Source organism: Helianthus annuus, chromosome 4 (assembly GCF_002127325.2).
Source record: "Helianthus annuus cultivar XRQ/B chromosome 4, HanXRQr2.0-SUNRISE, whole genome shotgun sequence".
Taxonomy (NCBI): domain Eukaryota; kingdom Viridiplantae; phylum Streptophyta; class Magnoliopsida; order Asterales; family Asteraceae; genus Helianthus; species Helianthus annuus.
Genome location: NC_035436.2, coordinates 200,687,424 through 200,757,792, shown reverse-complemented (window position 1 = coordinate 200,757,792; position 70,369 = coordinate 200,687,424). Strand labels below are relative to the sequence as shown.

The 70,369-nt window shown below is 37.8% G+C and overlaps 6 protein-coding genes and 1 long non-coding RNA gene across 15 annotated transcripts; 3 read left to right on the top strand and 4 right to left on the bottom strand.

Annotated features, from left to right (window-relative positions):
* Positions 1–4,303: 4,303 nt before the first annotated feature.
* Positions 4,304–7,886, top strand: LOC110937909. 3 transcript variants are annotated; one of them, XR_002591112.2, is made up of 7 exons: positions 4,304–4,674; positions 4,830–5,027; positions 5,757–5,851; positions 5,932–6,008; positions 7,064–7,134; positions 7,319–7,413; positions 7,575–7,886. It is a non-coding gene; the product is annotated as an uncharacterized LOC110937909 (long non-coding RNA). The 3 variants fall into 3 exon arrangements; XR_002591110.2 differs by having other exon boundaries at positions 7,064–7,139; XR_002591111.2 differs by lacking the exon at positions 5,757–5,851 and having other exon boundaries at positions 4,305–4,674; positions 7,064–7,139.
* Positions 7,887–16,595: 8,709 nt separating this feature from the next.
* On the bottom strand, positions 16,596–17,599 carry LOC110937908. Its single transcript, XM_022180372.2, has one exon. It carries the CDS (start codon positions 17,514–17,516, stop codon positions 16,791–16,793), a length of 726 nt encoding a protein of 241 aa, XP_022036064.1. The 5' UTR covers positions 17,517–17,599; the 3' UTR covers positions 16,596–16,790.
* Positions 17,600–22,289: 4,690 nt separating this feature from the next.
* LOC110937907 (probable proteasome inhibitor) lies at positions 22,290–26,711 on the top strand. The gene is made up of 9 exons (XM_022180371.2): positions 22,290–22,675; positions 22,811–22,979; positions 23,074–23,217; positions 24,980–25,072; positions 25,309–25,389; positions 25,496–25,527; positions 26,012–26,078; positions 26,319–26,396; positions 26,472–26,711. Exons 1-9 carry the CDS (start codon positions 22,501–22,503, stop codon positions 26,539–26,541), a joined length of 909 nt encoding a protein of 302 aa, XP_022036063.1. The 5' UTR covers positions 22,290–22,500; the 3' UTR covers positions 26,542–26,711.
* Positions 26,712–28,308: 1,597 nt separating this feature from the next.
* Positions 28,309–30,958, bottom strand: LOC110937906. 4 transcript variants are annotated; one of them, XM_035988788.1, is made up of 7 exons: positions 30,737–30,958; positions 30,433–30,633; positions 30,255–30,315; positions 29,478–29,684; positions 29,148–29,222; positions 28,810–29,060; positions 28,309–28,727 (listed from the first exon to the last, which is right to left on the bottom strand). In XM_035988788.1, exons 1-7 carry the CDS (start codon positions 30,904–30,906, stop codon positions 28,391–28,393), a joined length of 1,302 nt encoding a protein of 433 aa, XP_035844681.1. In that variant the 5' UTR covers positions 30,907–30,958; the 3' UTR covers positions 28,309–28,390. The 4 variants fall into 4 exon arrangements, with proteins under 4 accessions (XP_035844681.1, XP_022036059.1, XP_022036061.1 ...); XM_022180367.2 differs by having other exon boundaries at positions 30,433–30,630; XM_022180369.2 differs by lacking the exon at positions 30,433–30,633 and having other exon boundaries at positions 30,737–30,956.
* Positions 30,959–33,616: 2,658 nt separating this feature from the next.
* On the bottom strand, positions 33,617–42,699 carry LOC110937904 (lysine-specific demethylase JMJ25). Of its 3 annotated transcripts, none has more exons than XM_022180364.2 (14): positions 42,602–42,699; positions 40,562–41,132; positions 39,941–40,083; positions 39,767–39,866; positions 39,556–39,688; positions 38,178–38,232; positions 37,459–38,092; positions 36,634–36,963; positions 35,589–35,924; positions 35,428–35,500; positions 35,252–35,337; positions 35,027–35,146; positions 34,845–34,915; positions 33,617–33,847 (listed from the first exon to the last, which is right to left on the bottom strand). In XM_022180364.2, exons 2-14 carry the CDS (start codon positions 41,069–41,071, stop codon positions 33,751–33,753), a joined length of 2,688 nt encoding a protein of 895 aa, XP_022036056.1. In that variant the 5' UTR covers positions 41,072–41,132; positions 42,602–42,699; the 3' UTR covers positions 33,617–33,750. The 3 variants fall into 3 exon arrangements, with proteins under 3 accessions (XP_022036056.1, XP_035844678.1, XP_022036057.1); XM_035988785.1 differs by having other exon boundaries at positions 41,900–42,691; XM_022180365.2 differs by having other exon boundaries at positions 42,540–42,691.
* Positions 42,700–49,399: 6,700 nt separating this feature from the next.
* Positions 49,400–50,095, top strand: LOC118491622. The gene has a single exon (XM_035989529.1). It carries the CDS (start codon positions 49,400–49,402, stop codon positions 50,093–50,095), a length of 696 nt encoding a protein of 231 aa, XP_035845422.1.
* Positions 50,096–58,809: 8,714 nt separating this feature from the next.
* On the bottom strand, positions 58,810–66,842 carry LOC110937903 (protein STRUBBELIG-RECEPTOR FAMILY 3-like). Of its 2 annotated transcripts, XM_035988787.1 has the most exons (16): positions 66,616–66,842; positions 66,267–66,394; positions 65,075–65,204; positions 64,900–64,971; positions 64,737–64,802; positions 63,890–63,961; positions 63,742–63,813; positions 63,585–63,656; positions 63,094–63,159; positions 62,904–62,969; positions 61,797–62,487; positions 61,004–61,275; positions 60,780–60,918; positions 60,557–60,678; positions 59,655–59,811; positions 58,810–59,133 (listed from the first exon to the last, which is right to left on the bottom strand). In XM_035988787.1, the coding sequence occupies exons 2-16, from the start codon at positions 66,364–66,366 to the stop codon at positions 59,059–59,061; spliced, it is 2,172 nt and encodes a 723-aa protein (XP_035844680.1). In that variant the 5' UTR covers positions 66,367–66,394; positions 66,616–66,842; the 3' UTR covers positions 58,810–59,058. The 2 variants fall into 2 exon arrangements, with proteins under 2 accessions (XP_035844680.1, XP_035844679.1); XM_035988786.1 differs by having other exon boundaries at positions 66,267–66,842.
* Positions 66,843–70,369: the final 3,527 nt, after the last annotated feature.

Sequence of the window (70,369 nt, the reverse complement as noted above, 5' to 3'; positions counted from 1 at the left end):
CCTTTTCACGAAACACCCCAGTTGCATTCAAGGTTCTTAGTTCGTCAGGGCAACCACTTTGCAAGAAGGTAAGCTCGATGGCATCAAACCAGTTCATCATGGCGGTAGCGCCATTCTTGCCAGTAAATTCTAAGGGTTTACAAGCCATGAAGTGCTTAAATTGGAAGGTCGATTTGGGTTTGTCTGCCTTTGAGTCAACGGAGCCATACGGTGAATCGGTTTGAATCTTGCTAACGATGTCGGGTAGGACTTTAGCAAATTGTTTGGCCATGAATTTCATGCAATCTTTTTGGGACATGGCGGAGGAAGTCGAACCCTTCTTAGACTTGAGTCTCTTGGAGGAGCTAGACGACATCTAAAAGATTGAAAGAGAAGGAAAGGATGAGACTTTGATCATTAATCGAAAACAAGGTTTGTGTATGTAAAAGCAAGTAAATGTTCATGTACCAAGTAAAGTTCACATAGAGCATAAGTTTCCAACATACATTCAACAAGAGTAACACATAAGTTGCGTAAAGGGGTATAAATTTAGTTTGTTCACGAGGATTATTATTGTTTGTGATTGCGGTAACGTGCGAAATGATTTAAAACGACATTTCGAAACGAATGAACGTTCAAGTATAAAATCACATATAAATTGAGATACATAAAAGAGAGGCTCAATAAAACATAGGAATGTTTCGGGTAGAGAAACGTCGACAATTTCAAAGTGGGTCGAAAGTCCTTTCGATTTAGAGATATTGTGCTTTGGCCTATAAGTAAGATACTCTCGTCGAGAAGAGATTAACGGTATCTTACCCTTCCAGTTACTACACATCTCTAAATGATTGGAACATTCGGGACTTTGGCGAGAATAAAAATCAAGGAATGGGACTTAATCGACAAGATGCGGGTTTCACCCCTAACTTGACGATTTCGTACCCTAAATGTGGTTGGTACTTGTCGGCCAAAATAAAATTTTGACACTTTGACAAGGGTCCACTAGAGTTGAAATGGAAATTACCATTAAGTTGTGGATGTCACTCCTAGCTTAATGGTGAAATTTCGTGCAAAAATAGATTAAAGGTAGAGTGAGAGTCGTTTACCAAATTGTGGGTTTCACGCCTATTTTGGTAAAGTTGTCTCGTTGATGTTACAAGAGTATAAAATAGCATAAGTGTATTCGTGTTAGCCTTAGGAAAGGCGCATAAGTTTAATAACAAGAAGTGTAGCTAGGAAGCATGCATGGTAGAGTACAAAAGTTTTAAACAACAAATAAGAGACAAAGTTCCTAAAACTATAGACTAGGGCAAAAGCATGGCAATTTTCCTAATTCCCTATAGTTATGGCTCTGATACCAATCTGTCACACCCCAACCAATAGCGGAAACATCGGGATGAGACGAAGTGTGAAGATTGCTAGAGACATCATAACGCTATTTGTGACAATATTTAGAAAATCCAAATTTCATTTCATTTCATAACTTCAAATAGTCAACATTACAAGAAATTCAAATACAACAAGTTTAACGAAACAACATGATAACATAACAAAATTTGATACAACATATTAAACCCTAACGTCTATATGTGAATCTAGGCGTCAACGCTATTTCTTTTCTTAGCATCGTCCTCATCAACCTGTAACATGTTTAAAATAATTCAATGCAAAAGCAAAGGCGAGTATACCAGTTTGGTACATGCATAGCATAAGATAAAAGTGTGAACAGTTCCTCATAGCAAGCATGCGATTCAAGATAAACATTAAATATGGCATGTGTATAACATATCAAACCAAGAAAACGCAACTTGCTCATGACATAACCAAAGTTTCAGTAGAGGCGGGTCGTTAATCCTATAGCGCTACATATGTCAAGGTTTGGCTCGTACGAAGTTAATGATAAGTTCAACACATAAGAATCACCCAAATTTAAAGTATCAAGTCATCACATATACAAGCATGTTATAGGAATGTTCATGTGTTTAGACAAAAGTTCATGTGTAAGTTTCAATAGGTAAACATGTTACGCCCCGAAAGTGGTAAAAGTAAAAAAAGGGGAAAAGTACGAGTATACTCACGGTTTACAAGTGGTGACTTGAAGTTCCGAGAGCAAGTTTGTGGATGAATTAGTTCGGAGCACCTTGTCCTTCTACACAAGGAAACGTAGGTGTGTGAGTTTGGCGTATAACGAAAGATTATAGATTCGGGGTTTTTAAAATATAGAAAGTAACATAGGTGAAAATAATCATCTTGTACACATAACTCTTGTTCTTGACACTATTGAAACTCAAAAGAGTTGGTATGATTTCATGGATTCTAAGATCCATTAGAGTCGTAACAAGGGCATGGTCATAGATGATGTAACGTCCACTTAACAAATAACTATTAAGTCATCATCAAGTCTTAGTTACTTAGATGTATACATATAGAATAACTTAGATATTATATAGTTTACAAGTCTTAAGATTCAAGCATGAGGTAGGAGATTAATGTCTCCATTTAGGTACCTCTTTGTGTCATATAATACATACATGAGGTAGGAAGAACAAGCTTCCATTTAGGCACCTCTATTGTTCACCACTACACTTGTTGTTATACACAACAAGGAGGGTCATGAACATACAAGTATCAAGGTATTAACAACAACTAATCTATAGCAAAACATCAAGTAATGAGTGGATTCTTATGAAGGATAGCCCAAGCTAATCCAACCATCACACATTCAACAAGTTTCACACTTGAACATTACTTGTGGGTAAAACCCTAATTAAAAACAGAAAGTTTATGAGGTTTTAACCTCTGATTTAGATGTCTCAACCATGTTTTTAAGCTTAACCAACCATAAGAGGGGTTGTAAGCATTAGGACATTGGTTTGAGATGTGTTTCACACAAGTTAGATGAAGTTTGCATAAGTTTGAAACAAAACAGAAAGTTTTTGGTCAATTTCGGAGCAATTCCAGGTCTGATTTCTCCAAGGAGAAGTCTAGGAATCGAACCCCATGATTATACAAGCAAGTAGGAAAAAGAATCGAGTGAATCGGATAAGAATTGAGTGAGTTATGCTCATTTTCGTGAAGGGGTGTCAATCTACTCGAACCTTTGCTTTCAGCTACGGTTTGGAGGATGTTTTGAGAGTTTTTAGTGTTGCAAAAGTGGTAGGGAGGCTGGTTATAAGTGGTATTTATAGGGGGAAGGATTAGGGTTTCAATGGGTTGGGCTTTGGAAGTGTTTAGAAGGGGTTACACCTTGAAACTAGCCCACAAAACCCAACTATATGGGGCTGAATTTTGCTGAATTGGGCTGCCATATTTCTTTATTTTTTTTATTTTTTTTTAAAACATTATAATGAGTAATTTTGTTACTTAAGTTGTCTAATAATATGCAACAATGTTTCCCCTAACTTGTAACAAGGTGAAATATGAAATAAAACATGATTTAACTAGGTAAAAAGTGTAATGTACTAGTATGTAACATGTTTGTAAGTGACAAGTATATGTCACATATTTACAAGTTCAACATATGTTTGTAAGTATCACAAAGAAGTATCAAATGATCTCATGATTAATCGTATTATGGTGTATGTATAGTATGTAACAAGGAAATGCAAGTTTTCATTCATGATCAAAATCTCGAGTTTACAACGAGTACTAGAAGGAACGAGTACAATGATACAAAGCTTCCCAAAATTAGAAACACGAGTAAGACAAGCTATAAATAGAAAGTACAAAAACACAGGGCGTTACAACAAGTCTAAACAACATTAGACCATAGGTAATGGTTAATGCCCACTAAGGGGCATTTTTCACCACATCATCATCATAATGCCCTTTTAAAAAGGGTGTAATGGTTAATGTCCATTTCATTTATTACTTTCCATTATTTTTCTTCTCTTTGGGCATTATTATAGAAATGCCCCTCACTCTTCATGCCCCTATAATGCCCATAAGTAATGGTGTAAGGGCATTATCAAAATCTTTCATGCCCTTATAAAGCCCCATTACATACGGTCTTATAAACAAAAGCACTATTTTTAATTTATAAAAGGAAAACGAACGTGAACAGTGTACTACCAAACAACAATATAAAATAAAAGTGATAGAGTGACAAAACATGAAATTGTGTCATTTTAATGCAAAGGTAAACGGTAGACAATACATAAGCCCTATTTAGTGACCTTAAAATGAGTTATTATGTAACCGCATCTTATGAGTGTTTTTATAAAAATAAAGAGCCAAAAGATGCGATTCTAAAACCGCATCTGTTGATATAATGGTTACCCATCTAACCCAAACCCTAGGTATTTAAACATTTATCTTCTTCACCTCTTTATTCTATCACATTGTAAACCCTAGCGTCCACCTAAAAGAAACACACATAACCTGCATATATCGAGATCGAGAGACAGAGAGAGCCGAAGGAGAGAGAAATGGCTGGTTGAAGAGGACGTTAAAGAGATGAAGGGCCGACCACCTTGCCGGCGGCTCCCCTGGCCAATAACGGGGATGAACCATCTCCGGTGATCCCTTCAACCAACCAACGGTACTGGTTGTTGTGGTGAACTTTAATGGCGGCGAGAAGGTGGGTGGTGGTTCATTTAGGGTGGCTGCGGCGGGTGGAGCCCCGCGATATTCCGGCAAGGCTGCAGATAACCCGGTTCCACGACTTCAGCAATACCGATTGTGGTGGTTTTGAAGGTTCTCAGGCTAGATCTATTGTTAATATCTTTGTTTCATTAATATATTAATATAATGTTACTCTTAAGTTTCAAAACATTTTTGGATATTCTAAGTTATCTACTTTGCTTTCTAGTAAAATCTAAAATCTGCTTACTTAATACTCATTTGTGCAGACAGAAACAAAATTGATAGCTTGGCGTCCAATGGAGCCCATGAACTCAACAGTTGTAACCTAAGTGCCAATGGAAGCTACTGGCTAAATAAATATCCCTGATACTCATTTTTTTGTAACGCGTATTACCAAAATTTGACGAGCTTCGTATAAACACTAAACGATGAATTTTACACGCGATTTGTAGTTACAGCTAAAGGTATGTATATATCTGATCTTGTTTTTGTATAATTTATTTTGTTTTTTCTGATCTAGCTTGAGGATTTTCATAGATCTCCTTAATTTGGTCGTTTAAGTTTGGGTTTTTGCGTCGTTTGGGCTTATTAGGGTTTCAATTTGGTGAGATTTGAGGTAATTAGGGTTGTACATCTGTTAATTAATCTTGCATGTGTTTAATTTGTTAGTACTTAGGTGAATTTGAGATCAAAGGTTTGCTTTAAATTGTTCGTTTTTTAGTTTTGTAGCTAATTATTTTGTTAGTGTGTTTGAGGAGGAGTACTGGAAATGTATTGATCAAGTTATAGGTTTAAGAATTAAGATGATTGAAGTAGGCAATATCCGTATAAAGTTAACCTTTTTAATTGCCATTAAATATGCTCAAAAGTGATTTAGGGATCAGTATGTCTTATGAACTATATTTTTATAGTACATTTGGTTTATGTTGGGGTCTATCTTGTTTTTGTTATAAGAACAATCATGAGTTAAGTTTTGTTAATTTTTTTATGATTCTAGCTTAATTGTTCTTGCTAGACTACATGTTAATGGTGGTTCATGATATTTGCATCTGTGGTAGATTTGGAACTACATGTCTTATGGTTCATGATATGTGCATAGTATTTTAAAATTTAAATTAAAAGATTGTATTTTATACACATGTACACTTGTGTATATATTTTAAGTTTCATTTTATTAATGTGCTATTGATAAGGGATTGGGCTAGTGGTGTGAAAAATATGTGATGGACTGAAGTTGAGCTTTTAAAGGGAGTGGGCTAGTACAACTTCAATGGACTTTTTTATTAGAGTGCGTATTTTAATTGTGGCTATATTTTAATTATTTTGCATATGTGTTTATTTTGACGTTTGTTATATTTCTTAATGGAGGAACCAAAATCACTTATTGAAGAAGAAAAACGACCTTTTCGAACATGATGAGTTTCTTAAAGAGTTCTAATAAGAAGGTAATTATCATCTATTCTTTTGGTTTTATGTTATAACATGAATGCTTTTGCTTATATATTTAAACATTTCTTTTTCGTTCTAGACTTGTGGTTAACCCAGAAGTTGTAAGGATAATTATCATCTATTCTTTTGGTTTTATGTTATAACATGAATGCTTTTACTTCCATTATATTTTATGAGTCTGATTAAATTTCCCTCGTGGCAGTTTTGGTCTAACTTTTACCTTATTTGAAGTAACCAACTTTTTTAGGAAAGAAAAAATCATTAGTTTCAACAATATGATACAAGGTAACAAACTTTCTGAAGCTTGGATTTAAGGTAATATGATTCGGTAACTGATAATTTTGATGGAAAGGCAATTTGTCCATAACAAAAAGTGATTTTACGCAATAAATGATACCTTTTTTTCACATTTATTGCGTAAAATCACTTTTTGTTATGAACAAATTACCCCTCCATCAAAATCGTTAGTGACCAGATCATATTACCTTAAATCCAAGCTTTAGAAAGTTTGTTACGTTGTATCAGATTGTTGCAACTGATGATTTTTTCTTTCCTAAAAAAGTTGGTTACTTAAAATAAGGCAAAAGTTAGAGCGACCCCGTTTGAAAAAAAAAACGTGTTTCAACCTGACTCGGCCCGAGGGTTTGGATACCAGTTTGTATTATAATCCGAACCAGTTAAAAAACGATCTAAACCGGTTTTTTGTCTCAGACCGGTTTATAACCCGGACCGAACCGGTTTAATAGGTTTCGGGTTTGATCCTCAGAAACCAGTTTTAAACCTGAACTGGTTTGAACCACTTGAAAAACCGTTTCGGTTGGTAAAAAAAACCTATTTGTACACCTCTAACTATAAGTGCATGCTAGAATGACAAAAAATTTAATTCAAATTAATAAAATATTTTTTGATAGTCTTACCGCCCACAAGTGACGAGCTTTAACGACTGTGGTCGAGTTGAGTATTATGTATACCATTTCGCAAAAAATAACATATGTTAACATTAAACTACAAATAACTAATGTAAAATAATAGATTTAACCTTGACTTGCAGGTTAGACGTTATATCATTTAGTACCTTTTCGACTACAACTGGTGACTACACAAAGAAATATGAATTAGAAAGTAAGGTAAGTATTAATTGCAGATTAAAATGGATTACAAAGTACCTTGTCTGATCTGAATTGGTCGCTTTTGATTATTTCAGCACTGTTTTGAAGCTTCTACAGTTTACATAAATTTAGTATTTACCAAAAAACAAAGGCCAATTGAAATAACTATGTTAACCTGCTTCATTTGCATGCCACAGTTTCCAGCATGTTGTTCATCATTCATAACTGAAGGCTTTGGTGGTGACTGGTTCATGCTTGCTGTTTTCAGAAAAGAAAAATGCGAAATGATTCGGTAAGTCTCCTCGTTATATTACTAATGGGCAGTTTCCTGTTTTTTACAAAAATATTATCTGAGAACAGGACAAATATTAACAATACTATCACAGGAATAAAAAAAATGTAATCTACAATTGACTATAAAAATTGTACTTACCTCAGCCGATTCATATGTAGGTTTACACATTATCGGGCAAACGATGGAAGGAGGAAGAGGAGAGCAAAGATGGAAGGACCCCATGGATGCAATCTGAAAGGAAAAAAAAAAGAAATAAGAAAGGTGGACTTGAGAAACAGCCGCAATTTATGGGTTTAATTAGCTGTAGTTTTTTATGGTCCGGATTAAATATATATAAACATAGATATAACTGCCGATTTGCTAAAAATTAGGAATGTGGAGAACATGGGCCATTTATTTAGGGTAATTAAAAACTGAATAAAAACCAGTGTATCGACAACATTACCCTTATTTGTAGGAGCAGTTGTATAGATTATGGGCAGGAAAATGAGGGACTAACTACCCACTAAAATCGATAAGCAGTTGTTGAGATCATGGGCAGGAAAAGGTGGAACTAACCACCCACTAAAAATTGATAAAAACTGCTCTGAACCGCCGCTGGTAGCGGTTATTTATGCTAGTTTAAACGGACAGGATTTAATCTCAGCAAGTTTAAACGGCCAGGATCGATTTCAAAAACAGTTAGACTTAATGGGTTTAATATATATATATAATCACCATCAACCACCACAATCACCACCAGCCATCACATTCATCATCATCGCCATCAGCCACCACAATCACCACCATCACCATCAGCCACCACAATCACCACCATCACCATCCCCACAATTACCACCATAGTCACCATCAACCATCACAATCACCACGACCATCCATCAACCATCACCAGCTGAGCAACGGTTTGGCTGAAATGAGAGCCAATCCTACTTGCAAAAGTCGCTTTAGATCTAAGTTATACAAAGAACTAAAAATCGTAGTAAAAGTGTTTCTCTCCCAAAATTCCATTAAAATTTCTCATATCAAATAAACAGTATCACATGATTGCTTGTGTAGATAAACACGAGCTAGATTTTAATCATATAATCAACTCGTAACATCAATATCAAAAATGAACGAGAATAAATTCATTGAAAGAAATCGGTCAATTAATCTCAATGACAACGATCGACTAAAAATGCCAGCTAAACTAAAATCTTATTCCTTTTATAGCTATGTATTTTCACGATGAATATTATGTTATTTGTAGTGCTTTTCACTTTTCACCTTTTTTTTAATTCTTTGAGGCTTTACTTACTTGTAGAGGTTATATAATATTTTTTTGATTTACTATGTTTATCCCATAAATAAAATATTTACTGATAAGATATAAAGTTTGATACTTTTGGATTGGATTACAAAACAATAAGCAAAGAAATCAAGTAGTCATACAAACTAAGCTTTTTTATTTCTACATTTTTTTCATGGGAGGCGATTAGGAATTTAACGTACAAATAACCTAGATTACATTTCATAGAGGGCGGCTGAGTCATGGTTATAACATAGATCCGCCCCTGATCGTATCTAATGAAGGTAGAATTCACTTCTAAAAGTTCTATATAGTTTTTGTTAGAGCTCGTTTATAATAAGGGTCAGGATATATTATGAATATTATTTTGATAGGAAGATTAGGAAGCAATCATATCCATTGGATTATATTTAAATAAATGGCTAAGATTAAATGAGTAAAATTGAACAAAAAATGGCGTATGGGTTAATTTAGGGTTATTCTAGTTCATTTAACATAATAGCTTCTCTCTCCTCCAATTTCCCTCGTTTTTAAAACGTTAATGAGTCTTTCATGCGACATTTGTTTTATTTATAAAAATTAAACCATAAAAACGAGTGTTTTTTATCTTTAAAATGAGTATACCCGGATGCGTATGATTGCTTCAGGTTCTAAAATGGAGTTTTAACATTGTCATGTCTTTTTTCCAACATGATCATGCTTCTGTCTTAGTATAATCATGTTCTTTGCACTCCAGGTTCTAAAACGCACTCCAGGTTCTAAAACACAACGAGTTTTAATATGGTCATATCTTTGTTCCAACATGATCATGTTCTTCGCACTGCAGGTTCTAAAACGCAATGAAACCCAAAATCATGATTTTGCAGTGTAAAGTTTTAACATGGTCATGCCTCATTCTTATCATGATTATGTTCCTGTTCTAAAAAGCAATGAGTTTTAACATGGCCATATTTATGTTTTAACATGGTCATGCATTTGTTCATGCTTCTATTTTAGCATCTAAAAAGCAATGAGTTTTAACATGGTCATGTTTATGTTTTAACATGGTCATGCCTTTGTTCATGCTTCCATTTTAGCATGATCATGTTCTTTGCACTTCAGGTTCTAAAACGTAATGAAACCTGATGACGGGGGTAGCCCAAGACCAAATAAAGTAACCAAACATATAAGTGCTTAAAAGGTTAAACGGTTCAATGGTTAAAAAGCTGTGAAGTGGGAAAAGCGAGAAGGGAACAGTAATCAATCACATCCGAGCTCAGTCCACCAACCCACGCTCGCAAAAAACAGAGCAGGTCTGCAATACATGCTATTACCCAGGGGTCCAAAGCCTTCAACCCCAAAAGGGGAAACCCTCCACTGCAAACAGGTTCCACTAGTCTTGTACATGCCATTTAAAGGAGATGTCTTCCCCTATAAGAAGACAACTCTTTCACTTCAAAAAGACATCCCAAACCGGAGAAAGATTCCTTCATCTCTGGTCATTCATAAGAGTACTTGCTTCCAAGTTACTCCTCGTCATATTCACCACATACATTCTGTTTGCTTTCATTTCTGGATTCGAGCTTGTCTCGGAGAAAGAACCTCAAAGCAAACAACAACTACATACTAGTGAACCTCCTTCCACGTTTTGCAAAACGTGGGGGGACCCCGCGACCTGCGTTAGGCAAAACTGAACCCTTCAGCCTTTTTGCCTAACCAACTCAGCTACCATCCTCGGTCTAGTGTTTGTTGCATCAACAAGTTGGCGCCCACGGTGGGGCAAAGGAAAGGAAGTAAACATGGTGTACTCTGATGAAAAGGTTCCTCACAAGAAGCAGCGGTTGGAAGCCTGGGAGCTTCAGTGTGTCTACTTTCCCCCAACGAGGAAGGACCCACTTCCCAGTCCCCTTGTGGTCGAAGCCACCGTGGGTACACTACAAACATGTAAAGCATACATAGACACGGGAGCAGCCACTGAAATCATGTTCGAGAAATTCTTCAACCGTTTAAGCGACGAGGAACGTTCAAGGCTTCAACCTTCCGGAACCACCATAAAAGGTATCGCCGATATAACCCTGAAGCCTTTGGGGCAGATAACCCTTGATGTTCGTTTCAGCGAGGGAACGAAAGAAAGAACCCGATCACTAACCTTTGTGGTTATCAACATCCCTTCAAACTATGACGTAATCATAGGGAGACCCGGGCAATGTGCATTCTACATGGCAGTGTCCGTCGGCCATGGCACAGTCAAATTCCCTACTGAAAGAGGGATAGCAACCCTTCAACCCTCTCAGGAAGCTTACATGATCGAGGGTGAAAGTTCAAACGGTGAAAAGGATAAACAAGGGTTAGTCATAAACCCTAAATACCCTGAGCAACGAATAAGGGTCAACCCCAACCTTTCCCAGGAGACTCTTCCGTACCTTGAAAAGCTACTGAAACATCACAGTGATGTGTTCGCTTGGTGTCCTGAAGATATGACTGGGATCCCCCGAAACATTGCTGAACACGAGTTAAGAATACCACCGGATGTCAAACCGGTGGTCCAAAAGAAAAGAAGCCTGGCACCCGAGAGAAGCCTGGCAGCATGCCAAGAGGTTGAAAAGCTTGTATCAGCAGGAATTCTCCGGGAAGTCAAGTACCAATCATGGATTGCAAACCCTGTTATGGTCAAAAAACCCGACAACTCTTGGAGAATGTGTATAGATTTTAAAGATCTTAACAAGGCGTGTCCCAAAGATTGTTACCCGCTGCCGGAAATTGATCTCAAAGTCGATTCCCTCACGGGATATTCGTTTAAATGCTTTCTTGATGCATATAAAGGTTATCACCAAATCCTCATGAAGAAGGAGGATGAAGAAAAGACAGCCTTCCACACGGACAAATGTATCTTTTGTTATCAAAAGATGCCTTTTGGCCTCAAAAATGCAGGTGCCACCTATCAACGACTCGTCGATAAGGCCTTTGAAGACCAAATCGGTAGAAACATGGAGGCATATGTCGATGACTTGGTAATTAAGAGCAAGACCGAACATCAAATGCTTGATGATATCCAAGAAACTTTCAAGAACCTTAGAAAGATTAACATGAAGCTCAACCCGGAAAAATGCTCGTTTGGATTCGATGAAGGAAAATTCTTGGGTCACATCGTCGGAAAGCAAAGTATCAAGGCCAACCCTAACAAAGTGAAAGCTGTCCTTGAAGCTAAGCCACCAAGGACCAAGAAGGAGGTTGAAAGCTTAAACGGGAAGCTTGCAGCCTTGAAGCGTTTTACCTCAAAACTGGCCGAAAGGTCTCTACCCTTCTACAAAACGCTCAAGAACTGCTCAGATAAAAAAGATTTCAGATGGACCGATGAAGCTGAAGAAGCTTTCAATCAAATGAAGTAGCACTTAGCTTCCCTACCAGAAAGGTCTCTACCCAAAATGAAGATTTTGCATTGCAGGATCTAAAACGCGTTTTAACATGGTCATGCCTTTGTTACAAAACACTTTTTTCGTTGCTAATTTATGACGTCCCTCATGGAAAGTGTTTAAATATCGCAAGATTATGTAAGAATGATTTGAAAATGTAAAGTTTATAATATGATGTGAATATGATTCTTTCTTAAATAGGGAGGAAAAGCAACTATGAAAAGAAATGTGAGCAAACACTTAAAACATTGAGATCGAGTATCATAAAAATTTGGTATTTAGGAAAGCTAATGTAAAGATGTAATAAACAAGATGTTTTTAATTTATTTTTATTATAAACTAGTTCATGCCTTGCCCGCGTTGCGGGGCGATAGCCGAATAATTCTCAATCAATTAAGAAAACATTATTATAGTTTTGTTAGGAAAAAAAACTAAAACGATGACAAGACCGTAGTTCCGAGCTCAGAGCAAAACTGTAGTTTGTCAGGATTAATGGGCGAGTGTTAGGTAGCTCCTTGACATGGAAAAAATTAAATCGAGTCAACCAATTAAAAAAACACTTTTATAGTTTTGCTAAACAAATTAAAACGATAGCAATACTGTAATTTGACCTGAGGGCAAAGTTGTATTTGTTGACTTGGGTAAAACCGTAATTTGCCAAAAGTTAAAGTGATGGCAATACTATAAATTTGACCAGAGATAAAATCGTAATATAACTTTGCACTAAGGACAAAATCGTAATTTTAAGATGGGGAAAAACAATATTTTTAATTTGAACCGGGGCAAAATCAAAATTTTGAACTGAGGGCAAAATCAAAATTTTGAACTGAGGGCAAAATCGTAATTTTGAATTGGGGGCAAAAGCATACTTTTATTTTGAACCGGGCAAAAACATAATTTTAAACTGAAGGCGAAATCATAATTTTTGAAACGGGGCGAAAATGCGAAATCGTCATTTTTAGTTTGGGGCAAAAGCAAAAATTTATTTTGAACTGGGGCCAAAATTGTAATTGTAATATGGGTTCAAAATCATAATTTTGAACCGAGGGAAAATCGTAATTTTGAGCGAAGGACAAAAGCATAATTTTATTTTGAAGTGAGGGCAAAAATGTAATTTTATTTTAAATAAAGGACGAAACCGTAATTTTAAAATGAATATAAAATAATAAAATGTTTGGTCTAATAGAGAAGTCCTGCGTGGCAGTGTTCCCTCACTTGTGTTTGTATAGGTAAGAAACTAGCCTTTTTAAGCTTAGTGTTAAGTAAGATGTTTTTTAATTTAATTTTATAAAATAGCCTTTTTAATGCTCCGTGTTAAAAATCCAGGAATGTACTTCAAATAGAAGATTTTACACCAATTTTCTGTCATTCGTTTAAGAATTTTGTGTTGTTTTATAAAAGACACATCATCAACATGGAAAACAAAATAAAAAACAAGACATTAGATGCAGTTTAGACTGTCCGCAATGCAACGGCCTGCATTTACTACATGCATCATAGTCATCACTGCCACATCAGCTTTTAACCCATTATTCCCACATGCATGTTCTCTCCTTTTTTAACTCCAACCCATCCTTTCCACATGCATCCTCTCTCTTCCATATCACCATTTCTTTTTCTATCTTAAAAACATTTAAAGGGCCCACCTTCACCTTCTCTCTCCTGCATGTAGGTGCACTTCCCTACATGCAACCCCCTTAAATGCCACCTACCCCAATGCTTCCTTTACAAATGCATCCTCCACATCATCAAGTGCAACCCCCCAACAAGAAGCGTTGGGGGCAGTCTTATAGGGTTCAATCTAACCATCCGCTTCGCCTAAAACCATATAAAATATGAGAAAGATCCATAAATTTGTATCAGGGTAAACTAAACGTATATGAATCCTAGGAAGTTATTTAGTGATTATTTTTATATTTTTCAAAATGAACAATTATGAAACTTGGTTATTATTTTTTTCGTTGTTACCTCCTATTTCCAAATTAACTTTAAAAATATAGTTACTAAATAATAAATATGGTTCATATATATTTCATTTAGGTCATGCATTAATATTTTTATGAATAGTTTCACAACATATTGAAAATGAAAACCTAAAATTGAGCCACTAAATGAAGGGAAATGAATGAGACGCCTGTAGGCACTAAATGTAGGAAAAGGGAAACATAAAATTGAGAAATGAATGCAGTTTTGAAAGTAATTGCTTGTTGATTTATGATTCTAATTTGACTTTGAAAAAGGGTAGTAGGTCAACCTTGTACTCAATCTGCAGCTATTATCATGTTCACTCTTCACATAAGTGCACATTATCATCGCCCACTTTTTTTTTGAACGGCAAATTTGAATTACTAACGGACCACTAGAGTATCATCGTGCCACCAGCGGAACCACCTGATCATATCCATCTCCACTAGGACATAATGCCAATACACCAATTCAGGAGAAAACCCAAATAAATCTGAGAAAAACCCCCTTGTGGGAATAGTTCCACTTGATCAACATAACAAGGTCGGAAAATAAAATTATAACCAAAATCGCAGGACATTAAGTTTTGTTGTTGTTTATTTGTTTAAACGAGCACATGCGGTCTGACCACCTTCATAACGAAATCACACGAAACTTGAATCTTAGGGATCGTTTTTGGGGACGTCTAGGTCAAACAACGGGTCCAGCAGGACATATAAAGGATTCATGCAAATTTAAAACGGATCAAACGGGCCAGGAAAGAGCCGTGTTGTCAATAGCCTAAGCTCTAAAGTGTACTCTTATTGCATAAAACTTCCAGAATCGTTTTGTGTTCAGAAAACTAAGACAAATACCAAGATATGGTAATTTTTGTAGGAGTTAAATGTCATTTTAGTCCCTGTGGTTTGGGCCATTTTGCTAGTTTAGTCCAAAGGTTTCATTTTTAACCTGTGGGTCCAAAAAGGTTTCACAGTTGCCATTTTAGTCCACTGGGTTAACTTCATCCATTTTTTCTGTTAACGAGAAGGCCAATTCGGTCATTTTATATGGCTGATTTGCCCTTTTAGTTAACAGAATTACATACAAAATGACCGAATTGGCCTTCTCGTTAACAAAAAAAATAGATGAAGTTAACCAAGTGGACTAAAATGGCAACTGTGAAAAATTTTTGGACCCACAGGTTAAAAATGAAACCTTTGGACTAAACTGGCAAAATGGCCCAAACCACAGGGACTAAAATGGCATTTAACTCTTTTTGTAGTCTTATTGACACTCATTGTTTGAGTTTTTAAGCTTTAGGACATAATAGTGTTTGGGATCAACCCGCCCCGCTTCGGCTCTTTAAGCGACACACCCAGGTTTTACAACTCAAATTTTAGATAAACTATTGAAAGAAACTTGAAGCACGGATTCTGCAACCGGACATCTAATTAAAACAACAGGCATAATACAATTAAAGCAAGATTAGACTAAATGACAAGGATGGTCTGGACTATGGTGTGGCCATATCTTTATATTTCGTTCCTGACAATCGGAATCTACAAATATACCCCCCCCCCCCCACCCCACCCCACATAACGTAGTGGTCTAGTGGTATGGTGTTTGACCTTCAGAAGAGTGGCGTGAGTTCAAATCCTAACAAGTGCAAGGTTAGGTGGTAATTAACTAACTCAACCATCCACTAGCCAACTCTTTGGTACTTTATCTGTAACCCTCAGTCCTAGCAAGCAGCGACCTCCCACTAACGCTTACCGCATCGAAGGTGATACAAATCTGGCAGAAGTGACCTGAAGCGACTGAGGCTGCGCCTCAAATGAAATCAGCCACTTCTACCGTCTTTGTCGCCTCACTGAGGTAAATTGTCACTTAAAAAAAAAAAAGAAAAGTTGCAACAAAAGTACAAAAAAATCATAAATCACTTTATTACACGCCAGCCAACCACCACAGCCAACAGCGATGATGCTTTATGCGGATGTAATAGGAGAAAAGGCTAAGGAGTGGCAGTAAAGAAGGTATGTTGGTGGAGACAGCAGGCGATTGGATGGTGGTCAAGGTTGTGGTGTGGTGATGGCTACAGGGAAGAGAAAGGAATCCATAGAGCAGGAAGTAATTTAACTTTCATAAAAAGGATAAAACGGCCAATTTACCTCATTTTACGACCCATTTGTAACATATGTTGGTGTTTAAGGCCAAAACTGTTAACAAAATACCAAACAAATGAAACCAAAGTTCCAACTTACCATAACTAGGGACGAAACAAATATATAGACATACCACAAAGACCATCCATGTAATTTCGGCTTTAGGTTATGTTTTAATAATTTAACTTTAGTGGGTCAAAGGTAGAGTATTAAACATCTTAAATATAACGGTTGAACATTTTCCCACACCCGAGGCTTTTCCGGTTGAACATTGTCATGTCCATACACATGTTCAAATGTTTGTATCACAACTTTTCCGGAATCACAACTTTTCCGGAATCACAACTTTTCCGGAATCAGTTTGTTCTATCAGTCTATCACATTCATACATTATTGGCAAAAACAGATAGGTGGTGCTTGTTTTTCTTAAAAAAGATATGCGCAGGCTCTTCTGTCTGCGCCGCACAGACCATGCGCAGACAATACATACTCAATAGATATATAGATATAACAAACGTTTCATGTACAAATGCACTAGTAACATAACAAGACTAAAATCTAGTTCACTTTACCACAACCAAAGCCTTCTCATTTCCTCTCCGGTCTCCTTCTAACCTTCGCACTCTCCGTTTCCTTCTTCGAAACCCCATAACTCCCATCCTCTTGCAAATTCATATCGAACACCTTCGCACCCGAATCGTACCGTATCCGATCTCTCCTCCCATCATCCAATTCCCCAGATTCCACATCCTCATTACTTAAACCCTGATCCAACTCCTTAACTCGCCCATAAGGTTTAACACTATGAACAACACCTTTAGGGAAAAACCTAGCTGACGTCACACCCTCAACACTTTGAAACAACTGGGGCCCATCTTTCTCAGACCACAAATCAAACCCACCAGGCTTCTGAAACCGGTCTGCTAAAACCTTAACCTGCTCATCAGCAGAAACTGAAAATAACTTAGGGGCTTTTTCGACAATTTCCCAGGGCCGTTCGAGCTCTGAAACGGCGGCGTTTAGTTCGGCCCGTTTACGCATCTCGTAAATCTGGCGTTCACGGGCCAGACGGGCTCTCAGGAGTTGTTTGGCTTTCTTGTTTTGCATACGTTTCCACTGCCACTTGGATACGCCGCCGGGGTAGGTTCGTGGGCCGCCGCCCATGCGGATGGTGGTGGATGGTGGTGGGTTGGAGATTGAGAGGTGGGAGAATCTGGATGTGAGGAAGGAGTGGGTCGGGTCGGGTTGGATGTGGGAGGAGAACGAGAGAGAGAGGGTGGGTGATGTGTGTGTTTGGAGAAGCGGTGGCGACATGGTGGTGGAAAGTTTAACGGTGGAGTTTCCGGGATGAGGAGAAGAAGATAATATTATTGTTTGGATTGAGTGGTTGTTGGCAATGTTTCAAAATCTGGTTTTTATAAAGTATCTGATTTGGCTCAGAAACGGTTTATCGGACGGTTTAACCGGTACAACCTGGTATACAAACCGATGTTTAAAAAACCGGTTTAAACCGACCGGTTGAACCATCCGGTACACCCGGTTAAGCCGCTCGATACACCCGATTAAACCGTCTGATACACCTGATTAAACCGTTTCTGAACCAAATCTGACACGGTATAAAAACCAGATTTTAAAACATTGATATGAACAATATGCATATGTATCACCTTGAACCAATAAATTTGTCCTCCAAAATAAATTCATCTTGAACCAATGTTTTATGATTGGAAGTTATTGAACCGGTTGTTTTACTAGAATATAGGTTACACCATTTCTTTTAATGGCCCAAGTAAATAATAAAACTTAACGATCAAACGTTAGGCAAACAAGTTACATTACAAGATGATTTTGCATCCACACCGCTTAACTAATATCTATGTTACTATTCCTATTAAGATACCACCAATACAAGTAATTAACGATAGAATGTAAATTAATTTTTGAGCGGGTTTTCTTGAGAAAAAACGATGGTATTCCAAAATCTCCAAACGACACCCGCCAAGACGTCAAAATAATACCGTGTATAAGCTTTCTCTTCCTAGACGAAGTGTGAAGCGAATCAAGCCATACAAGCAAACCTGCCGGTTTAAAATATCGACTCTGAAAATATCAAGCCATTTGAAGTTTGAAATTAGTGACTCAAAGAGTAACCAATACATCACATTTTCCATAGCGATATATAGATTTGTTGACGTTGGAGCAAACTGGACAAAGAACATCGGGAACATCTACTCCTATATCCGTAAGCTTCATCCGAGTCGGAAGACGATTCATATAAATACGTCAGGTCGTCACCACAAAAGAATATATAACTTAATAAAAATATCAAAAGTATAAAAAAAAAAAGAAATAGGTGGTTTTGTTATTTTCTCCAATCAAATAAACAATATGAGTTATGTAATATATTTTTTCGTTACATACTTAAAAGACAATCAAATTGGTTAAAGCACCTACGAGTTAGGTAATTTTTTTAAAATTTAATTTTAAACCTCTATTTTTTTAATACATTAATCATACATGGTTAAAGCACCTACGAGTTAGGTAATTTTTTTAAAATTTAATTTTAAACCTCTATTTTTTTAATACATTAATCATACATACATCGAAATATAAGGCGAAGTGGCAACAAGATGTCTCACTAGCCCTTTTTTAATAGCAAAACGAAGTATTTACAAAACCGCATTCATAAATCTTGTGGCTATAACATTATTATGCATGACCCTTTGGACTCAACTGAGTAGCTTCGGAGCTTTAGAAGCAATGAATCCAAAAGTATCAAATGCAAATGGTATAAATATGTGTTGGTTGTCAAGACACGTTTTCTCGTGTTTGGTCACTTTGCATGAAGCGACAAATTTGACCCACCGTGAAGACACCGGTCCTCAAACCCGTAAGAAGGGAGACCCTTGTTAAATCCACATATGCGTGTTTCCTTCCTATCCATCCAAAGACCAAAATGTTAGTTGGTCTTAGTGTTGATCTTCCTTTTAAAGGACCGATCAAGAACTTTAGAAAAACTTCTTTCTTAACAGAACCCGACTCGCCATAATATGCCAAAAAGAACGTTCTTAAGCAGACTTTGTCGATACTTGAAACCCGAGAGCTTTCTACAATGTACTACGTGCTCCCCAAATGAGCCCAAACACGCCTTGCAACAAACACGACATATCTCATCAATCGGGAAAAGAGGAATCATGAGGCGATACTTAAGCATAGAACGATATTCCACCAGCGACATGTGTTGGCAGTTGGCCTAGCCCAACTATAAAGATAGCAATAATAAAATCTTGGGCATGTGGGGCACGTAGACACTAAAAACGAATTTATGTCTAACGATCATGTTGAGGTGTACTTCCATGTCCTTGATAGTTTTACTGAAAAGGACACTCACCAATGCATGTTGGGCTTTAGGGGGCGGTGTTCTTGTTAATGAGATCGCTGAAATCAAAACTTGGAATTGTATCACAAAAACAAGCCAGAGCACAACCATAATCAATATCCATATCACATGTATTACTGTCTCGTAAGATATGGTCCTAAGGCACCCAAGATCGGGCCCTCGAGGAGGCCACAAATGCATAAGATGAAGTCTCCACTCCGAATACAACCCCAAACCCCCAAACTTAATAGGTAAATAAGTAAGCCGTCATTGGATGTTGCTAAAGAAACAACCTCCACAAACCACAATGTACTCAATCACTAAAGAAATTTTGAAATCTAAGGGAAAAGGGGTGAAATCCCATGATCACTTATTGGTTTGGTGGTTGGTTGCCTCATTCTGTTTACATGGTGTTTCAAGAATTTTTGACTCCTCGGTGTTTCAACTTTAAAAATGTGTGTCAAGAAACAAATAACTATTTGAGTTCTTCTGAAATGTTTTAAGGCATGAATAAAAAATCTATAATGGCTTTTAGGTATTACTAAATGTGTGAAGGTGTGGTAGTTTACAAAGTGATTTACGTGTCAGGCATAAGAATGCTTAGGTTAGGTTACATGTATTTGTTGCATTGCAAGTAATTTTATAAAAAAATCTATAATGGATTTTAGGTATTACTTTGTTTAACTGTTTTGTCCATATTTATAAACTTTATTGAAAATAAAGTATACTGCCCCGCTTGCGGTATGCGCAATTGCGCATATAATATATATACGTGTGGGCGCTCGGGGAGAAAAGTGAAAGTGCACTAATTTTAGTGTTATTTTACTAATTTCGTGAAAATAACGTTAAAAAAAGGATGGTTAATGATGCATCATGTGGTGGCGTTGATAGCCGAAAGACAAGTGGTACATGCACTAATCGGCATTTATCTCAATTACTGAGTGTTATGTGCCTTATGTCCAAGGTTTAATGCAAAACTACTATCGAGCCAGGGGTCTCACTGTAAGCAACCTCTATATTCCTACGGGGTAGAGGTAAGGCTGTCTACATCTTAACCTCCTCAGACCCTACCTTAGCTTTGCTATTGGTGGGATTTACTGATTATGATGATGAACGAAAATAAAGTATATATTGGAATTGTAAAAACCAAGTACTGCTAATGTACTTAATCGATACTGAATGAACACAATCGGTATCGATACATGTATTCAAATTTATGGTTTTTGATTTCACTATTTTACAAAGTGCCAGTACCAAACTGCCATAACCAGTACAGTGTTTGGTGTATGTGTGTTTTCAGTAACAATACTGAATATTTTATTCAATTTTTTAACATTCCAATACAAATTCTCCTATATAATAATAACCCAACGTTTTGAACAATAAAAAGGTTTTTTTGGTAAATTACATACATATTTGTGCCCACCATATAAAACCCTCAAGCCCTGCCCTACACCTACCGTTGAAAGAGAGATGCCGGGAGGTGGTTACCGCCGGCCACACATGTCGCCGCCCTAATCTCATGTGAAGCCCCAGTATAAAACCCTAAACCTACTGCACCCCTACACACCGCCAATTACACGCGAGAGAGATCAGAAAGAAGGAGAGAGAGAACGGTAGCCCGGCCATGTCCCCGTTTGTTTGATTAAAAATGTGGTTGTAAGGTACCTTTTGATATAGTAAACAATATATACTCCCGATATCGTAAGAAACCGAATCGACACCCGACCAAACAATATCACCAGAGGGAAAAAATATTAATTTGTTAAGAGTAAATTACAAAAAGCGTCTTTTATGTTGACACTAGATTGCAAAGTGTGTCATCTGTCTTCAAAAAGTATAAAAAACGTACTCAATGTTTGCAAACTCTTGCACAATATGTTCTTTAGCTCTAACTCAGTTAATTTTCATGGTTAGGTTTGACCAAGTGGACCCCATACGAGGGTATTTTAGTCATTTTACCCTAAACATTAAAATAAATAATAAAAAAACCCATCTTTTTCCCTCAACTCTCTTTCTCTCTCTTTATACAATTTGAGCCACCATCGCCCATAAAACCACCGCCATTGCACCGTTCACCACAGATCCACCGTCGGCCACTATAGAAGCAGCTCGCCGTAGCATCGTTCACCACCGCCATAGCTCTCCCGTCGTTCGACATATAGCCCCGTTCGTTCGTTCCACAAAAGCCGTCGTTCATCCCAGGTAACCGAATCACCCGATCTTCGTTCTAGGGTTAGGGTTCTTAGGAATTAGAGTGGTGGTTATCGGATTTGGTATGGGGTGTCGAGTTTGGAGTGGTGGTTATCAGATTTGGAGTGTGAGGTTGTCGGATTTGGAGTGGTAGTGCTAGGACGATGGTTTATGGCAGTGGTGGTGCTTGGACGGTGGTGGGCACAGAAGGAGTACATTTGGTACGGTGGTTGGGATTTGGCAATGGTGGTGCTAGGGTGGTGATTTATTGGCGGCTGCTGGTGGGAGTGGTGTTGCTGTGGGAGTGGTGGATGGTGGTTGAGTTGAGAGTGGTGATGGCATATGATATATAAGAGAGAGTTGGGTAAAAAGATTAAATTATCCTTGTGTTACCTAATTTAACCAAAAAAATTAACTGAATTAGATTTTGCAATTTATAATTTTTAAAAACGATTTTTGTAATTTTCTCATGATAAATGAGCCCTAAACCCAATGAGTTATCAATCTGCGTATTTTGTTGGGCCAATCAACCAAACCAACATGACGACGCCCAAATCCAAGCAACAATAAACACTCAAACGTTATATCAACTCACCGGTAACCGCCTCAATAAACACTCAAACGTTATATCAACTCACCGGTAACCGCCTCAATAAACACTCAAACGTTAACTTTTCCAAGAAGAAATTCATTTCTCCGGCGAGTTTCTCTTCTGTTAATCAAACAATGGCGACTGAGCAATCTGTATTAGCAATAATAAGAGCTTCAAGACCCAATTTCAACAACTCAGCTGACAAAATTGCGTTTGTCATTCACTCAATCTTCCTCGCATCCGGTTTCAATCTCAACGCCACCGGTCCTCCGGCCTTCACCGACGACGCACTCACCGCTCCTTTTAACGGTACCCTTTTTATTAACACGTGTAGGGTTTTGTTTTGTTTTTTTTTTTTAACAAAAAGTATAAAACTTTAGGGTTAGAATTGGGTTTTTGTTTCATGCTCGCAAGGTGTTTGATGTTTTGTTTCTGTGGGTTTAGATGATGCTGGTATTGAAGGGTGGAATGAAGTTGAAGATAACTATGCGTTTGTGTACTCTAGCCCTGATGGTTCGAAGAAAGTGGTTGTGAAATGTCTTGTTATGAATAAGCAGTTGTTTGTTGATGCTTTGGCTTTTGGTTCTTCTGATCCTGTTCATCTTGAGATCAAGTAATTGTTTATATTTCGTTTTTCGGGTACTCGTATACGTTTTTTGTATCATTAGTTGTATTGTTTACAGGTGTCTGTTGTCTCTTTTGTGCAGTATTGATGATTATGCTGGAGAAAGTGATGATACTAAATATAGTTCACAGTATAAGAACTTGGGTAAGCTTGTAGATTCTGTTAACAAAGGGGTGGTAGCCAAATTGAGCGGTTCTTCTAATGCAAGCACATCCAGTGCCACAAGGTAACTAGTTGATGCATTGAACATAATCAAGTTGCTGGCTTTATATAGTTGTTTACGTACCGAGCTTAGCTGTTTCTAAATGGAGTTTATATTTCTTAAGTATATGATATATCGTCTTTTACACTTAGTCTATATTGTGTTGTTTTGTATTATAGTTTTTGTGTCAGAGTAGTTATAGAGCATTAGTTGCAAAAATCGCGACTAGCCGGCGATTAATCGCTGACTAGTCGCTAGTCGCCCATCAACTGAGTAATTTTTAGCTAATCAGTAAAAAAATCGCTAGTCGGCCCTAATCGGCCCTAATCGCGACTAGTCGGTCGGGAAAAATCGGAAAAAATCAGGAAAAAACAAAAAAAATCGGAAAAAATCAGAAAATACCGGAAAAAAACACATATTCCGGCCAAAACCTCCCAGATTCCGGTCAAAACTTGTCCACTTAAAAAAAGTACGTATAAAAATATATGTATATATGTATAAAAACTTAAAATTATACATAAAAAGTCCGATCCGATTAATCCCGAGTAGTCGCTAGTCCCTACCTCACCGACCTGCTAGCGACTAGTGAGTTCTCCAACCTTATATGTAAGGAGTAAACAGTTGTTTTGTATACAAAGTAGTAGTTTAGACTTATCGACACCATAGTTATTAAAGGCGCTAGGCGCACTCAAGGCGCATAGGTCTCGCCTGGGGCCTAGGTGCAAAGCGCAAAAAAAGCGAGGGCCTGAGAAAAATAAAGCGCATAATGAAAAAAAAAATAAAAATATATTATGTATTAGAAAAAGAATACTATTCTTCAAATAAAATAAACAAAGACTATTATGTAACACTTTGTATCATCTAATTAGTACCAAAGTATTAGTGTATTAGTGTAGAAAAGTAGGTTTCCTTGAATAAAAAGTAGAAATCTGGCTAGAATCTTGTCGGAATTTAGAGAATTGGCCGGAAGCTCTCTAAAATCTAGGAATCTGGCCGGAATGTGCGCCTGAACCATCACCTAGAGAATTAAAGCGCAATTTCCTCGACTTAAAGCGCAACTGCCTCGCTTCGCCTGAAAAATGGGCCTAGGCGCAAGAGGCGATGGCTTTTAACATCTATGATCGACACCTTGTTCGTTACTTGAGTGACATTGAGGTTAAAGGAATGAGAAACATAATAGCATGATTGTGGGAAGTTGATATTACTGATGACATAAAAGGGACTTAAAGATTGAAGTACTTGGAAAACGATTAAACCGTGAATGAGAAACGTGCATACGTATAGTTGCTTTTAGGGTTTACCCGTTATTAGAAACTTCAAATCGATAAATAAGGACATGGACTGATTTATGCCAGATATGCTAGATTTATTCGTGTTACGTTGATATAAGGATACTAGATTGGTTACTTAACGAAAACTTAATGTTAGATATAACGATTTAGGTTTTAATTTATTTCGTTTTCTAGTTTCCACAACTGTCTTGTTTTTCTATTATAAATGGATGGTGATTTATACGCCATCTAAATTCTCCTTGCACGACTAACTCGCACATGTACAACACCACTATAGCATGCGTCAATGTGTACAGAGAATTTTTTCTGGCAATATATGTAAATAATGATGAAGAAAAACGGTTAGTGGAAAGAGCATGAATATGAATTTGTATTTTATTCTTACAGTTGAAAATAATTTTCAACTAATTTTCAACCTTAAGGCATGACACTGATAATGTTACTCCAACTAATTTTCGTTGCATGCGTATGTTAACTTCTTTTTTCCTTTCCAGTTCTGAACAAAAAGCGGAAGATGCTGATAGAGATCAGCCTAGAGGGGTACCGTTTGGACTTGAAGATCCTTATTCTCCTTACCATCCTTCAGGGTAATTTAAACTTTTTTGTCGATAAATATATTACCATATATCACCATATATTTAAGTTCACTAACATGCCCTATAAATATCAAAACAAAAGAATTACGATGTTCCATAATCCTTTATATCTTCTAAATAACTATATATTCGTTTCTAAATTCAACTTCAAGTTGCATCCTCTATGTTGCAAACACGACATTACGATTCAATAAATCATTTTGACTAAATAATTAACTAAACTGCAGGGTGGTCATGCCTCCGGTTTATCCTAACATCGGTGGTGGTGATCTCTATCCTCAGCCCCCTGCAGGAGTGTACCCTACCAGGTTCATCCATGATCTATCTTCATCTTTTATTTTGTATTTTTTTCCATTTTTCTTGTTCTCTTCATCAGCTATATCATTTAACTACTTGTCAATATTTAATATACAGAGGTGGTTTTGGTGACGGTGGAATGCTTGTTGGTATGTTGTTCTATTTGTTTCTTTCTTTTTTTTCTAGAGTTAAATGCCATTTTAGTCCCTGTGGTTTTGGGCCGATTTGCCAGTTTAGTCCAAAGGTTTCATTTTTCGCCTGTGGGTCCAAAAAGGTTTCACCATTGCCATTTTAGCCCACTGGGTTAACTTCATAGTTCATCCATTTTTTCTATTAACGAGGAGGGCAATTCGGTCATTTTATATGTAATTTTGTTAACTAGAAGGGCAATTCGGCCATGTAAATTGACCGAATTGCCCTTCTGGTTGACAGAAATAATGGATGAAGTTAACCCAGTGGACTAAAATGGCAACGGTGAAACCTTTTTGGACCCCCAGGCGAAAAACGAAACCTTCGGACTAAACTAGCAAAATGACCCAAACCACAAGGACTAAAATGGCATTTAACTCTTTTTTCTATTTTAATTCTTGCATTATGTTTTAAGATCGATTTACTATTGTTATGTCAATGCAGGACCAAACGATCCCAGATTTTTTGGTGGTGGCGTTGGAGGAAGAATGGGGTTCCCAGGAGGCCAGCCGTGAGTGCTTTTCTATAACAAATTAACAATATTTGCTTTATTGTTGATGCGTAAATGGCAATTTTGGTCCATTTAGTCGTAAATTGTTGTAGGCTTGGTTTATGTTTTATCTATACCAATCAATTGGTTTATGTTTCTTAAGCTTAATCTGACCCGTATTGATCGGTAAACTACCAACCTGCTCCGCCCAATCTGCCATCTTTACTGTTGGATTTTGACTATGTGAATGCAATGAAACAGGGGTGTTCCACCTGGTGCTCGGTTCGATCCTTTTGGTCCACCAGATGTTCCTGGATTTGAACCTAACCGGTTTGCAAGGTAAGTTAACATCTCTAAATCTGTTATTGAAGTTAGACAAATTACAGAGTTGATCTCATTTAACGTTGTTTACAGAAACCCGCGTAGGCCGCCTGGCGGAACACATCCTGATCTTGAGCACTTCAATGGTTCAGATTTCATATAAGAGGCAAGCATCTGCATCTGTTGTCTTTACTAAAGCTGGTTGTAAATTATAAGATTTTGGTTCTCTACAATGCTTTTGTTAGACTGTTTGGCAATCGGTATATATTGTAATGACTTGGATTATGAGTGGGTTTGAATAATTTATAATGTAGTTCTTAATATTTGATACTAGGGAATAGGGATAAGATCCGTACTAGCACAGGTTAAAACTAAAGCCGCATGGTTGATTACTGTACGGTATTTGTTCAGTATGTACCTGTATTGTACAGTACTGTTCAAAATCCTCAACTAGTACCTATCGCATAGTACAGATACTAATTATTGAGCTAAATTCAAAACCAAACATCGTACCGTATATGTTTGGTTGGCATTGGTATGGTACCGATTATTGGTACAAATCCATTATTCCAACTAAATATGCTATTAGTCTGTCCCGCGTCAGCCTCATACCTTGGTTTAAAAAAGTGCGCCTTAAGCGCGCTTAAGTGCAAAGCGCATCTAGACGCAAACCCCATCGCCTCGTGTGACATAAGGCGCACGATGTACAAGAAGCGCAGCTGAGGCGCGCTTTTTAGGGGTGAAAATCGACCTAAGGCGTAGCTGAGGCGCACGTTTTTTGTACATGGGGTGTTTCTATGCTTCTGAGTGTTATACAACAGGCTTTTTATGCTGTACATTTATGTTTTTTTCATTTTAAAACATATATAAAGCTTAATTATACCTAAATCATAGGTATTAGATGCTAAACACTTATGTGATATATAAAATAAATTATATAATCGCTTTGCGTACGAAAAGCTCACCGCTTTCGCGCTTCGCTTTTTTAAAAATCGGTTTTAGACCTCATCGCTTTTGTGTGCTTCCCGCTTGTTTAAACCAAGCCTCATACAATACCACCTAAGTAAATCATACATCTTTCTGTTGAAATTTTAAATATGTGTTAAGGTGGAATTCTATCTAAGTGTTGATAACTTCGGTGTTCCATCCTTCAAATCATTCAAGACTCACTTTGTGGAATGCATTTGCAAACCGTGAGTATATACCCATTTTTACTCTTTAAAACACTATTTGGGTTGCAACATGTATCCATACAAAATACACAATCACACATACAATCAATCATATACAATCAATCACTCAATCTTTAAATATGTTATTTGTTATATTACTTGTTTATACATACTAGGACACTCGTATGCATGTTATCTATTATTATTCATTAACTTTGCAATCCTCCCTCAACATGTATAGCGTTATAGGGGTAGCATTGGCGAATTGCAGCGAATTTACAACCACGGCCAGTGGCTCGACGTGTAAACGCACAGGGGTGCAAATTGCAGTTAAATCAATTAGAGATATGTGAACACATCCTAGAGCTACTCCAATTTGAACAACATAACTAACATAATGAGCAAGAACACTCATGCACATATGGGCCTCGGTCATGGCTTTTGAGTTGTTTATGTAAAATGAAATTGTAGTATAGAGGGTAGACATAAAGTTCATAACTAACCATGTATGGGAAAAACACAAGCATAAGATTGGTAACTGAACACGTCATTGTTAGCCAAATCTCATCAATGGGCCTGGGCCTAGACCTTGTCCACGGGTAACAATGTGATACATTTATCGGTTTGCCCGGCTAAGTTAACATTGCATGATTGATAAGTAAACCAGACTCTTAATTGCTTCTTTGCTCTAAACAAGACTCAAAAGAGCAAAATTCTTAACAATTAGTAACGAGTCACATAAACTTTAGCATCAAATATTCAAATAAAACATCTTAAGTTAAGTTGTAGTTTTTCATTAGTAGCATAAACACGTCCCTTGGAAATATCAAGACTTGGAAACTAGAGGTTGTATGATCCCACATTCATCAAGCAGACATCATCCTCAGAAGCGGCCTCTAAACGATGGTAATCAATACCAAAGCAGGAACATACTTTACAGTAGAACAACACCTCCTGCCGGGTCATTTTCCAAACTGTAGGCGTCTTCCGTGAGTGAATAATACACAAAACAGTAATCATCTCATGTCGCGAGAGACCGGTCTCCTCATCATACTCCAACATCGGGTCCCACCCTCCCAAAGAGGAGATAGAAATAGGGGTGTAACCAGCCATATTGTATATAGGATCGCGCGTGAGGTCATAGCAGGCAACAACATCACTGGCATCATCCCGATTGCTGGAAAAGGAAAAAAAATGTGCATAAAAACTTAAAATGACAAAAGGGAAGATTTTTTAGAAGAAAAAAAGAAAAGCCATACTATTCCCAGCGACGAGGCAGATGACAGTAGAAGTATTTACAAAAAAAGTGAATTTTCTTCTCAACCAACGCCAATTTTGTCACGTCGTTAGGGTTGTTGCGGCTCCTCATGATATCATCTGCTTCCTTAACCAGCAGAAACAAATGATAAGGAATACGATCAGGTTCACGCCACGGAGGATAAGAACCAAATTTAAATGGCCACCGAACGCCCCGCCTGACTTCAATGCGATCAACCCACTCACCCCCTCTCTAAACAATCAGAGCAGATAATAAATTAGAATTCGTTAGCTTGTTTTTTTTGCCTCAATAAATGGTGAGTACTGAGAGAAATCATACCCTTATGGTAATGGGAAAGTCCTCGTCGAACTGTTTCCTCACCTGTGAGGGTGGAGGAGACTCCATGAGCTCTGCCTAAACGCAGCAAAGAATAAATTACAAGCAAATCATCGGATGGGTGAAGAAAGACGAGGCGTTACAACGCAGGGGGCTAGCTAGCTATAGAATGAATCACCACCAAATGTTTGGAAAACAAAATCCCTTCTTGTGTTATCATATCACAAAACCAAATGGGCTAAAAATAATAGGTTTATTATTATTATTATTATTATTATTATTATTATGTGATTATAATTTTTGATATACAACAAACAAACAAACAAAGAGTACCTGTTCCATCAATGATGAGTAGCTAAAAGGTGGTCTGTCGAGAGGGCAGGAAGCCATTTTAAAGAAAAAAGCAGTGACATAGCAATCCCAATTGTCGTATTCCTTAGCAGTAGGCAACCTCTGTGATCTTAGAAGAGATTGAGGTTCATAAGTATTCTCGCATGTAAGATGAAAAGCATCATCCATGGAACAAAGCAGCCCAGACTTCTAAACAAACAATTAGAACAAATGAATTATTATCAAGCCTCCCTCCCTCCCTCTACAACAATAATTCTAAGTAAAGCAGTAATTAAAATTTAGTGAACGATAATGATCATGTGATTATCAAAGGCTCTCACTATTTGCACACCAAGGCAGGCTATCTGCACAATTAGGGTTTACATACGCTGCGTATTGGTCAATACGCAGCGTATAGGGTTACCTAAATACGCTGCGTGTTGACCAATACGCAGCGTATATAAGTGGTAGGTACACGACCAGACAGTCAAACCTAGTACCATGTCAAATCAGCCTATCATAGGGTGCATATTGATCAATACGCAGCGTATTGACAGACTGATTTGACCCTGATACGATGTTGTCCAGGGCACGTGAATAAAGTAATACGGTGAGTAGAGACCAATACGCTGCGTATTGACATGTCAGATGAAAGTCCATATATCCCTCCATTCATATCTGTTACCCATCACCCGACAATTCAATATACTGTGCTTTCCTTTTCATATGGTGATGAGAAATTATGAATTACGAACGAACATATCATGAAACAGTACTTACATGCTGCTCAGATGATCTCCGCTTAGATGCTGAAGAAGATGCTGCTGCCTTGTTTGGACTACTGATGGCCGGATCAACAAACAAAAAACAAATTAGCAAATCACAAATTCACAAAGACGCCTATAATGAAATATATATATATATATATATATGTGTGTGTGTGTGTGTGTGTAAGTACCTTCTCCTCCTCCTCTTATTATTCTTGCTGTCGCTACTATCCATGATACGCCTCCTCCTCCTCCGCTTAGATGCTGATGCTGCTGAAGAAGAAGAAGAAGATCTAGATGCCGAAGAAAAAGAAGAAGAAGAAGAAGAAGAAGAAGAAGAAGAAGAAGAAGAAGAAGAAGAAGAAGATGCCGAAGAAGAAGATGCTGGACTGCTGATGGCCGGATCAACAAACAAAAAACAAAGTAATTAGCAAATCAGGAATTGACAAAGACGCGTATAATGAAATATATGTATGTGTGTGTGTGTGTAAGTACCTTCTCCTCCTCCTCTTCTTCTTCTTCTCGCTACTATCCATGATATGCCTCCTCCTCTTCTTGTTCTGGCTAGTATCCATGGTGATGAAGAAACCTTTAGCGCTCGTAAGAAGATGAAACCCTAGTCGCTCGGTCGCTCGTAAGAAGATGAACAAACAAACCATAAGCATGCACCGTGCTCTTCTTCTTAATTCGATATCTGGGCCGCACTTTGTTTCTTTTTTCGGCCCAATTCTCTTTTTGGATCAACAACTCGATAATAATAATAATAACTAGTATTAGACTATTAAGCCCACGCGTTGCAGTGGTTGTTATAAAATTGTGTTAAGTAGCAGTAATACTATATGATTGTCAACGACCACCAACACCGGAAAAACTCGTAAAAACAAAATACATAAAGACGAGAATAAATTATGCCGAGTGAAAAGCAAACGTAAAATTTTTGAATCACGCACGTTCGTTGCTGAGAAAAATTAAACCGAAACGTAAAATAGAAAAAAATAACTAAGTCCATCCAAGACCTGTGTGTTTGACGAACTTGTCAAACGCAGAAAAATAGATGTGACGCGATAGGCCAGTCAAACGGGAAAAAATATACGAAAAAATGTTGAACCCCAGACGCAAGTTGCGGTGCGTTAACTCACAAAATTTAGAACGAAACGAAAAATTTGGGAAAGATGAAAAGTATGGTGGAATAAAATTGAAAATAAAAAAGAGTTGGGATTAAACTGCAAAAAGATGAAAACTTTGTGTTAAAAGTAAAAAAAAAAAAAAAAGACAAATGGTCTAAATTGCAAAATTGAAGTTATTTATTAATTTTAGATATAGATAAGGATAAAAATAAGTATCATCTATATTTTGATTATTAATTAATATTAATATTAAAAGAAATTTATTAAACAAATATAAATAAAATTTATGAGGTTCAAGAAGAAAATGGCATGTGGTATTATTTGGAGCCTTTTATTATAAGTTAGATTAGATAATAAAGTCACTATTTAAACATTAATTTTTATAAATCCCGAAGAGTGTATTTTGAGGTTGATGGTCGGCTAATTGCTTCATCTTTTACCACGTTGGAGACTCACTTTCTATATAATATAAAAAAGAAAATAGAGAAGACAATAAAAACATTACTACATTGGAATCTCTACAATAGAGAAAAAATTACGTATAGCTGCCAAGAAAACGTGCAAATATTACACAAATATATAATAGCGGTGAATTACTTTTATATCATTGATGTCTCACGTCAGTAAACTATATTTTTTTACGAGTAACTTTGTGATCTTAAAACAATACAAAAAGGTTACCCAATTATAACATAAACAATACAACATAAAAAATCTTTTCCCTTTATTCCTAATCATCACTAAGACCATCGTATCTAGCGTTTTATTGGACATGATCGTAATGATTGGGTTACCACGACCAACGGATCCAGTCACATATACCAACCTTTTATAAGCCCAAAACTAATTTCCAAACACACCTTACTTTTTTTTTTTGAACGACTAACTGCTTTCTACGTGTAAACCCACCCTTTCGGAGCTATGTCCAACGACCGACTACTCGACCACCGCTAGAAAGCGTAGCACACCCCTGATGCGCAGAAACCCCGTGGAATAGATAAAACTGTGCCCCCTCAGACTCGAACCCGGGTAAAACCCCGGGCCAAGCCTTCACCGAGATGGGAACAACCACTGCGCTGCAGTGGAAGATTTGTACAGATCTAAACTCTAAAGCCCACATGACCCATGAGCCCAATTGCACATGTAGTTCCGAGCCAATGTAATAAGAGGCCCCAAAAGCCCAGCCTTTTGTGTTTCCATCCCATTCAATGTGTGGATTCTAGTGCCTGATTGACAGCCCAATAACGATAAGAATTATTATTATTATTATTATTATTATTATTATTATTATTATTATTATTATTATTATTATTATTATTATTATTATTATTATTATTATTATTATTATTATTGAACGTATAAAAAAACTAAAGGTGTGGGAATAGTTGTTTTCAATAATTGGCCGAATTGGGCGGTTGTGGCAGATATTGGCCCACTTTTTACTTTTGTTTTTTTTCGTATAATGTATAATAGTTATTTATAGGTGATGCCAAATTACAATTTTATCCTACAGTTTAAAATAAAATTATGGTTTTGCCCTCAGCTAGAGTCCTGCCAAATTATGATTTGGTTCTCAGTTTAAAATTACGATTTTGCCCCCAGCTAAAAATTACGATTTTGCCCGCAGCTAAAATATTACGATTTTGCCCCCATTTCAAATTAAAAAAAATGGTTTTGCCCTCAGTTCAAAATATTATTTTACCTCCATTTTAAAATTACGATTTTACCTCCGTTAAAAATTGCAATCTTGCCATCGTTTTTTTTTTCTTTGGCAAAACCATGGTAATATTTTGTTTTACTTTGTTGATTTAATTTTGTTTTTATTCACGCCAAACAGCTGCCTAGCACTCGCTAATTGGTCCTGACAAATTATTATTTTGCCCCCAACTCTAAATTACACGCTTGTCATCGTTTTAGTTAATTTTTTTATCATCTCTATGGTACTGTTTTTCTTTAATTGGTTAACTTAATGTATCTTTTTTGATATCGTGTTATAGATATCATGTATAACTAACCGACATAAAGGCGTACATGTTATTAACCTAAGAAATACTCTAGCTGCCTAACACTGGCTCATTAGTCCTGAAAAATTACAGTTTTGCCCTGAGCCCAAACTTACGGTCTTATCATTGTTTTTTTTTCATAGCAAAATTATAGTAGTCTTTTTTTAATTGATTGATAATTATTCGGCCATTACCCCACAACGCGGGCGGGGCATCTACTAGTTAAACTGATAAACCAGTCTGGATGTAGTGAAGCTCCTAAATGCTATTAGACTATAGTTAAATCTTTTTCGTCACATAAATGCAAGTCTTGCCGTAAAACATGTCGACGTAGGGTTTGTAATTATATATTTAGATTACATTGACAGAAACTGCATGTTTAAGCACACGCCACCTGCCGTTTACTCATCTTCTCGAGATTCAGTGAAACCAATTTCGTTAGGTTTGGATCTTCGAAAGCGAGCTCTGCACCAAACCTGCAACAGAACATCTCCATTTATCAATTACAAAGCCAAGACAAGAAAAACAACTATTTCGCCGATTCCTTAGATTCAGTAGTTCCTTATCGTGGGTCCCATTATAATATGTAAACAAAGTCAAGATGGGTTCCACCAAACGAAAAGAAATCAATGATAACGGCGAAAACATATGTTGGTTACAGAAGTGAAAGCATAGTGTTGAGCTTCTTGGATAACCCTTTAGCTAGAATATCATTCTTTTTTATGAAAAGGACGCATTAATTAACTGTAAAGCTAAAGCACTCATTTCTGATTAAATATTAAACAAAATGTGCTGTTAAAGCATGAAAGACCACTAAAAGTATAACCTTAAAAAACGGAGCATCATAAGCATAAGAGTAAATTACGTTTTTGGCCCCTGTGGTTATATCACTTTTACTATATTAGCCCAAAATAAGAATTTTTAACATATCTGCCCCCATGGTCTCTATAACTAACCATTTTGGCCCCTAAGTCTAACCATTTTGGCCCCCATGGTCTCTATAACTAACCATTTTGGCCCCCATGATCTCTAGACTTAGGGGTCAAAATGGTTAGTTATAGAGACCATGGGGGCAGATATGTTAAAAATTCTTAGAGTAAACTTCCGTTTTGCTCCCTGTGGTTTGGTCACATTAACGGTTTTGCTCCAAACCTTTAAAAATAGCCATTTTACTCCCTGATGTTTCGGAATTTTTGCCAGTTTGCTCCCCGCCTCTAACTCCATCCAAATTGTTTGTTTTTCCATTTTGCTCCCCGCAGGGAGCAAACTGACAACAAAACCAAAACATCAGGGAGTAAAATGGCTATTTTTAAAGGTTTGGAGCAAAATCGTTAAAGTGACCAAACCACAGGGAGCAAAACAGAAGTTTACTCAAATTCTTATTTTGGGCTAGTATAGTAAAAGTGATATAACCACAGGGGCCAAAAAGGTAATTTACTCTAAGCATAATAAAAAAGATTCCGAATGTCTTACTTTGGATCCAACACCAATTTTTTAACTTCCTTGATAGATGAACTTGCTGCATACAATGAGATTTTTCCAGCCTACAAACATTTAAAAGAAAGGGCTATAATAATTAATGCAAGTCCGTAAACGTAAAGTAAGTGAAAGAAGAGAAAGAAAGCGCAGGGGCATTATTGGAAAGAAAGTTTAACCTCTAACGTTTGAAGCTTTGCATCATGGTCATTAGGAAGCTCACGGATTTCTCCAGCTAATCTTACAGCCTCTGGTAAACTTTCGGGGAAAAGAAAATCGAGGCCTAATTGAACCGTTGACTGTAGAAGATGAAAAAAAAAGTTACGAAATACAAAAAAAAAAAAAGTGATGTGGAAAGTGGACCCATAATTTTTATTTAGTCGTTTAAATTGCATTGAACTCACCTGAAGGTTCCTCACTTGAAAAGGACATCCAGTGGGGATAAATACCGCAACTCCTAAATGCTGTTCAATTGACCATGGCTCTATACCTGATCATGAATAACAATTCAACAATTAAATATCAACATTTTAAATCCAATACGAATATAAAATGAGCGTCTCTTGATAGTAAAACTTACCAAATTCTTCTTTTAGCTTCCTTTTATGGTGACTGTTCAAGAATATCATTCCTTCATGAAGAGGTTGCGGTACCTACGATACAGAAAAAAAACGTTTAAACATGAACAAATCTTGCATTTAAAAACATCATATTAATACAAAGATGTGATATTAAACTTACAGAATCAATTATGATGTCATCAGGGAAACCAAATTCATTCCAATGAAGTCGCATATACTCAACCAGCTTCAGAACGTCTTCACGGCGAAAAATGTCCCAAATTGCTCCTGGTTGGCTCTTTGTAAACGTCCCCTCGCTAATTTTGTTTAAATCTTCACATTTAAGAGCTTTCTCGTTACCGGTATCACTAATTCCTAGGGTTTCAGTGGTATCAACTTCCATTAAATCTATATTTATTTCCTCGTCGTTTTTTGCATCGTGTTCTGCAATTGGTGATTTTGGTGCATTTGTTCGTAACTTGCTCTTTACTTCACATGTATGCACTAGCAGGTATACCTATTTTCATGCCACATAAATTAATCATGAACCTTGATTGAAAAATATACCCATAATCTACAAGGAAATGAAAATATAAAATAATTCTTTTTCAAAAAAAAAAAAAAAAACATGAGTAAAATGCCATTTTCGTCCCTGAGGTTTGGCCAGTTTTGCGACTTTCGTCCAAAGGTTTGTTTTTCCACATCTAGATCTACAAAATTTGAAATCTTGCCATTTTCATCTGGCTCGTCAACTTTATCCATTTTTCTCCGTTAAGGTAGGGGTATTTTCGTCTTTTTGTTAACTTAAGGGTATTTTCATCTTTTTTGAATACTTATACATTATGCTAAATGCTTGTACACAAAGTGAAAAAGACCAAATTGCCCTTTAAGTTAACAAAAAAGAAGAAAATACCCATACCTTAACGGAGAAAAATGGATGGAGTTAACGAGCCGGATGAAAATGGCAAGATTTCAAACCTTTTGGATCTAGATGCGGAAAAACAAACCCTCGGACGAAAGTCGCAAAACTGGCCAATCCTTAGAGACGAAAACGGCATTTTACTCAAAAAAATCATCATCTATTGTTCCAAATCACCCGATTAAAATTAATAATAAATTTGCTTCCTCAATTCTTAAAACAAACCATAAAGCTCCGGGTGCAGCAAAACCTAAATAAGTGCAAAGAAAACAGACCCCAGTTTAATACCAAAGATAAGTAAACTCACCACATCACGCATATTGAAACGAAGCATGTTGACCGAGTCACCTTGACCAAGTTCGTCAGACGTTCCATAAGAAATCAATATCTTCGGCCCGACATCGTTCTGCAGGGAGTAATGAGGTAACTTTGCAGCAAGATTTAGTAGGCCCCACTTGGAATGAATATATTCGAGCAAAGGTAGTTTACTAATAAACTCCGGTCTCTGGTATAATAAAAATTCTTCAGACGCGCTCGGAGAAGGCCAGTTTTTCAAAACTAACATACGTTGCTGATTATTTTCCCGTATGATGCCCTCAGAGTATCCTCTGATAAATTCTCCAAGTTCGATATCTATCTGGTATAAAAATATAGGCAAAACAGATATATGTTAAAACACTAAATAACAGAATATAATTTGATTAAAATTTTTAGAGTAAAATGCCATTTTCGTCCCTGAGGTTTGGCCAGTTTTGCAACTTTCGTTCAAAGGTTTGTTTTTTCGCATCTGGATCCAAAAGGTTTGAAATCTTGCCATTTTCATCTGGCTCGTTAACTCCATCCATTTTTCTCCATTAAGTCAGGGGTATTTTCGTACATAAAGTGAAAAAGACCAAATTGCCCTTTAAGTGAATACTTGCCATTTTCATCCGGCTCGTTAACTCCATCCATTTTTTCTCCCCTGACTTAATGGAGAAAAATGGATGGAGTTAACGAGCCGGATGAAATGGCAAGAATTCAAACCTTTTGGATCCAAATGCGGAAAAACAAACCTTTGGACAAAAGTTGCAAAGTGGCAAAACCTCGGGGACAAAAATGACATTTTCCTCTAATGAAAAAGTTTAAAACCTACCTCAGACCGGTCAAAGCAATCTACGGCCTTCACAATTCTATTATCTTCCTTTGTTCTTTCCTCAGTTGTCTCTTGAATTCCTTTCCACATCATCATAGGATCCCAACCTAACATTGATGACTCATCGCAAACCCCCTTAATTATAACCGGTTCACCTTTACGCCAATGTTTTCTAAATTCACCGATCCCTTCGCTTTTTATATCTTCACAAGATGGACCATACAACAAATTGCTTAAACCACCTATATTTTTAGGGCTGATGTCATACATTTTACACCCACTAACCATTTCATCGACGTTTTTCACAAGTTTTGCCACCCAATTCATTTTAAAAATACGTTTTAGCACCAACGGTGAGTTACCACAACCACCGTGTTGTTTCGGAGGACATGGAACACTGCCATCAGCGTTGGCTTTCCAATCACGAAGCTTATCGGATAATCTTATTCGTTGTTTTAACGGGTTTTCTTGATTTTCGATAATATTTATATCTTCATCTTGAATTCTGCTAGCATCTGGTTCACCGCCGTCTTTTGAGGCTTTTCTTACGTCTTGGCAGCATCTAAGGCATATATCATATGAGCATTTCGCACAGTGTCGGTGATAATCAATAATCGGAATTCTGCAGAAGTCACTGCAGCCACAACACTTATAAAGATATTAAAACGCGGTTTAACGTTATTTATTATGGTATTATGAGCATATAATAGTGACATTACCAGCACATTTGCTCATCTGCATTTAGTTTCGTCCTTGGAAGATCTATTCTGTTTCCTGAATCAGATATAAACCAAACAGAAGATTATGTCAGATGACTTGGCAGATGTGGTTTTAATCTTTACATGTATCTAGGCCTGTAACTGAACCAAACGAACACGGTTCAATTAACTTTAACCGAACAAGAACACGAAGATATAATCGAACACATTTTTTGTTCATGTTCGTATATTAAGAAAATGAGCATGTTCATGTTCGTTTATGTCTGTCGCGAGCCTATAGCGCCTGGCGGTAGCCTATGCGCAAAAATGGGGTTTTTTTCGTAAAAACGGTGTTCAGGCGCAAAAAGGCGCGCACCTAGGCGTAAAAAACGAGGCGCATAAGTTTAAATGTTGTTAACACAGCACTAATGACCATTAAAAACGAATCTGAGTGAGTGCAAAAACTGTCTCACGCGGGCCCGGGTTTTCGGAGTTGCATTCGTGTCCGCAGGATGTGCGGGCACGCACGAGTTCAACCAAATTCCAGTTCAGAAACTCATTTTTTGTTCCCACACCAATGTGGGACAAAGTATTTACCACCTTTTGAGACTTTCATTCACACACCCAAAACTTCCAACATGATCTTAAATGGCATATATAATATTTTTTTATTTTATATGTGGAATTTATTTATTTTCAAAGCATAACTATTTTTTATATTTTTTTTCTCTATGTGCGCTTTTCTTAAAAAAAACCCACGCTTTTTTTGTGCCTTGCGCCTAGGCTCCGGGCAAGGCCGATGCGCCTCGTCTGCGCCTTGCGTCTTTGACAACATAGGTCCGTCCGTTTGAAACTTAAACGAACAGTTTACGAACGTAAACGAACATAAATGAACATAAACAAACAAACTTGTAACGGACATAATTTAACAAACAATAAACAACACAATTGCTCATAATTCAACAACTATAAATGAACGCAAATAAACATAAGGACTAAACATAAACGAACATCAAGCAAATTTTTTATATGAATTAATGATTAATTACGATAAATTCTATTGAAAAACTCATTTTTGTTACTAGAAAGTTCAATTACCAATTAGTTATATTTATAAAAGTAATTAGAAAGTTTCTTTAATGTTCAAGATTTATATAAATATAACTACTTATGTATTTAAAATGAAACAGACATAAACGAACAAACATAAATGAAGGAGCATATATGAACGAACATAAACAGACGTTCACGAACATAAATGAACGAACAAAGCTGTGTTCATATTCGTTCATTACTTTATGAACAAAAAAATGTGTTCGTGTTCATTCGTTTTCCGCCGAACAAGTTCACGACCGGTTCATGAGCGTTCGGTTCGGTTACAGACCTACATGTATCTTACCTCGAAGCTTTCTTTCAAGTTCTAATTCGAAGCACTGGTTAAAGTGGATCTGTTTGACCACAGGAAGCACAGAAGACAAAAGACAAAATAGATGCTCTAGTTTATCTTGCACAGGTATTTCCCGTATTTTTCCCTGCAATACGAGAAAGATTTTAGCCTCAGATGAGCACACAGTAGAAATAATTACGTATACTGTAAACAAATTATTTACCTTTATCATATTATCGCCACGTAAACACATCTTGCAGTTACAGCAACCTCGACATGCAGGGCAAATTCTATGGATTTCTTCAGCGGGAATGTCAGGATACCTGCAGAACAGCGGAAAGAGTTTAGTAAATTGTGGATCAAAAAGACGATGTATTACTAATGCAGTCAATCTTACCATGTGGAAATGCATTTATCACAATATCCTCTCCTATCACATTTAGCGCACCAAACAATATTCTGTGCGTCATCTCGTCGGCACTGATGACAAATTTGTCCACCTGTATCTTCAGATGATTCTGAACTCCCATCAGAAGTTTCCTGTAAACGATCCGAACGAAATAGTATTCAAATACATAATCCTTATATTAGTTTGTATATCGAGTAGAATGCTATTTTCGTCCCTGAGGTTTGGCTAGTTTTGCGACTCTGGTCCAAAGGTTTGTTTTTCCACATCTGGATCCAAAAGGTTTGAAATCTTGCCATTTTCATCTGGCTCGTTAACTCCATCCATTTTTCTCCATTAAGTCAGGGGTATTTCCATCCTTTTTGTTAACTTAAAGGGCAATTCGGTCTACCCCTGAAAAAGACTGATTTGCCCTTTAAGTTAACAAAAAAGACGAAAATACCCCTGACTTAATGGAGAAAAATGGATGGAGTTAACGAGCCTGATGAAAATGGCAAGATTTCGAACTTTTAGGATCGAGATACGGAAAAACAAACCTTTGGGCGAAAGTCGCAAAACTGGCGAAACCTCAGGGATGAAAATGACATTTTACTCTTGTATATTCAAACTTACAGTCATAGCACTAGCATTATGCATCTTCTCAGATCTGCTCTTTGATGAATCAGCAACAGACGATGGTGTCTGGTAAGCCTTTGGTGTCTCTTCAGATTCATCCATATCTCTTTGTAGATCGTCATTCGATTTTGAAGAAATGTGAACAGATAAAGTCTTAAATGAAGGTGTTTCAGGTGAATAACTTATTAGCTTCTTCGACGACTTATCTTTCTGTTTATCTGACGTTCGGTAATCCACGAGAGGTGAATCCATATCATCACTTTTACTCTCTAAATAACTGTCACTTTCACCTGCAGGTTTCCTTTTTGCTTTCTTGAGACTGGCCCTCATTGCAGAATTTGCAGCTCGTTTCTTTGCTTGAATGTAGTGTTTTTCACATACGGTTTTGTCCGGCATGGACATCGCATGGCATCTCCACTGTTTACCGTCTGATCTCTTGCAACGTAAATCATCAGGAATTCCAGTATTATCCTCAGCAGTTCCAGAGTTCGACCGTGCAGGGTCCATTATGATTATCAAATATAACTAAAAAGAAATATCTCGTACTAAACCATGTGACTAGATCAATCTGTATAAAAACATGTAGAATTTAATAACAGTTAAATGCAAGTTGACCCACTTTCTGTAGAGGTTTATGGTAGTAGATTACAAAGCTGCCCCACAGCAAACAAGAAACCTTAAGGTAAAACCAAAACTTAAATCGTCAATGACAGAAGTTAATAAGGAACTAAATAACCATTCTATCAAGTCACCTTCAAAAATTTACGAACATAAACTAACATCAGTGTAACAAATAACAAGAATTGCTTACATGCATGATGCATGAAAAATGGAAGAAGTAGGTTTAAAAAAGCGCGAAGCGCTCCGAAGCGTTTTGGTTCCAAAAGCTTTAAGCGAAGCTTCAAGCGCGAAGCAAGAGCTTCACATATACGAAGCGCTCAAAATAAAATATATATATATATATAATATTGTACACATCAATATGACCTATTCTACTTGTAACAAACACAAAAACATGATTAAAAAACACACTTAACACATAAAAAACATAGTTAAAACATAAATTAAAGTCGAAACACACTTAGGGTAAAGAAACAGGCCTCATTTAACCCTATTTAAAGACTGTTGGGCTTAAAAAATGGCCCAAATGAGACCTGATTGGGCTGAAGCGTCGCTTCAAACCATCATCGCTTCGCGCTTAAAGCTCGCTTCACAGCGCTTCACGTAATGTAACGCTTCAGACCAAAAGCTTAAAGCTCGCTTTAAGCGCGCTTTTTTAAACACAGGGTGAAGAACATCGGAAAATCAAACAACAAACGAATAAAGGCAACGTACCCTGAACGCGGAGCACAACAAACATTCACATAATTACGTATTCCTGGTCATCGACAAGTGAGCCTTTTGACTGGATAAACTTACAAGTAAAACTTTTAGTAAAATTACAGAAAACTAGTGAAAGAAAAGGATCAACAACACTTGTTTGTTGATTAGAGTAGTGTAGGACTAAGTTATTTTGGTTTTTAAAAGCGTGTAGCGATCCGGTGCGGTTTGATCCCAAAAGCCAATAACTTTCAAACACCAAAATATAAGATATTTTCATCATCTCTAGTCTAATTTGTTCAAAGACTCAAGCAGATTTGAAAAAAAAAATGCATATTATTCAAAGTAAGCAAAACACTCACTAACTTTTTTTTTTTACAATCACTAACTTAATCAATCAAATACCTTAAAAGAGTTATCAACTAACAGAGGCATCTTAACTCAACACATTCAGATACAATCAAATCAAGAGAACTTAATTTCCTGTATATAAATATAAAAAGAAACCCTAGATTACCAATTTACTCGATTCCGCTCATTCCGAAACACAAAACGAAACAATTCAGAGACGATTTATAATAACAAAATCAAATTCAGCACATGAAAGCAATAAGAAGACTTAAAAATCAAGTAGCGAAAAGAATTAGGAACATACAGTTAATTGCATTATTATGCGAAAATTGAAACGAGAACAAGGGTGAAAGATGTTGAGATTACCAATGGTGAGATTGCGTACTTGCGTCGATCGAGATTTAAAGTTGAAGATTAGCGAATTTATGAGGAAATTTGGGTGATATTTTGGGTGGGTGTGCGAGTGATGTACTGAAAAGTACATATGTTTATAGTGTATATTTTGGTCAGTTTTCAGTCGTTTTGAGTCTGTTTTAGGTTAGAACTATGATACTGCTGACGTTAAGCTTTGATTTCAGGTCCCGTAGCTTAAAGTGTTGAAAAACGAGTAAAAACGAGCAGTTCGGAAGAGAAACGGGATTCGTACGCGCGTCGGAGAAGCTGGAATTCGGAAAAGAATTAAAAAATCAAGAAATTGAGTTTAGAGGCGCCGCGTGACGCCTAGCCACCCTCGCGCCACGCGAGGGTCCCTGTTTGACTGATTTTGACTTCTGGTTTAGGGTTTGACTTAAATTACCAAAAAACTTAACTGAAAAACCCTAATTGCGAATCAAGAAACCCTAGGACGAATTTCAGAGGAGATTTTGAGCTTTTCGGAGTATTTTGGCTAACGGGAATCATCCGGTTGAAGCTTGGATCGTGAGAGTGAAGATCTTTCGGGTTTTATCTCCCGGTGTTCCTTATTTTCGCGTTTTCAATACTTATTGATGAATTCTTGTTTTGAACTTGTTTTGTTTGATTTGAACAACATGTTTCTTGGCTAAACTTAGATACTACCTAGATTTGATGAAGGTTTAATTTATGTTTGGATCTTTTAACGGTTTTTATTGTTTGATTATGGATTGACTTTGAAAGTAAAGTGTTCTAGATTTTCTGATTTGGTGCGTGTGCGTATTTACTTTTGATTGTGGATTGTTTGCTGTTTCACATAGATTTTAGTGACGGTCTTTATCACATAATAGATCTGTGTTGATTATTTGCATCCTTGCGGGTTCGGGTGATCTTTGGGTAAATCGGCCGATAGCCTTAGAAACAGTAATTAAAATACAATTAGAAGTAAATATTCTGCTTAACTTGTCGCTGAGAGGCTCGGTTAGTTATTAGGTCGCGGTGCAGTATATAGCTAATTTAGATTTTGAGAGAAGTCGAAGTTAGTTCCCTAATTGCAGATGTGTCTAGTAAACCAAGTCAGAACCTAGAATTGCCTTAGATTATCGCGCTGAGAGGTAGATAGTCATATTAGGGCACTTTTAGAATCGTTAGAGGACTGAGAGGAAATCTAACAGTCGGTAATCATAACAGCCTTGTAGGGTTTCCTAGGTTTCTTCCTGAGAAGGGTCGGGAAGTCTTAGCATTGAAATACCTTAAGGTTTAGTATTTAACGATCCCGGCTCCATACAACAATAAAACCGTTAGAAGTCCATTCGTAGTTAAACTGGATTCAAGTCTAGGTAGCCCTTAATCTCATCTGAAACAAAACCTTAGTTTTCGTTCGTGTTTTAGTTAATTTCAATTTAATCATAATTTTAGGATTTTAGTAAACCCCCCCCCCCCAAACACAATATTTGTTTAGTCGTGTCAGTGTCTAGTCTAAGTTTAGTCGTTAACGTAATTCATAGAGTCCTTGTGGGTTCGACATCCAGACTTACTTTTCTGTGCTAGAGTCGACCGGTACACTTGCCGGTGAGTAGTTTAGTCAGGTTAAAGAGTCTAGATTTTTATTACTTGAGTCTTAATTTAGGGTAATTTAGTTTATTTAGTTGAACTACTTTTTCCACATCAAGTTTTTGGCGCCGTTGCCGGGGACTCTTGGCAATTGCGTTAACTGCTTTGTTTGGATTTCAACTGATATCGTTACGTGCTTTTTGTGTGTTTGTGAGTCGTAGGAGTCCAAGTACTTTTAGTGTCTTTTTCGTATTTCTTTGAGTCTTTTATTGGAGTTGACTTACTTGTTTTATTCTTGGTTTTGCAGTTCATGCCCCACACGCGTTCGCAGGGACCAGTGAAGCCACCAATTGACAAGTCTTCCGTCTCCACACCAATCCCTCAGGTTCGAAAACCCCCAACTTCATCTTCAGCCCTTTCTGACTCTACACTTCCATCTAAACTACCGAACTTCGACTTTACCCCTAAGTCATCACCCCACAATTCCCCACCACCCTCCCGTCACCCTAGTCCACCACCAGTTCACCAAATGGCCGAAAACCAAACTGTCCACCAGCGTTCCACCGCGGGTTTTACCGCAAACTCACCCATCACCCTCCCTGAAATCACCAATGATAAGTCTTGGCAAATTCCTTCATACATCATGACTGCCATTAACAACTCTTGTCAGTTTCACGGTCGTGATGATGAAGACGCGCCAGCACATATCAACCGTCTCACCCGTCTGTGTAGCACCTTCGGTATCGAAGGTGTGAATCTTGATGCCCGCTATCTCCAAGTCTTCCCCTTTTCGCTTGCTGGTCGCGCAGCCACCTGGCTTGATTCGCAGCCGGCAGGTACTTACACCACTTGGGCTGGACTTAGAGATGCCTTCCTTGCTAAGTATTTCCCACCTGCGAAGGCCTCCCGCCTTCGAGATCAGATCCATTCCTTCAGAATGGAGCCTGACGAACCTTATCACTTAGCATGGGAGAGGTTTCAAACATTGCTCTCGCGTTGTTCCCAACATGGACTGTCGGATTGGGCCTTAGTAGAAAAATTTTATAATGGTCTTACCCCTGAGTGCAAGGCCCGATTCGACACATCCGCAGGAGGCCACCTAATGGGAAAGAAAACTGTGGCTGACTGCAACGACCTCTTTGAGAGCTTCGCTCATGCTTATATAGATCATAGTGCTACCGGCAGGAATTCCAATCCTGTGATTACCTCCTCATCCTCTCGAGGAGTGAATCAAGTCGTTTCAGACTCAAAGGTAATATCTCAGCTTGACTATATCACCAAAGAGTTGCTAGAAATTAAGAAGAAGGTAGATAGATGCGAGGTTTGTAGAGGGGGACATGACACCATAGATTGCCCAACCATCACCCTAGAGCAGGTCGAGTATTTAGCAGGTCAAAATAGGGGTCCAACTAACCCGTTCAACAATAGTAACTCTAATTGGCGTGCTAATAATTATCGCTCCTCAGGTAACCCCCCTGGTTTTCCGTCAGGTCAATACCAAAGTAGGGGGCCAGGTTTTTATTCTAGTGGGGGGTCGGGTCAAACAGGTCAATTTGCTAGTTCAGGTTCAGGGGGGCAGTTTAGAGGTGAGGGGTCAAACCAAGAGGTTCAACCTAAGAGTGAGGGGTCAGGTGGTAGTTTGTCTAGGATAGAGGACCTTCTTTCCCAATTATTGGTTAAGGATCAGGCTACCCAACGTACCTTAGAGGGCCATGCTACGCTCCTAAAGAATAATCATTCAAGCTTCTTAGACCTTCAAAGACAAGTTGGGGATATTGCACGCCAGTTGCAAGAACGACCTCCCGGTCAATTTTCGGGCAACACAAGGCCCAACCCATCTGGCTGTTTGAAGGCAATTTCGACCCGTAGTGGTAGGACCTTAGGAGAGGTAGTGAGACCCGAGAGTGTTGAGATAGAAGATGAGGACCCCGTAGATGAGGAGATTGAAATGGAGGCGCCCGGTAAAGTGCAACCTAGGTTAATCCCAGAAAGTACCGCACACACCGGGGGGCCTTCGAGTGAGAAGAGTGTAGGAAAGAAACCCGTTCAGGTTGTTCCTTCACCCAATGTTGATACTTCCCGTGCTCCGTTTCCTTCCCGCCTTAAAAATCAAACTTATTCCAAAGAGTACGGAAAATTTTTAGAGATCTTTAAGCAGCTTAGGATCAACCTTCCTTTTATAGAAGCTCTTCAATCAATGCCGAAATATGCAAAATTCCTAAAAGACCTTCTAAAACGCAAGGATAGGTTAGGAGAGGTTTCTAACATCCCCCTTAGTGGAGGATGTTCCGCCGTAGTGTTGAACAAGGTTCCGGAAAAATTGACGGATCCGGGCCTTTTTACCATCCCGTGCTTGTTTGGGAGTGATACCGAGTGTAGGGCCCTAGCCGACCTAGGAGCGAGTATAAACCTAATGCCATATTCTTTGTATGAGAGGTTAGGTCTAGGAGAGTTGTCACCTACACGCATGTCTTTGTCGTTAGCCGATAGGTCCGTTAAGTATCCACGAGGCATTATTGAAAACCTTCTAGTCAAAGTGGATAAGTTCGTCTTCCCCGTAGACTTTGTCGTTCTTGATATGGAAGCCGACGAAAAGGTTCCCATCATTCTAGGACGCCCATTCTTGTGTACCGCCAAGGCCATCATCGATGTCTTCGACGGGAAAATCACACTTCAAGTCGGCGAGGAGAGGGTGACTTTCGAGATAGCACGCTCCATGGAACACCCTAGTGGTTCCGACGATCTTAGTAGTCCTTGTCACTCGGTCTATTTCATAGAGTCTTTCTTATCTTGTGTTGACCATTGCTTTGACTATATTAGTGGAGCCGACATAGTCGAGAGTAGGCTAGAGGAGGTAGTTGAGAAGGTAGAGGAGATTGTTAGTGAGAGTAAAGAGGTAGACGAGGACGAGTGGGTTCCCGAAGTGCTAGAATTGAGTGAAATTAAGAGTGAGAGTAAAGTACTCCTATAGAGAAACCCGCCCCTTTAGAACTCAAGTTCCTCCCATCCCACTTAGAGTATGCTTTCTTAGGTGAGGGTTCCGAGAATCCCGTCATTATTTCATCTAAGTTAGAGGAGGGAGAGAAGGGTAGGTTGTTAGAGGTGTTGAGAGTGAATAGGGAAGCTATTGCATGGCGCCTTTCGGATATCAAGGGCATAAGCCCCGCCTATTGCACCCACCGAATACTCATGGAAGATGACTATAAGCCGGTGGTGCAACCTCAAAGGCGCCTTAATCCGAACATGCAAGAGGTTGTTAAGAAAGAGGTTCTCAAGTTGTTAGATGCCGGGGTAATTTACCCCATTTCCGATTCACCATGGGTTAGCCCGACCCAAGTCGTCCCAAAAAAGGGTGGGATGACAGTGATCATGAATGAAAAGAACGAGTTAATCCCTTCCCGTACCGTTACCGGTTGGCGTGTATGCATAGATTATCGAAAGTTAAACGACGCCACCCGGAAAGACCACTTCCCCTTACCATTCATTGACCAAATGTTGGAGCGTCTAGCGGGTCAACAATTCTATTGTTTTCTCGATGGATTTTCGGGTTATTTTCAGATCCCCATCGCCCCGGAGGATCAAGATAAAACGACATTCACATGCCCTTACGGCACTTATGCGTATCGCCGCATGCCTTTCGGGTTATGCAACGCTCCGGCAACTTTCCAAAGGTGCATGGTAGCCATATTCCAAGACATGCTTGAGACTTCCATGGAGGTTTTCATGGATGACTTCTCGGTTTATGGCACCACTTTCGACCAATGTCTTTCTAATCTTGATAGGATGCTTAAGAGGTGCATAGAGACAAATCTTATGTTGAATTGGGAGAAGTGTCACTTTATGGTGACGGAGGGGATAGTGTTAGGACACAAGGTGTCGAGAGAAGGCATAGAGGTGGATAGGGCCAAGATAGATACAATAAGTAGATTGCCTCCACCTACTAGTGTTAAGTCCGTTAGGAGCTTTTTGGGTCATGCGGGCTTTTATAGGCGTTTTATAAAGGATTTTTCCAAAATCACACGCCCGATGACTAGGCTTTTAGAGAAGGATGTACCTTTTGTCTTCGACGAGGAGTGCATCAAGGCGTTCGACTTCTTGAAAGAAAAACTTGTTAGTGCCCCGATACTTGTTTCGCCCAATTGGAGTTTACCTTTCGAGCTCATGTGTGACGCAAGCGATTATGCTGTAGGTGCGGTCCTAGGTCAAAGAGTCGATAAACACTTTCATCTGATCTACTACGCGAGCAAAACTCTAAACGATGCTCAAGAGAACTATACCACGACGGAAAAGGAACTCTTAGCCGTAGTGTTTGCGTTTGACAAGTTTCGCTCATATCTCGTGCTTTCTAAAACCACCGTGTTCACCGACCATTCCGCTTTGCGATTTCTGTTTCAAAAGAAAGACGCAAAGTCGCGTCTTATTAGATGGATTCTTTTGCTCTCCGAGTTCGATATAGAAATTAAGGATAAAAAGGGAGCAGAAAACGTGGCCGCCGACCACTTGTCACGATTAGAGGATCCAAAGAGAGAGGAGGTTCGTGAGGATTCCATAGGAGATACCTTTCCCCACGAAACCATAGATTTTGTTAGTGCCGAGGTAGAGGGTTTGCCATGGTTTTCGGATTTGGCAAACTATTTGGCAACCGGAGATCTTGTGAGGGGTATGTCCTACCAACAAAAGAAAAAGCTTCTTAGGGAGGCTAGGAAGTATATTTGGGACGACCCTTACCTATTTAGGATAGGTGGAGATAGAGTGCTTAGGAGATGCGTTTCAAAGGAGGATGGTTTAGACATCCTTAGACATGTGCACGAGGGTTTAACGGGGGGCCATCACGGAGCGAATGTGACGGCACAAAAGGTTTTCGATAGTGGGTTTTATTGGCCAACGGTAGTTAAGGATGCCGTAGAGTTTGTTAGGACTTGTGACCGTTGCCAACGTACCGGCAACATCTCATCCAAGGATGAAATGCCTCAAAATCCCATCCAAGTCTTAGAAATTTTTGACGTATGGGGCATTGACTTCATGGGACCTTTCCCATCCTCTAGTGGGAATAGGTACATCCTCGTGGCCATTGACTACGTTTCGAAGTGGGTCGAAGCTCAACCTTTGCCCACCAATGATGCCCGAGTGGTGGTGAGATTCCTTAAGAAGTTGTTTACGCGTTTCGGAGTCCCTAAAGCTATCATAAGTGACCGTGGCACGCATTTTTGCAATTCCGCCATGGAAAAGGCACTTGCACGCTACGGTGTCACTCATCGTCTTTCTACCGCGTACCACCCGCAAACTAGTGGCCAAGTAGAGAATGCTAACCGAGGGGTGAAGAGAATCTTAGAGAAAACGGTAGGAAAAAGTAGAAAGGATTGGTCGGAAAAGCTCGACGACGCTTTGTGGGCATTCCGTACCGCCTATAAGACACCGTTAGGCACAACACCCTTTATGATCGTGTATGGCAAAGCTTGCCATCTTCCGGTAGAATTAGAGCATAGGGCGTTGTGGGCATTAAAAACCGTAAACCTTGACCTTACCGAAGCCGCAAGGAGGAGATTCTTCCAGATTCATGAGTTGGAAGCATTGAGGGAGGCCGCTTATGAAAGATCATGGAGTATCAAGGAGAAAACTAAGGCATTGCATGATAGGCGGTTGAGAGGTTTGAAAGATTTTAAGGTAGGTGATAAAGTACTTTTGTTCAACTCACGGTTGAAATTGATAGCAGGAAAATTGAAATCGAGGTGGAGTGGCCCGTATGTGGTGAAAGAAGTGTTTCCATACGGCACAGTTGAGCTATACGATGAGGTCGACAAAGGTGTGTGGAAGGTAAACGGCCATAGACTGAAACATTACTTGGGAGGTCCTATTGATACTACTGAAGAGGAAGAAATTCCTCTAGAGGACCCACCTACCTTTGCCGAACAGTGAGCGCGAAAAGCTTCGCGTGTAGAGTATGTACCGTTTGTAAATTTCTTTATTTTTCGTGTTTTTCATCGTTTTTGTAGTTTTTCGGTCTGTGTTTTGTGTCGTTGAGAATTTTGCAGGTTTCATCATCGCTACGGAATGGAGAATGCACGAGAAAAGAGATCCCAGGTAAGTGTTTTAAACACTTAGGAAAAATTTTGAGGTTTTTGGTTGGGTTGGGAAAGAGTTGAAAATTTTTCTAAGGCATGAACAAGAATTTTTCACGCAACATTCTGCCAAAAACAGACCCTCGCGCGACGCCTAGCTCCTTCGCGTCACGCGAGGGGTTAAGGGTTCAAATAAATTGTTTTCAGACCCGCCGCGTTACGCGAGGCCTGGGTGACCCCCCTGTCGCGTCACGCGACGCCCCCTGGACCTTTTGAAATCGTTTTTAACTTGAACCTGTTCGCTGAAACCCTTTCCTTTCCCCTTTCCAAACCCTAAAACGCGAATTTCACAAGTTGAGTGTACGCCAAGATTGACAAGTTGAGTGATCATCCGATGTTAGACTTTGATGAAGATACTGAAGAAAGGGTTAAGATGAAAAAGTATGTGGTAACCCAGACTTTGGAACATCGGATCATAGATTGGGAATGGTTGGAGAGTATGGGGGCGAGTGAACGGGTAAATGAGTTGCTAGGACCAAGGTTGCGGATGGTTATGGATGCGTGTGAAGAGACGCAATATACCGAGCTTACTATAGAGTTCCATTGTACCTTCCGTCACAAGGAGGGTGCATTTTCTGAAGCTAATGCGGTATCATTTTCGTTGGGGAGGAATTTGTACGAGATGACTATACCCCAATTTGGGGTGGCACTGGGTTTGTATTCGTCGGAAGAGGTAGCGACGGAAGAGTTCGTGAATGGGCTTCGGGGTGTGTTTAACTATAACAGGCCGAAGAGTTTGGGCCCGACAGAGTTGGGTGAATTTTGGGGTTCGATCTCGACACAGTCGTTCGCGCACACGAACCTTATCTCATCGGTTCGTGACCCGATTTACAGGTATATTTTAAAGATGTTAGCGACGACTGTGGTGGCGAGAAAGTCGGGGGAGAACAAGGCAAATTGGCTAGATATCTTCGCCTTGATGTGTATGGTGGAGAAGCGGAACTGGAATTTGGCTAGCTTCTTCGCGTGGTCGTTCAATAGGCCTCGTCGGGGAGGTAAAAGGGCTGCTTTGGATATGGGCCCTTACATCACTAGGTTGGCAAGGAACATTCGGGCTCTCACAAAGTACAAACTTACTGAGATGAATGTGGGTATGCCTACAGTTCGTTGGGGTGTTTTGGACCTTCAGTTGGCGGGTATTCTTACCCAATCTGATCCACCAGAGTGGAACCATGAGGTTGGAGCTCCCCCACAGAGACAGCCGGTACCTCGAGAGAGGCGTGCGGTCCCTCCACCACGGCCGGTTAGACCGCCGAGACCAAACCCGTTCACTCCCGAGGCTGCTTTTGACTACACCCAGGAGAGGTTGGATCAGATGGACAGTAGGATGCGGGTGGACCAGCAGTGGGTGATGCAGAGCCACCACAGGCAGGATGATATGGTCCGATACATGATGTCAGGTATGGCACTTAATGCACCGTTACCACAGCCTTTTGCCGGACTATTACCTCCACCGGTTTACGGAGGCGACCAGCAGGCCCCGTATGTGTATGGTCAGTACCCGGGGTATGACCAGTGGGGAGGTCAGAGTGGATATGCCTACAGTGGTCAGTTCGGTTGGCAGCAGGCCGGCGGTTCAGGTAGTCAGCAGATGGAGGAGGATTCTGGGGATGATGAGGAGTGATGGAGCGGATGGACTGAAGCAGCATATATCCTTTGATATCTTTATTTTTTTTTTGTTTATGCTGTTTTGGTAGATTCGATATGGTTGTACTAGCAGACATATTTTTATTTTCTGTCTGAACTTGGGATGTTGGTACGTTGAACGTTTGTAGTAGTTGGTTTGGTATGCTATGTTGGTTTTAGGTTGATGATTTGGAGCCGCTTTCCGTTCGTGTGTGAGGGAGTTTGGTACTGTTTGCTGAGCACGTTCGGTATTGGAGGGCTATGTGGAAACGACTGGCACTTTGACAGTCTCACATATTGAGTTAAGTCGTTTTCCTTCTTTTTGTTGTTGTTGTATTTTTATTTCGTCGTCGAGTCTAGTTCGTTAGTTCGTTATTTAGTTTTTATTTTTGATTTTTTTAGGTAGTTGTTGAGTCGTATTTTCGTTCTTGCATTAGGGACAATGCAAATCTCTAAGTGTGGGGATGGGATACATGTAAATATTGAGTCTTTATTATTATAAAAAAAAAATTGAAAAATTGAAAAATTGTCTTTCGAAATAAAAAGAAGTTTGCAAAATAAAGCGGAAAATGATAGAAAAAATGAATTTTTGCTCGGGTTCAAATAATTATAATATGAGATTATAATAAACCAAGTTTGCGTCTAGTTTGGGATATGTGGATAGGCCCGGGTTTTGGTTCTAAGTCCCTTTGAGTTAATATACCTTAATTGTCGGTCTGCTAGTGGGTTCTCGCCTGGGAAATATGGGAAACTAAAACTGGCAAAAATAGTATAAGGGATGCCGTTATAAGCTAAGATAGTTAGAGTTTTTTTATCATATCTCGCTGAAAAAAGAAAAAAAAATAGAATAAAAGTGAGCTAGAAACTAAATGAAAGTAACACAGGCCTATGTAATCTGTGGTTGGGGATAGCGACTCTACAGCCGGAATGCCTCTGGGATGTGTGAAATCGACTTGCCGAATAAAAGTACCGAAACCTATGTAATCTGTGATTGGGGATAGCGACTCTACAGTCGGAATACCGCTGGGTTAGGGAAAGCATCGTCTAGTCTCACGAAAATGAACTTGAAAAAAGAAAAAAAAAAGAGCAAGCTGAAAAAAAAAATGAAAAAATATATATAGATTTGATTTCAAACTCTCTTTATCTTGGTATAAAACGGTTAGGAATTGGTCAAATGATCGTTCTTTTAGTTCTATAAGCTTGAGTTGGGAGTAGGTGGACTGTTGATTCTAGTGTGAGACCCTAGGTGGATTGACCGCACTTAAATTAAATTCACATGATAAGGGTTTGGGATTGGATTCGGGTTTAGAGTGGATAAAGTATATTCGCAATCGCAGCTAACGCAAGCTTTGGTTTTAATTAATTGTACCTATACTTTTGACCCGAGTAATTGTTCGTTTCTGATTCCGTTGCATAATTCTTTTTCGAGGACGAAAAAAGAGTAAGTGTGGGGATGTTTGATGTACTGAAAAGTACATATGTTTATAGTGTATATTTTGGTCAGTTTTCAGTCGTTTTGAGTCTGTTTTAGGTTAGAACTATGATACTGCTGACGTTAAGCTTTGATTTCAGGTCCCGTAGCTTAAAGTGTTGAAAAACGAGTAAAAACGAGCAGTTCGGAAGAGAAACGGGATTCGTACGCGCGTCGGAGAAGCTGGAATTCGGAAAAGAATTAAAAAATCAAGAAATTGAGTTTAGAGGCGCCGCGTGACGCCTAGCCACCCTCGCGCCACGCGAGGGTCCCTGTTTGACTGATTTTGACTTCTGGTTTAGGGTTTGACTTAAATTACCAAAAAACTTAACTGAAAAACCCTAATTGCGAATCAAGAAACCCTAGGACGAATTTCAGAGGAGATTTTGAGCTTTTCGGAGTATTTTGGCTAACGGGAATCATCCGGTTGAAGCTTGGATCGTGAGAGTGAAGATCTTTCGGGTTTTATCTCCCGGTGTTCCTTATTTTCGCGTTTTCAATACTTATTGATGAATTCTTGTTTTGAACTTGTTTTGTTTGATTTGAACAACATGTTTCTTGGCTAAACTTAGATACTACCTAGATTTGATGAAGGTTTAATTTATGTTTGGATCTTTTAACGGTTTTTATTGTTTGATTATGGATTGACTTTGAAAGTAAAGTGTTCTAGATTTTCTGATTTGGTGCGTGTGCGTATTTACTTTTGATTGTGGATTGTTTGCTGTTTCACATAGATTTTAGTGACGGTCTTTATCACATAATAGATCTGTGTTGATTATTTGCATCCTTGCGGGTTCGGGTGATCTTTGGGTAAATCGGCCGATAGCCTTAGAAACAGTAATTAAAATACAATTAGAAGTAAATATTCTGCTTAACTTGTCGCTGAGAGGCTCGGTTAGTTATTAGGTCGCGGTGCAGTATATAGCTAATTTAGATTTTGAGAGAAGTCGAAGTTAGTTCCCTAATTGCAGATGTGTCTAGTAAACCAAGTCAGAACCTAGAATTGCCTTAGATTATCGCGCTGAGAGGTAGATAGTCATATTAGGGCACTTTTAGAATCGTTAGAGGACTGAGAGGAAATCTAACAGTCGGTAATCATAACAGCCTTGTAGGGTTTCCTAGGTTTCTTCCTGAGAAGGGTCGGGAAGTCTTAGCATTGAAATACCTTAAGGTTTAGTATTTAACGATCCCGGCTCCATACAACAATAAAACCGTTAGAAGTCCATTCGTAGTTAAACTGGATTCAAGTCTAGGTAGCCCTTAATCTCATCTGAAACAAAACCTTAGTTTTCGTTCGTGTTTTAGTTAATTTCAATTTAATCATAATTTTAGGATTTTAGTAAACCCCCCCCCCAAACACAATATTTGTTTAGTCGTGTCAGTGTCTAGTCTAAGTTTAGTCGTTAACGTAATTCATAGAGTCCTTGTGGGTTCGACATCCAGACTTACTTTTCTGTGCTAGAGTCGACCGGTACACTTGCCGGTGAGTAGTTTAGTCAGGTTAAAGAGTCTAGATTTTTATTACTTGAGTCTTAATTTAGGGTAATTTAGTTTATTTAGTTGAACTACTTTTTCCACATCAAGTTTTTGGCGCCGTTGCCGGGGACTCTTGGCAATTGCGTTAACTGCTTTGTTTGGATTTCAACTGATATCGTTACGTGCTTTTTGTGTGTTTGTGAGTCGTAGGAGTCCAAGTACTTTTAGTGTCTTTTTCGTATTTCTTTGAGTCTTTTATTGGAGTTGACTTACTTGTTTTATTCTTGGTTTTGCAGTTCATGCCCCACACGCGTTCGCAGGGACCAGTGAAGCCACCAATTGACAAGTCTTCCGTCTCCACACCAATCCCTCAGGTTCGAAAACCCCCAACTTCATCTTCAGCCCTTTCTGACTCTACACTTCCATCTAAACTACCGAACTTCGACTTTACCCCTAAGTCATCACCCCACAATTCCCCACCACCCTCCCGTCACCCTAGTCCACCACCAGTTCACCAAATGGCCGAAAACCAAACTGTCCACCAGCGTTCCACCGCGGGTTTTACCGCAAACTCACCCATCACCCTCCCTGAAATCACCAATGATAAGTCTTGGCAAATTCCTTCATACATCATGACTGCCATTAACAACTCTTGTCAGTTTCACGGTCGTGATGATGAAGACGCGCCAGCACATATCAACCGTCTCACCCGTCTGTGTAGCACCTTCGGTATCGAAGGTGTGAATCTTGATGCCCGCTATCTCCAAGTCTTCCCCTTTTCGCTTGCTGGTCGCGCAGCCACCTGGCTTGATTCGCAGCCGGCAGGTACTTACACCACTAGGTTTCTTCCTGAGAAGGGTCGGGAAGTCTTAGCATTGAAATACCTTAAGGTTTAGTATTTAACGATCCCGGCTCCATACAACAATAAAACCGTTAGAAGTCCATTCGTAGTTAAACTGGATTCAAGTCTAGGTAGCCCTTAATCTCATCTGAAACAAAACCTTAGTTTTCGTTCGTGTTTTAGTTAATTTCAATTTAATCATAATTTTAGGATTTTAGTAAACCCCCCCCCCAAACACAATATTTGTTTAGTCGTGTCAGTGTCTAGTCTAAGTTTAGTCGTTAACGTAATTCATAGAGTCCTTGTGGGTTCGACATCCGGACTTACTTTTCTGTGCTAGAGTCGACCGGTACACTTGCCGGTGAGTAGTTTAGTCAGGTTAAAGAGTCTAGATTTTTATTACTTGAGTCTTAATTTAGAGTAATTTAGTTTATTTAGTTGAACTACTTTTTCCACATCAGCGAGCAAGAAGAACAGGGTTTTCTGTTAGTCTTGACGAACCGAAGAAGGACGTACAGGTGGTAAATTACTATCATGTCCTTCTACCATCTTCTGGTTAATTTTTTTTTTTCTAGTTTATAACAACCTTGGAGAAAAAGCAATATTTGTTAAAAACAAATTCCTTTAATGTATAAAATATAAGTTTCATTAAAATTTAAACGTGTATAAAATATAAGTTTTATTAAAATTTAAGTGATTTAGAGTCTTCCCGTGACGACTTGTTTTCTTACCTATTAGGTTTGAGGGTTTCGGGTTGTATTCGTCTATAGAGGCTTTATCCTATACCTTTGTGGTCTCGAGGGCACAATTTTGGGTGCTACAGGAGTACAGGACCACATCTTACTAGAGAGTGGTATATGTGGTATGGATTCTGATTATGTTTGTGCTTTGGCTTGTCTTTGTGATACGATTCCAAGCTTCGACTTCAACGGTTTCACTAAAAAGGACACCCCCCCCAAAGCCCAACATGCATTGGCGAGTGCTCTTTTTAGTAAAATTGTCCATGACATTGAAGTACGTTTTGACTTGACTGTTAGACAAAAAGTCGTTTTTTAGTGTCTATGAGCACCGCATGCCCAAGATTTTCATCTTCTATAGATGGGTTAGGCCAGCATATGTCATCGGTGGAGTATCGTACTATTCTTAAGTATCGTCTCGTTCCAGTTGATGAGATATGTCATGTTTGTCATAAAGCGTGTTTGGACTATTTTGGGGAGCATGCAGTTCATTGTAGAGAGCTCATGGAGTTCAATAACCGTCATGATTTGGTTAGAGATGTCATTTTTTTACATATTCAGACACGCTGGGATTTATGCTAAGAAAGAGGCACTCGTGAATTTCTTAACCGACCCATTGGATGGAAGATCTACCCTTGGACCAGCCGACATTTTGGTCTTCGGATGGATTGGAGGAAAACACGCATGTTTGGATCTAACAGGGTTTCCCCATTTGTGGGTTTAGGTAGTGCTTTCACGGTGCGTCAGGCTGCTTTGGGCAAAGTGACCAAACACGAGAAAACATGCCTTGACAACCAGCACGTGTTTATCTGATACTTTTGGTTTCATTGCGCCAGAGAGTGTGGACCTACTTACCCGAGGTCAAAGGGTCATGCACAGTAATGTTATGACCTCGAGATCTATGAATCTAGTTTTTAAAAGACTTCGTTTTGCTATTCAAAAAGGGGTAGCGGCCCAATTTGTTGCCCGTTAAAATATATATAGGGGAAGGTTCAAATGAAAACCACTAGTTATTGTGAAAACTCGAAAACTAATTAAAAAAGCCAAAAAAACATGCCAATTTTTTTTTAATATATAAAAAAAATCAAATATAAAAAAAAAATTTGTAGTGCACATGTGTAATACTACACATATGTATGTGTACTACACATGTGTATTATTACACATGTGTACTGCAATTTTTTTTTTTTGAAAAAAAAATTATATAAAAAATTTGAAAAAAAAAATTTGGTGTGTTTTTTAGACTTTTTTTAGTTAGTTTTCGAGTTTTCACAATAAAAGTGGTTTTCATTTGAACCATCCCCTATATATATATATATATATATATATATAGAGAGAGAGAGAGAGAGAGATGGGTTATTGTACAATACCCCTTATCCTACAAATTGTACGCGATGACCCCAGCCGTTAGATCTTCTGTCTATCAAACCCGGACTTCACAAACCCGGACATGTTCATAAAGTCGCATGAGACTCACAAACTCGGACTCACAAAAATGGTTGCCCGCATGTTATATCCAAAATCGCATGGCTTCAAACCCCATACATGTTCATAAAGTCGCATGGGACTCACAAACTCTGACTCACAAAAATGGTTGTTCGCATGTTATGTCCAAAATCGCATGGCTTCACAATCCCTGACATTTTCATAAATCGCATGGGACTCACAAACTCTGACTCACAAAAAATGGTTGTTCGCATCTTATGTCTAAAATTGCATGGCTTCACAAACCCGGACATTTTCATAAATCGCATGGGACTCACAAACTCGGACTCTCAAAATGGTTGTTCGCATGTTACATCTCCAAAATCGCATGGTGATAAACTCGGACTCACAAACTCGGACACTAATCGCGTACGTTAAGGGATACTGCACAATACACTTAATATATATATGAAATCAAATTTAGATTTGATTTTAACTTTTATTCAAAACACGCAACCCCACCAGCAAGTAACTAGTGAGGGGCACTAAACACCAACAACTTACACATTAAATGTTTTCTACGCACCCAATTTAAAGACATTCTTAGACAAATTTTGAATCCACAAAAATACCATACGCCTTTACTTCGCCGCATTGTTTCGAGCTCTCCAAATACACCAACATGCGACCACCGTAACCAAATGAATCAATCTCTTCTCTTTGTTCGACCCATTTGCAGCCGTGTGAACAAATAAATCTTCTACTGAAGCCGCATTAATAGGTTGAATACTCATCTAAGCACTTACACTTTGTCATACCACGCTTAACGTTGAATGGTACCTTTAGTTGATAAATTTTAGAATTTTCGTATTAGGATATTAATTTTAAGAAAGAAAAAATTAAAACCACAACATGAAGCATAACACAAATGCATGTTTAGCATTAGAAGAAGCTGATAAAATTAACTTACATTTAAAATATAAAAGAATACTTACAGTTAGAAACCAACCACCACAAAACATTAAACAAACAAACTGAACACATGACTAACCAAAACTGAAACATACCCATGTCTAAACTAAAAGATTTAGTTACCACAAACACACTCTAAAGGGCCAGCCACCATCATGTCGCTTTCCTCGTTTGTAACCTGGTCTTTGGCACATTGCATTTCTAAACGTTGTTTAAGGATTTCTTTGAATCATATGCAACAGACTTTGCACGATTTCCGACATCGGTGGCCTAAACTCCGGTTCAGGCTATAAAGAAATAACCAAACATCAGATGATACATATAAAGAGAGCGACTATAATCTTTATTACTATATAATATATCATCATCAGCATCATCATACTCAGTAAATCCCACCAATAGCAAAGCTAAGGTAGGGTCTGAGGAGGGTAAGATGTAGACAGTCTTACCTCTACCCCGTAGAAATAGAGAGGCTGCTTACAGTGAGACCCCCGGCTCGATAGTAGTTTTGCATCATGCCTTGGACATAGGCACATAACACTCAGCAATTAAGACAAATGCCGATTAGTGCATGTACCCCCTTGTCTTTCGGCTATCAACGCCACCACATGATGCATGATTAACCATCCCCCTCGTTTAACGTTATTTTCACGAACTTAGTAAAATAATGTTAAAATTAGTGCACTTTCACTTTTGCCCCCCGAGCGCCCACACATATATACATTATCAGTGCACTGTTTCACTATATAATATATAGAACGAAAAATCAAAGAAACAATATTGAGAATGAGTGAACATTGATACTAACCTGAACACAAAGAGAAATAATATCTGCAAACCGAGATAAGGACTTGGAAGAACATGCAGCGCGTAAAGAAGGATCGACCATCCTCGACAGCGCTTCTATATCATGTAACTGAGATATCGCCCATCTCACGAGAAATTGTTCTCCTCGTGGCCTTGAACTATATAAAACCCAAGTTTTTATTGTTAGCAAAAAAAAATTATATAAGAAAAATATCTTAATTCATTATCAGAGTATATTCCCTAGAATTGTGTATATATACTAACTAGAATTTTGACCCGTGCCGTGCGCTGCAGCAGCAACGTCGCGTTTGTGACTTCGTTACATGCGTAACGATGATGGGCATTAATGTGTAGTGGGCGCACGTGACACTACGCGTTTTTTTACTTTGTTACACTCGTTACGTTCGTGACATCAATGTCATTAGACATAGATAAAAAAGAGTACATCTTGGACGTTGCGGTGTAAAGTCGTAAAAGTAATTTAGACATTAACGTAACTAGGCATAGATAAAAAAAAAAGTATAATAATTTGTCCACGTTGCGGTGTAAAGTCGTAAAGGTAATTTAAACAAAAGGAGGTGTCAAGTTATTAAGTAGAAAAGGTTAAGAAGGTCAAAGTTGTCAATTACTGAAAGTTAGAAGTGAAGGTGCAACTTACTTAAAGATATGGGTTAATAGTGTTTCATGTCAAAAAATTAAGGGTGTAAAGTGGAAAAACTTGAAAGTGTAAGGGCCTTTTTTGTTGGTTCAAAACTTTGAAGAAAAGAAATGAAAAAGTCAAAAACTTGAGGGTTAAAAGAGAAAGGTCTCCACCGACCTTTCTCTTTAATAGTATGTATAATGTATAATATAATATTTTAGAGAAATCACTAAATTTATGCAAGAAAAATCATAAAGAATAACCTGTCAAAAGCTTTTCGGCCGGTGAAAAGTTCTAACATAATGACTCCAAAGCAGTAAACGTCACTCTGGTAAGTATAATTTCCCGACTCAAGTTCTGGACCACCGTATCCTGAACCTTGCAACTGATAAGATAGAAGTTGTGTCAAAGCCGATCTAATAAACCTAAACAAACCAACCCTGCGAGCCACGTGGCTTGAGTTCTAAACACATGGGAAAAGGTTACCTGGCTAATGTGGCTAGATGGTAATAGTGGAGCCAAACCACAATCCGAAACACGCCCATTGAGCTCACTGTCGAAAAGAATATTTGTCGACTTTAAGTTGTGGTGTACGACAGCCGGCTGACAAACCTCGTGCAAGTACCTTAACAGAAACAAAACATAAACTGATAAAAGCACTCGTTGGCATCAAACTGTATTTAAAACGGTAAGTTAGAATGTGTACTTACTCGAGGGCTCTTGCGATTTGAAGCGCAACATGTACTCGAGAATTCCACGAAAGCTTTTCGTGAAGTTCATCATTTAAATGCAAAGCTTCATGTAACGTCCCATTTTCACAATAATCATAGACGAAAAGTCTTTGACCATGCTCAAGACAGTAACCCTCGAGTCCAACTATATTTTCATTTCGAAGTTTAGTTACATTCGAAACTAGCTCCATAAATTGATCATCGCTCCACTTCCGAGACGTTGCATTGTCAAGTTTCTTGATCGCTAGCAGCTTAAGATTATAAAACACAAAACATCAAAAACAATATATCCCAATAAATAGTGTTTTTTTGTCTGTTTCTGGTTTTTTTCGTCTTTTTCTGGGTTTTTTTTTTTGTGTTTTCTTTTTTTTTTTAGTTTCAACCGGTATTGTACACATAATGAACTGGACCGACGCCGACAAAACGTCAGTATCGCCGCCGCGTAACGCGGGTGTAACGTGTTTATTTAAGTTTCAACCGGTATTGTACACGTAACAAAAAGAAACGACACCGTCCGAACGTCAATACCGCTACCGCGTAGCGCGGGTGTAACGTGTTTTTATTTAATTTTCAAACGGTATTGTACATGTCACGCAACCGGTAGCCGCTGCGTAACGCTGGTGTAACGTGTTTTTTTTTAAGTTTTAACCGCTATTGTACATGTGACGAAACGAACCAGATAGATGCCGACCGAACATCGGTACTGACGCCGCGTAGCGCGGGTGTAACCCACTAGTTTATATGAAACCAACATCATTTCATAAAATCTTACCTTTCCGTTGGGAAGCTCGGCTTTGTATACGGTAGCAAGCATGCCACTTCCAACAAGATTTTCCGGAGAAAAGCTATTTGTGTACTCTTGTAGCGATGCAATCGAGAAAAACTTAGCGGAGTTTAAGGTTTTCACAGTGCGGCGGGAGGTAGCTGGTGGAGCTGAAATCGGTTTTACAATGACCCCTTCACGAGGAGAAGGTTGAGGCGGTAGGGGCCGTGTTGAAAACGAACTTGCATTTACCTTTGTCATGTCTATCACGTGTTCCTCCTTGTTCTTAGAAATCGTTTCAACTTTCTCGCCTTTTGACGAGGACATTGTCAATGAATTCTTACTATTTTCTCCATGTTCGGGTGGTTTCAAGACGTTAAGAGTAGAGTTCTTGGCTATCCCATCCTTTGAAACTTTGACCGTTGACTTTTTTTTGCGGCATTTTGACATACAAAAGCAAAGTGCAAATGCAAGTACAACAAGAATCAAGAATCCACCGATTGCAACCCACACGACTTTTTTATTCATAAAGGACTTTAGTTTTCCGGAAGAAGCCGGCTGATCTGGCGGTGGTTGTCCGAATACTTGAATTCCTGGCCCTATTTCCGGCGGTAGTGGTCCAAATGATGACGGTGACGGGGATGAGACTGGCGGAGAAGGAGAAGGGATAATCGTTGTATTAAACGGATTTCCGGCGCTTCTGCATTGCATAACTTGAACGTTAAGAGCGCAAATAAAAATCGTAAAGAATATAAAATTATGCAACAATATAGAGAAATACTTTCTAGAGTAAATTACGTTTTTGGCCCCTGTGCTTATATCACTTTTACTATATTAGCCAAAAATAAGAATTTTTAACATATCTGCCCCCATGGTCTCTATAACTAACCATTTTGGCCTCTAAGTCTAGAGATCATGGGGGCCAAAATGGTTAGTTATAGAGATCATGGGGGCTAAAATGGTTAGACTTAGGGACCAAAATGGTTAGTTATAGAGACCATGGGGGCAGATATGTTAAAAATTCTTATTTTGGGCTAATATAGTAAAAGTGATATAACCACAGGGCCAAAAACGTAATTTACTCTACTTTCTATCAAGAGTTATTTTTTACTTCACCTGAAATTTGGAATGGTCAATAATTTGGGAGGTATGGGCCCCGAGAGAAGATTATTTTCCACATCTCTGCATCACAAGAAGCTACTTATTTTTAAATGCATAAAACACGTAGTTCGAACAGAACAAAACGAAAGATATTCTCAAGAAGACGAAAATACGAAATCATATGGAAAAAGGCTATAAGATTTACAAAGCTATAAGTGGAAGATCTTGCAGCACATCAAGAACCCCGGTAAGATGATTGTCCTGTAAGTGCCTGCAAATATTAATAACGTAAAAAACATTTACTCCGTAAATATTCAGATATAGCAATTTGTATATTCTAGAAAGAGTTAATTGCCCGGATGGTCCCTGTGGTTTCACGTTTTTTCACGTTTAGTCCCCACCTTTTGAAAATAGCAGGTATGCTCCTTATGGTTTGTTATTTTGTTACTCGGATAGTCCCCTGAGTAGACGTCAGTTAGTTTGGGAATAGCAGGTATACTCCCTATGGTTTGTCATTTTGTTACTCGGATAGTCCCCTGAGTAAATGTCAGGGGACTATCCAAGTAACAAAATGACAAACCATAGGGATCATACCTGCTATTTCCAAAAGGTGGGGACTAAACGTGAAAAAACGTGAAACCACAGGGACCATCCGGGCAATTAACTCTTCTAGAAAATATATATGAATGTGCTCACAATGTTGTTAACGATGACAAGCTTGCCATTGAAGGGGGCAATGGGCCACTTAAATTGTTAGCAGACAAATCCCTGCAACAAGACGTAAAATATATATAAAGAAACATAAACATGCACATAAACATACACGTTGAGGATAAAAGAAACGACGGCGCACAAATTTATTAAGGGTGTAAGTTGTTGAAAAGAATCTGGAATTACTCCATTCAAATGGTTGTTGTTCAAGTGTCTGAAAAATATAAAAATTATAAAATTGTTAGAAAATATAACTCCAAAGCTACATGATATTTTAACAGGATACTTACAAGTCCGTCATTTGGCCTAACGAGGAAAGAGAGTCGGGAATGCTCCCCGTAAGCTGGTTTCCTGAAAGCATTCTAATAGGAAAAACAAACTAAGGGTTCATCAAGAAAACATGTAAAGTCAATTATAACTTAAAATTTTCTTTTGAGAAATTACAATGGAAATTGCCAAAATGATCATAGGACATCCAATATGGATTTAGGTGTTCGATAATTTATTGCAAAAAAAAAAAAATATATTGCCTTTTTATTGCAAAAAATAAATAAATAAATAAAAAATCATGTGAGCATTTTGAATTTCAATAATTTATCTAATATCTTTCATTTAGGAGTGTTCAAAAAGCTCGCGGCTCGCTAGAAAAAAACTCATTTTGTTTTCGAGCCGAGCCAGCTCATTTTGTAACTTTGTCAAGCTTGAGCCAAGGGTGCTTGGCTCGATGGTTCGTATGTATGTGTGTGTATATACATACAGATTTTTTTTTTAAATGTGTGTTAATTTTTGTTTTTCATGTTTTAAATATTTGTAAAAAAAATTTAATAAAACATAAAAAAAATTAACTAGCCAGCTCGATTGGGCTCAAGCTGGCTCAAAGTTTTTACAAGCCGAGCTCGAGCTTGACTTTTCGGCTTGAAAAAATAAACAAGCCGAGCTGAGCTGGCTCGTTTAAGTTCGAGCTCGAGCCGAGCCTGGCTCAGCTCGGTTACCGCCCTACTTTCATTCTTAGAAAGATCTAGTGTGTTTTGGCATTTTCACAAGAATAGTGGTTTGTGAATTGCATATAAATTATTTAATATAAATTAAAATAGTAAGTGTTGCAGCTTTGATGTGATGAGGGACTAATAGACATACAAACTATTGATGGTAGGTGGAAGGCTTGACGGTATATGACCTCCAATATGATTATTGCTGAGATCTCTGCGCACAAAATTACAACAATCAACTCAAAAATCTATGGATAACGACTTAAAAACATTTGACGTAAAAATCTTGAAGTACTTTGATAACAACTTACATTTGTATGATGGAAACGAAAGCTCCCAAATTCTCACCCAATTCGCCTCCTAAATTTGCACCATTAAGAATTCTATATGCATTCATAAAATTAGAACTCAGACGATATCCCGACAAAAGATGAAAAATATTAATCAAGAACATTTGAAGTTTCAAGATTGGGTCATAAGTCATACATTCCAGTTATGTTGGAGTTTACGCATTGAACACCTTGCCAACCTTCCGCACACGGGTCTCCCCCCGACACTAACCACCCGGGAAGAGGTGGATAGCCAAGAGCCGCATATAGACTATTTATTGCCAAAACTGAAATATAAACAACAAAAATTATGAGTCTAAAAAACGACTAAAACAGTTCCGTTAAATAACATGAGTTTTACTACTTCATCTCATCTTAGGGGTGTTCCGTGGCTTTATAGCCTAGTGGCCTCTTGGGGGTGGGATAAGGCTTTGGGACCAATAGGTCCTGGGTTCGATTCCCATAAGGGGGTTTTCCCATATTTATTAGGTTTCCTCCTGAATTGGTGTATAGGCATTATAGCCTAGTGGAGATGGATATGATCAGGTGGTTCCGCTGGTGGCACGATGATACTCCAGTGGTCCGTCAGTGATCCAAATTTGCCGTTCAGGAAAAAAAAAAAAAAAAAAAAAAAAAAAAAAAAAAAAAAAACATTTTCAAATTGTAGAAAACCGTTTTTGCGAGTTTGGATGCAGGAAATCTGATTCTGATTATTCATAGTCCTTAAATAATCAAAATTTGTTACAAATACTTAAAAAGCTGATTACTGATTATCAAACAAAAACACATCAAAACATTATCTCTGTAGACATTTTGTTACAGCTGATTATTTGTTTTCGATTACACCGTATTGCATAATCACTTCCAAAACGTAATCCCAAAAATCTTCAAGAAATATGCAACTACCATAACAACTTTTTCAATTAATGAAGGTGTTTACAGCTTCTGATATCAAAAATTAATTAAAAAAATTATTTGTTTTCTTTTTCGAACGGCCAACAGAATCAATCCCAAGCACTCTCGAGGCACCCACTAACCAAATGCAGAGTAAGCCGAGTCCACCATCAATTCCGGCGAAAACCGGTAACCCATCCGCCCGTAGGCACGAATGTGAAATTACTAGTAAAACCTTTTTGGCTCAAGAATCGAACCCAAGGGATAGTAATTTACAAAAAAAAAAAAAAAAATAAAAAAAAATTGTAAATGATATTTGTGTGTCTTAAAACACAAATTATGGAGTTACAGAAATTGCAAGTAAATTAATTAAAACTTAGTCAAAGGTCAAACAGAATTAAATGCAATAATAAATCACAAAAACTGAAAAGCAGTTAAGAAAATGAAGAACTTACTATCCCTTGGATCAGTATCTCCAAAGCAAATTTGAGCAGAGAAAATCATCATCAACCCCACAATTTTCAACACAGAAAGCTTCCATCTTGAATCATCCATCACCAATTTTACCCAAATTAATTCACCACTATATAAAAAAAAACCAACAAACTATTTCAAAAAAAAAAAAAAAAACCCACAAAAACTAGCTCAATTTATTCAGACAAATTCAGCAAAAACACACACTGACTGACTGAACCGATTGAAAATTTAAAACCCTAAAATAAATTCAGAAACTTTGAACATAAAAGAGGAAAATTCGAAAGTAAAGCTGTAAAAAGAGGGACAAAAAGCAGAAAAAAAACCCACTCATAAAAAGCAAATCTTGACACACTCCCCAAAAATTGAGTCAAAAGTATGACAACTCTTTAAAGAAAATCAAAACCCCAGTTGTTAATTAGGATTTTGAGTTACTGTACGAACACGAGAAGCACATAAACAGAAGAAAATTTGTTTTTTTAGATGAATACAAGATGGGTTTTAAGACAGGAGAAAGAACTTAAAAGGAAACGGTGGTGTGTGTGTGTTTATCTTGTTTTTTTTTTAGGATTTTGATTACATGTTTTAGAAAACAGAGGCTTATATTATTATTGTGTTTGAATTGAATACTTTTTAAATGCTTTTTACTAATATTAGACCGTTGGGTGGCTCTCAAGTGGTGGAAGGTGTGCTCCACCTTTGGTCTTCCATATTATTTTCTTTAGTTGTTTAATTATGGGTGTAAACTTGTAGAGGCGTATAGCTGAGTCGAGCCTTTTTGAGTTTAAACTCGACACGTTTAAACTAAGGGAGTTTGAATTCGAGTTTGGCACGTTTTATTTGTAAACTCGTAAGTGAATTTTTAAAGTCGAGTTTGATTCGTTATTTATTTGTTAACTATTTAATTTTATATATCTTTTTATATTCTTTAGAAAAAGTATATCGTACATTACGGCTTAACGTACTTCACGTACAACAATGTGCGTGATTTGTTATATAACATGCGTGATTAATGTTTTCAATATGCGTGATTATTGTGTTTCAACATGCGTGATTTTGGATTTTTGAGTTATAACGTGCGTAATTACCTGTCGTACGTGATGTACGTTAAGCCGTAATGTACGTTAACCTTCCTCATATTCTTTATATATTTACTAGGTTAGTTCCCCGTGTGTTACACGAGTTGAACAATTTAAACTATTTAATAAATATTTCTTGTAAATACAAACTAAAGAGGGAGACATTTATATACCAATTGACATAAATAAGTTAATACAAAGATGATGTATATTAGCATTACAAAATATATAATAAAATAAAATAAAGAATTTCAAATAATGTCATGTGACACCCTCTCCTTTAATCTTACAATTTTAATTTATATAGTATTTTATTTTAATATAATTTTTAATTACTAATACGTGTTTTATATTCATAAATCTATTGTTTTTCATCAATTGGTTGTTCGATAAATGAATATGTTTTTTTTTTTGTTCTGGTGCTAATATTTTTTTTTATAATAATCTAAATATATTAGTAGTAGATTACGTTTGAAGTTGATAAGTTATTAACCATTTGAAGTTGATTATGTTTTTAAAGTGATTCTTCTTCTTTGAAATTATAAACTTATCTTTACTATAAAATATATAATTTATAATCATTTGCTTTTATATGTTTTTTAAACGGATAAATAATAATAAAATTAAATTGATATGTGAAGGGAATTTCAGGATTATTATTATTATTTTGAATTTAGGGATTAACTATGAAACTAAAAGGATTATATTTTAGGAGGGAAAATATATTTCTAGATAGTCTCATCGATTGCCATGTGTCTCAAATTGATTTACTTTATTATATGTTTCAAATTGATTTACTTTATAAAATATATAATTTATAATCATTTGCTTTTATATGTTTTTTAAACGGATAAATAATAATAAAATTAAATTGATATGTGAAGGGAATTTCAGGATTATTATTATTATTATTATTATTATTATTATTATTATTATTATTATTATTATTATTATTATTATTATTTTGAATTTAGGGATTAACTATGAAACTAAAAGAATTATATTTTAGGAGGGAAAATATATTTCTAGATAGTCTCATCGATTGCCATGTGTCTCAAATTGATTTACTTTATTATATGTATAGATTGTTTAAATATTATATGTAACACAATATATAGTGGTTAGTTATTTTATCAGAGTTTATGTGTGATAATATTTATTAATACTTTTTTTTGAGCAACTATATATAAAACTAAATGAAAATTATACAAACACACATTTGGTTAGGCTTAAGCAATCGAACTCGATAAGCTTGTGCTTGAGCCCTTTATTACATGATCCTTAACTTAGACTCGAGCTCATATCCGAGCTCTTTTAAGCTCGGTTTGAACCGATTTTTAGCAAACATTATATAATTCACATGGATGTCATTAATCACATCTATTTTTAGTTTTTTTTTTTTAAGTTTTAAAACAAGGAAGAAAACTAAATTAAATGTATGTAATATATAGATACTTAGACCGCCCGTAATGGGGCGTGTTTTATAAAAAAAATTTGCACAAAAACGTCCAATCATGCCCCGACTCCACTACACCCCGGCGTTTTCGGGCGTGATTTTTGAGAAAATTGTATGTGGCGTGATTTGAAAAACGCCGGAACTCTATTTCTTTGCCCAATTGAACCTTGCCATGTGTGTATACTTAGTTTTAATTAAAAAAAACAAAAGAAATTAGTTTTAGTTAATTTTAATTAGAAGGTGATTTAAAAAGAAAAGTTGCAGGTTGTTGTTCATGTGGGTGAAAGGAAGAAGAAGAAGCTTTTTCATTTTAATCCCTGCATTTTGATTATATTTAAAAAAAAGATTTAAACTTCAAAAGTCTTTAAAAAAGGATTTTGCATTCCAGTCCCTAAAGTTTTAATTAGTTTTAATTAGATTTTGGAAATGTATTTTTTTTTTTACTTTTGAATAAGTTTTTTTATTTCTAGTATTGTATTTTTTTTAATTTAATAAAGTATTTTAAGTTTTTAATTAAAAATAATAATTGTGTAATGATTGGAAGGTGCGTTATTGGGCATTATTCCCACTACGGCACTTTTGTAATAACGCCCAATAATACCCCCATGCTGACTGGACTGACACATGGCAAAAAAACGCCCCATAATAAAGCTATTATTGAGCTAACCACTACACATGATCTTAAAATATTGGATTGGAAAATCCCATAAACAAAAAACAAAAAAAGCAAAAGGAGGGTAGAGAGTGAAATGGTTGGGATTGATGATGATATCACCAAACTCTTGTTACTTATCTCTTAAAGCAAACGCTTCATCATTAAGTCATGCCTAATTCTATAAATCGGTTTTAGCTAATGTTTCGGATAGGTTTAAGTTAGATGTGCCCAAAAACGAAAAAAAAAAAACAGTTCAGGAACCAAACCAGCCTTGTAACCTGGAATCGGAACTGCTATTGAAAATGGTTTGACTGGGCCCTGTTTGGAATCGACACGAACCAATGGATTGAAATCGGGTTGGGAACCTATAATTTGAAAGTGGTCAAACCCGAACCAAACCGATTAAAACCCGATTTCAAACATGAACCAAACACACAAACACACCCCCCCCCCCCCTCAAACACACACAAGAAAAAGAAAGTTCAAACTTAAATTAGTTTTGACCAAGCTTGACTCGGACGGAACCGATTTGGGGGAACTCCGGTTTATGCACCACTGGTGTCAAACTTCCAGTCAATATTCAAGAGTTTGGGTTGAGGCCGAGGCCCAACAAATATCATTTTTTCATTGTATCATCGTCTTTGGGCTTAGACCCAACAAACATAACTATAAATCTTCTTTTAGAAATTTAATTGATTGAATAATGTCACCAAATTATAGGTATTTATCAATATCAATTATCAACGTAACATGATGATGTCGGATTAAATTAAAAGAATATCAATTATCAATGTAACATGATGATGTCATAACTAAAAGAAAATTTAAAATAAATAAAGGTGTCTAACAAATGCTTCTTGTTTTAATTAAAACTTTGGGGTGGTTTGGATGTGT

What these genes read in the sequence shown, in the direction of transcription:
- LOC110937903 (XM_035988786.1), bottom strand. Translation starts at nt 66,366, where the DNA reads ATGGATGATTCAAGATGGAAGCTTTCTGTGTTGAAAATTGTGGGGTTG. An exon ending in TTAGGCCAAATGACGGACTT is followed by an intron (nt 63,814 to 63,889) that starts GTAAGTATCCTG and finishes TATATTTTTCAG; the next exon opens with ACACTTGAACAACAACCATT. An exon ending in TTGTCATCGTTAACAACATT is followed by an intron (nt 63,160 to 63,584) that starts GTGAGCACATTC and finishes TAATATTTGCAG; the next exon opens with GCACTTACAGGACAATCATC.
- LOC110937906 (XM_035988788.1), bottom strand. Translation starts at nt 30,906, where the DNA reads ATGCTTATGGTTTGTTTGTTCATCTTCTTACGAGCGACCGAGCGACTA. An exon ending in AAGAAGAGGAGGAGGAGAAG is followed by an intron (nt 30,634 to 30,736) that starts GTACTTACACAC and finishes TCCGGCCATCAG; the next exon opens with CAGTCCAGCATCTTCTTCTT. An exon ending in GGAGATCATCTGAGCAGCAT is followed by an intron (nt 29,685 to 30,254) that starts GTAAGTACTGTT and finishes TTGTTTGTTTAG; the next exon opens with AAGTCTGGGCTGCTTTGTTC.
- LOC118491622 (XM_035989529.1), top strand. Translation starts at nt 49,400, where the DNA reads ATGGAAAAGGCACTTGCACGCTACGGTGTCACTCATCGTCTTTCTACC.
- LOC110937904 (XM_022180364.2), bottom strand. Translation starts at nt 41,071, where the DNA reads ATGGACCCTGCACGGTCGAACTCTGGAACTGCTGAGGATAATACTGGA. An exon ending in ACTTGAAAGAAAGCTTCGAG is followed by an intron (nt 38,233 to 39,555) that starts GTAAGATACATG and finishes TATCTGATTCAG; the next exon opens with GAAACAGAATAGATCTTCCA. An exon ending in CAAAGCTTCAAACGTTAGAG is followed by an intron (nt 34,916 to 35,026) that starts GTTAAACTTTCT and finishes AAATGTTTGTAG; the next exon opens with GCTGGAAAAATCTCATTGTA.
- LOC110937908 (XM_022180372.2), bottom strand. Translation starts at nt 17,516, where the DNA reads ATGTCGCCACCGCTTCTCCAAACACACACATCACCCACCCTCTCTCTC.
- LOC110937907 (XM_022180371.2), top strand. Translation starts at nt 22,501, where the DNA reads ATGGCGACTGAGCAATCTGTATTAGCAATAATAAGAGCTTCAAGACCC. An exon ending in GGGTTCCCAGGAGGCCAGCC is followed by an intron (nt 26,079 to 26,318) that starts GTGAGTGCTTTT and finishes GCAATGAAACAG; the next exon opens with GGGTGTTCCACCTGGTGCTC. An exon ending in GAACCTAACCGGTTTGCAAG is followed by an intron (nt 26,397 to 26,471) that starts GTAAGTTAACAT and finishes CGTTGTTTACAG; the next exon opens with AAACCCGCGTAGGCCGCCTG.